The sequence below is a fragment of the Podarcis gaigeae genome (genome assembly GCF_964106915.1).
Source record: "Podarcis gaigeae genome assembly, chromosome: 17".
Taxonomy (NCBI): domain Eukaryota; kingdom Metazoa; phylum Chordata; class Lepidosauria; order Squamata; family Lacertidae; genus Podarcis; species Podarcis gaigeae.
The window spans coordinates 34,890,249-34,951,196 of record NC_139694.1 but is presented as its reverse complement, the minus strand read 5'-3'; the positions used below and the strand labels follow the sequence as shown (position 1 = coordinate 34,951,196).

Sequence of the window (60,948 nt, the reverse complement as noted above, 5' to 3'; positions counted from 1 at the left end):
GCATAGGATATCAAGATTTGCCAGGTTTGTGACAAGAAAAAAAAAAGCTCCGGATTTTCACTTTATGAAATAATAATAATAATAATAATAATAATAATAATAATAATAATAATAATAATAATCGTTTGTGGCTTGAGCCACGATCCTGCCAAAAAGCCGGCCTAGTTTCATGAAAAGAGCAGCCTGCGTAGCTGCCTTCCCCTCGCTGCCTGCGCACGAGGAGGCGTGCGCCCTGCCGGCCTTTTCCGGGTCGCGCGCCGCTCGTGCCCTTTCGCATCCCGGCAGCTGCGCCTGCAGTTCCGGGTTCGAGTCCTCCCTCCCTCCGTCCACTAGGGCGCGCGGAAGTGAGCCGACCACCCAAGGCAAGGCGGCCGAGAGCGATGGCTCAGGGGAAGCGCAAGTTCCAGGCGCGCAAGGCGGCCTCCGCGGGGAAGAAAGCGAAGGCGGCGGCGGCGGTGGCAGCGGCCCGCGGGCCTCGCAAAGGAGGTAGGGCCGAGGGACGGACACAGAGGCCGCCCGGGCGCCGGCTTTGCTCGCAACTTTGCCTCCGGTTCCGGAGACTTTTGTGCGCGCTCGGAAGCATTCCGGGTGCGCGAAAAAAGAACCCCCTCCTCTCCAAGCGCGCGATGAGGAATAATCATTATTAGTTATTTTTAAATTTTAGTCGCTTTCTCTTGCCCAAGGCAATCCAAGCGACTTAAGACCAAATTAGGAGGTTTCTTTTCCTCCCCTTAATTTCTTTATTCGTGATCCACGAAGCCGGTGCCAGAGCGCCCTCCATGTTCCCATTTTACGCGCGCGCCATGCGTAAAAAGCAGGTCGCTTCCCGCAAAGAATCCTGAGTACTGTGGTTTGCCTCTCAGGGCTACAATGGAAAGAAACTTTAGCGAACTACAGTTCCCTTGATTCTTTGCGATGGGGGGAGCCATATTGGCTTGACTGGATGGTGGGTTTGCAGTCATAGCGGTTAAGGGCGCTGGACTTTGAGGGGACCCAGGTTCGAATTCTCACAGCCATAAGAACTCAGCCGCTGACCTTGGGCTGCCTCTCCACGGCACAGGTTGTGATGGTAAAAGGATGTGTGCAAAGAAAGAGGGGATCATGTAGAGCAATGAAATAAATTGGATGGGCAAATAAGGCTGAGTGGGGATTTACAGTGGTACCTCCGGTTACATACGCTTCAGGTTACATACGCTTCAGGTTACAGACTCCGCTAACCCAGAAATATTACCTCGGGTTAAGAACTTTGCTTCAGGATGAGAACAGAAATCATGCTCCAGCTGTGTGGCAGCAGCAGGAGGCCCCATTAGCTAAAGTGGTGCTTCAGGTTAAGAACAGTTTCAGGTTAAGACCGGACCTCCAGAACGAATTAAGTACTTAACCCGAGGTACCACTGTAATTATTTCAATACATTTCTAAACTCCTTGCTATTTTTTTAAAAATTCCAACACAGTTTGCAACATAGCAAGATACATTAAAATCATATTATTTAAAAAAGCAACTTCTGCAGATGTAAGAAATACAGTTGACAGTCAGGGAAAGCCTCAATAAAGAGGTGTTGTTTTTAACAAATGTTGGAAGCACCCTACAAATGACAGCAAGGAGAGCATTCTCCACCACTGAGAAGACCCTGCCATCAGGTGACACTGGCATGCCATGGCTCTGTTGACAAGGCCTCCGCTGAATATTTAAACCAAGACTGATGAAGGGAAAAGGAATCGTTTAGGCACCTCGGTCCCAAATTGTTCAAGGCTCAATATGTTAATAATAAAACACTGAGCTCAGCTCAGTGGCTACTTGGTGGTAAGTGCAGTTCTCTCAATATAGGTGTACTGTAATGTGTGGATGGCCAGACTCTCCATACAGCACTCTGGCTGCAGCATTCTGCGCCTGTGGCAATTTCCAGGCGAGTCTCCAGAGTAGAGCAACAAACACACTGTCCAGTGCAGCTGTACATGATCTTTGTAACTCTCCTGAAACAGCTTCTGCATTATTATTATTATTATTATTATTATTATTATTATTTTACAAATTATGTACTTTAAATATTTTGAGTAGTGACAGTGGGTTACATACAAATCTAGCCCAAGAGAAGGTTGCCTATCTAGTAAGAAACAATGATATTTGGTAGGCAAATTCTTTTCTGCATATCTGTATATCCTGCACAGCTTCTGCCTAGGAGATGTAGCAGCATGGAAGCGAAAGAAAATTTATTTCCTTTGTGTTGGGTTCCTCTCCTAGGCCGCATAATTGCTCCCAAGAAGGCTCGGGTCATCCAGCAGCAGAAACTGAAAAAGGTGAGATGTTCCCACGCTCCTCCGTGCCAAACTGACACTCTGGAAGCAGCAACGGCAGAGACCACCTTCTGAGGCTTGTGCTATGTGGGCGCATGTTTTCAACCCACGGACCAATCATCAATTGTCTTCAGTGGCACGGAGCACTTTTCCACTGGCTTAGCCTAAGACATGATGTGTAGCTGCTTCTGGACAGGGGTAGCCTGGCCACCATGCTCTATGCTCAAGTACCTTCTCGGTTAGACTCCTGCAATGCATTGCATTTGGTGTTGCCCCTGGAGACAATTTATAACTAATACAGATTCAGCTGCTGTGCTTTTAGCTAAGATGGCTCATCTGAATTTTAAAAACTTCTCTGGTTCTCTGTCTGGTTCTCAGACAGAGGGCCTTCTCGGTAGTGGCACCCGCCCTGTGGAACGCCCTCCCATCACATGTAAAGGAAATAAGCAACTATCCTATTTTTAAAAGACATCTGAAGGCAGCCCTGTTTAGGGAAGTTTTAAATATTTCATAGAATCATAGAGTTGGAAGAGACCACAAGGGCCATCGAGTCCAACCCCCTGCCAAGCAGGAAACACCATCAGAGCACTCCTGACATATGGTTGTCAAGCCTCTGCTTAAAGACCTCCAAAGAAGGAGACTCCACCTTGGAGCAAATTCCACTGTCGAACAGCTCTTACTGTCAGAAAGTTCTTCCTAATGTTTAGATGGAATCCTCTTTCTTGTAGTTTGGAACCATTGCTCTGTGTCCGCTTCTCTGGAGCAGCAGAAAACAACCTTTCTCCCTCCTCTATGTGACATCCTTTTATATATTTGAACATGGCTATCATATCACCCCTTAACCTCCTCTTCTCCAGGCTAAACATGCCCAGCTCCCTTAGCCGTTCCTCATAAGGCATCGTTTCCAGGCCTTTGACCATTTTGGTTGCCCTCCTCTGGACACGTTCCAGTTTGTCAGTGTCCTTCTTGAACTGTGGTGCCCAGAACTGGACACAGTACTCCAGGTGAGATCTGACCAGAGCAGAATACAGTGGCACTATTACTTCCCTTGATCTAGATGCTATACTCCTATTGATGCAGCCCAGAATTGCATTGGCTTTTTTAGCTGCCGCGTCACACTGTTGGCTCATGTCAAGTTTGTGGTCAACCAAGACTCCTAGATCCTTTTCACATGTACTGCTCTCAAGCCAGGTGTCACCCATCTTGTATTTGTGCCTCTCATTTTTTTTGCCCAAGTGCAATACTTTACATTTCTCCCTGTTAAAATTTACCTTGTTTGTTTTGGCCCAGTTCTCTAATCTGTCAAGGTCGTTTTGAAGTGTGATCCTGTCCTCTGGGGTGTTAGCCACCCCTCCCAGTTTGGTGTCATCTGCAAATTTGATTAGGATGCCCTTGAGTCCATCATCCAAGTTGTTGATAAAGATGTTGAATAAGACCGGGCCCAAGACAGAACCCTGTGGCACCCCACTAGTCACTCTTCTCCAGGATGAAGAGGAACCATTGATGAGCACACTTTGGGTTCGGTCAGTCAGCCAGTTACAAATCCACTGAGTGGTAGCATAGTCAAGACCGCATTTTACCAGCTTCTTTACAAGAATATCATGGGGCAACTTGTCAAATGCCTTGCTGAAATCATGGTAGGCTACATCCACTGTGTTCCCTTCATCTACCAGGCTTGTAATTCTGTCAAAAAACAAAATCAGGTTAGTCTGACATGACTTATTTTTCAGAAATCCATGCTGACTATTGGTGATCATAGCATTCCTTTCTAGGTGCTCACAGACTGTTTGCTTAATGATCTGCTCCAGAATCTTCCCTGGTATTGATGTCAGACTGACTAGGCGGTAATTATTTGGGTCCTCTCTTTTCCCCTTTTTGAAAATAGGGACAACATTTGCTCTCCTCCAGTCTGCCGGGACTTCGCCTGTTCTCCAGGATATTTAATGCTGTATTGTTTTTAATACTCGATTGGGAGCCGCCCAGAGTGGTTGGGGAAACTCAGCCAGATGGGCGGGGTATAAATAGTAAATTATTATTATTATTATTATTATTATTATTATTATTGTTGTTGTTGTTGTTGTTGTTGTTGTTGTTTGTTTGTTTCTGAGCCTAAGTGAAGGCACAAGCACTGACTTTTAAGGCCCTTGGCTCTCATGGGTATCTAAAGGAATGCCCATTCCCACACTGACCCGCATCTACCAATACTTTCTGTCATGAGTGAGGTTGGTGGTGACCATGGGGAGAGCGTTATGTTTTAGACTCCAGCCAAAAACATTTTTTTATTCTCCTAGGCCTTCTACGTATGTTAGAACTCACCTTACTGTTCTTTTCATTAGGATGTTTTTGATCGATGTTTCATGTGGATTGTATTGTTTGCTTTTATTGTAAACCAGCCTGGGGTCATATCTGATCAAGGGTAGTATAAAAAGGTAAAGGACCCCTGACAGTTACCGTAAGTCCAGTCACGAACAACTTTGGGGTTGCGGTGCTCATCTCGCTTTACTGGCCGAGGGAGCCAACGTTTGTCCGCAGACAGTTTTTCTGGGTCATGTGGCCAGCATGACTAAGCCGCTTCTGGCGAAGCCAGAGCAGTGCACGGAAATGCTGTTTACCTTCCCTCCGGAGTGGTACCGATTTATCTACTTGCACTTTGACGTGCTTTCGAACTGCTAGGTTGGCAGGAGCTGGGACCGAGCAATGGGACCTCACCCCGTCATGGGGAATCGAACTGCTGACCTTCCGATCAGCAAGCCCAAGAGGCTCAGTGGTTTAGACCACAGCACCACCCGCTAAAAAAACAGAAATACCTTATACCCACCACCCCATAAGCAAACTTCAATGGCACACCATAACATTGGGACATTTCAGGTGCATAGCTGCTTAGTTGTCATATAAACTTCTTTCTCTGCAGAACCTGGAGGTGGGCATCCGTAAGAAGATTGAGCATGAAGTGGTGATGAAGGCCAGCGCTAAACTACCCAAGAAACTGAGTGTGCTGAAGGCCCCCAAAGCGGACACCACAAAAGAGCCAGGCCACTCCAGCAAGTCTTAGCTATAACCTGTGTACCTGAGTGGGTGGCGGAGAGCAGCCATATACGGCTGGACGACTGTACCCATGACACCCGCCTTGTAGTGTTGGAAGAGCCTACAGATTAATAACGTAGCAACATTTCAGTTGGTGGCGAAAGATTCCCTTCACATGAGAAACCGGGTGGGCTGTTCTGTGCCTAGGTGAAGAGATGGGCTTTGTTTTTCAGCTCTGTTGTATGTAATATTGGTTCAAGTCCCAGCATTTCCCCTGTTTTATATTTGGATTTGTCTTCTCGTTAACGACCTCCATGGAAGCCATTCTTTCAAAGTTAGCTTGGACTGGGTAGAGTTTGTAGGAGTGACTGGAGCTGTTGCCCATTGGTGTTTCAGCAGCATCAAGTTATCAGAATCAGACACGGACTTCATGTGTTCATGTGGGTCTGCAGACATGGCATGTGTGACACCTATATCACATTGGTATTTACACATGTGGGTGTCTTTGCAAACATGGGAGTCCAGTGTATGAATGTTGCGCAGGACCCAGCAGGCTAGGATGAATCTCAACCCACTGTTTTCTATAGGGCTTGAAAGTCTGCATGACGAAGCAGAAATTCCCAACTGAGCTTTGAGGTTTTTAGCTGTTCCTGGAAACAAGTGTGGTTTACTCACGTGTGTGTTGTGGTTTGAGTAAAAAGGATCCCTTCTGTCATCTGTCCCCTTTCTGCTGCCTTCTGAGGGTCCACATAGTGTTATTTTGCTGCCCATTTCGACCTTGTTCCTTTTGCAAGGATTCTGAAATAACCTTTGTTGATTGCTTTTGGAACCCAGAAGGTCCACTGTGGCTTGCTCATAGTGGCTAATTCTTCCACAGGGAGATAGCATAAAACCAAGGTATATGTTCTCAGATCAGGAATCCCAAATGTAATCTTAAAAGTTGAAATCCCTGTTCCTGTAACTGCTGCAGATGTTTGTTTATCACTAAAGTATCTCCACCACATTTAATAAATATATTATCTAAAAAGTGCATTCTTAACTCAGAGCATTTCATCTTGCAGTTTTGTCAGTTGAACAGGTCTAAAAGATTTACAGTGGTACCTCGGGTTACATACGCTTCAGGTTACAGACTCCGCTAACCCAGAAATAGTACCTCGGGTTAATAACTTTGCTTCAGGATGAGAAGAGAAATCGTGCTCTGGCGGCGCAGCGGCAGCAGGAGGCCCCATTAGCTAAAGTGTTGCTTCAGGTTAAGAACAGTTTCATGTTAAGAATGGACCTCCAGAACGAATTAAGTTCTTAACCTGAGGTACCACTGTACTTGGAAATGTCCTGGAGTGGAGGCGAGAAGTTAGTGAACACAGAGGGCACAATCTGGCTAAACACAACCACTTTATCCTTATTTATTGCATTTATATATCCCTCCTTTTCCTCCAATGAGCTCACGGAGGTGTACATGGTGCTTCCCCTCCTCATTTCATTGCCGCAGCAGCCCTGTGAGGTAGGTTAGGCTGCAAGGCAGTGACTGGCGCAAGGTTGCCGGGGAGCGTTTTGGAGATGCAGCCCACAATCTGGGAGCAGGCACTGTTCTTTGGGTGAGGGGCAGGATACTTGCAACCACAAATTTTAAGATTTGCCACCCAGACTAGGCAAAATGTGTGGACTCCTTATGGCAACTTGCTTTATTAAATGTGCTAAAATGTAAAATGCATATTTAAAAGATCTAATCAGAAAACAATTGGGAATTCTGAAGTGTATAACGAGAAGCTGGATTCTGCAACATGTATAAATTATGCATACTAAGCAAATTTGCATGTTTTCTCTTATTTTGAATACTTTATTTTGCAGTTTTTGCATAATTTATTCTGGTTGTGCAGGTCTTTTAGGATAGACAAGGAACTGTGCAGGGCACTTAAACTAGGGTTGCCATATTTCAAAAAGTAAAAAGCAGGACACCCTGAAAGTTGTTGAGCGTTTTTTAGAAGGACTCAGAATTGTTGAGCTTTTCTTAGGCAAACCCGAAAGTTGTTGAGCATTTACAAAAACACAAACAAACTTGACTTGCCTAAGATCCAGGAAAAGACGCCACATTTCAGAACACCCCCCTCCCCCCCAGATGTCAATTCCACCTTTCAAATCCCAGTAATATCCAGGAAAATCTGGACGTATGGCAGTCCTAACTTAAACCCCACTCCCAACTAGTAGAAATTTGATACAGCATCTCCTTTGGGCTTCTGAGATTTCTGCTTACTTTGAAAGATATTTTTTATTATGTGTTCTATTGTTAGCTGCCCAGAGAATCCTGTTGAGGGGCAGGATTATGCACTATAAATATATTGACAGTCATGTTGAGATTGTCAGGAAGTGCATCTAACACCCCATCCAGTGGATTATCGGTAAAGGTAAAGGTTCCCCTGACCTGCTAGGTGGGCAGGAGCTGGGACCGAACATCGAGAGCTCACCCCATTGCGAGGATTCGAACCGCCGACCTGATCGGCAAGCCCTAGGCTCAGTGGTTTAGACCACAGTCCCTTTTGGATTATCTGTACTCCTGTTTAATTAAGGCACACGCACAAACACCACATGTAATGACTAAAAGAGCATTAACAAGACACAGAGGAGGGGATTACGGAACGAGGGAGGAAATGCCACACAACAAAAAACAGCTTTTATAGAGACATAGTCCACATGCTGACTTTGGGGTTGCAGCACTCATCTCGCTTTATTGGCCAAGGGAGCCGACATTTGTCCGCAGACAGCTTCTGGGTCATGTGGCCAGCATGATTAAGCCACTTCTGGTGAACCAGAGCAGTGCACAGAAACTCTGTTTACCTTCCCACTGGAGCGGTACCTATTTATCTACTTGCACTTGAACATGCTTTTAATAATAATAATAATAATAATAATAATAATAATAATATCTTTATTGTCATTGCCCCCTCTCAGGGACAACGAAATTACTTGGCTGCTCCATTCACCCAGGTAGGGCACTCCACTCAAAATCAGAACAACTATAAAAACACTAATTAAAACAATATAATATAATACAGCAAGGAAGATTAGATGACTTTCAAAGTCCAGGTTTCCCATTCAGGGCCGAGATCGCTCTGGAGAAGAAGCTGTTCTTGAGACGGCTCGTTCTTGTCATCATCGTCCTGTATCTCTGTCCCGATGGCAGGAGCTCGAAGAGACAGTGACCAGGATGCGATGGATCTTTTACTATGTCCAGTGCCTTCCTATGGCACCTTGTGGCATAAATCTGCTCTAAGGTGGAGAGTGGGCAGCCAACAATGCTCTCTGCTGCCTTAACAACTCTGCACAACACCATCCTTCCAGTACAGCTTCCGTACCACACACATAAGCCATAAGTGAGCACGCTCTCAATGGCACAGTGATAGAAGGCAAGCAGCAGTTTCTGCGGAAGATGGTTTTTTCTTAGGATTCTTAAAAAGTACAGTCTCTGCTGCGCCTTCTTCACAAGCCCCCTTGTGTTGACACTCCAGGACAGATCCTCTTGTAATTCAATGCCCAAAAATCTGAACGTTGTTACCCTCTCCACACAGACCCCATCAATCAAAAGTGGCTGGACATTGCTCTTCTGTCTCCTTGAACTGCTAGGTTGGCAGAAGCTGGGACCGAGCAACGGGAGCTCACCCCATCACGGGGATTCAAACCACTGACCTTCTGATCGGCAAGCCCTAGGTTCTGTGGCTTAACCCACAGCGCCACCCGCGTCCCTACTGAATGGTTTAGTTTAAACTGAACATAAACATAAACGGAATGGTTTAGTTTGTGTAAAATATGCAGGGATTTATGTTATACAAAATGAAAGTGAAGAAGTGAAGTCATTGATATTTTAAGGTTGTTTAAATGAATATTCTAAAATGTAAAACAGAAAATTTAATGAGAGAGAGAGAGGGAGAGGAACTGAGCATGGAACCTGCAGGCATAGAATTTACACTCCCACTGAGCTATAATGCGTCACACAAGTGCAGGGGTTCAGGAGGAGTAAGAATTAATTGTTTCTCATAAACCTCACCTGATGTGCTTCTTCATGAGTCACTGTTTGGGATATTCCCTCCTATCCCTGATTGGACGGAGGCAGAGGCAGAACAGGGAACCTTCTCTGAATGCAGGTAATTAAGAAATTTCTCTGGTGGTGTGTATGCAGGGACCGGGCAGAATTGCCCATCTTGAGCATGGGCTCAATGGAAGAAGCCAAGGTCAGAGCACTGTGTCATCCAGTGTAACAGTGGGCTGCCTCGGCTGTGAATGGCTACTTTGGCTCACAGGGGCTTTGAGTCTGTTTTCTCTTTTCTTGCGTTCCTGTGTGATCATGTGGCACACAGTTTGGAAATTACTTCCCTTAGCTGTGGCTGACAATTGGGAGGCTTTCCTCTATGGTGACCAGGAGAGGTCACTGTTGGAGTCAGAATAGTAGTTTACAAAGATCTTAGAATTGCAGAACTGGAAGGGACCCCAGCGGTCATCTGGTCCAAGCTCTGGCAATGCAGGAATCACAGCCAAAGAATCCTTGACAGATGTCCATCCAACCTCTGTTTAAAAACCTACAGCAAAGGAGAGCCCACCATCTCCTGAAGGAATCCATTCCACTGTCAAACAACTCCTACTGTCAGAAAGTTCATCCTAATGTCAGAATGTTTTCCCCAAATCTCCTTTCTTATAATTTGAATCCATTGATTCAGATCGTACTCTCTGGAGCAGCCAAAAACTAGCTTGCTCCATCTTCATATATATATAAAATTCTTTATTGCTTAAAAATTTACGTATCTATACCGTGGTACCTCGGGTTAAGTACTTAATTCGTTCCGGAGGTCCGTACTTAACCTGAAACTGTTCTTAACCTGAAGCACCACTTTAGCTAATGGAGGCTGCCGCTGCGCTGCTGGAGCACGATTTCTGTTCCCATCCTGAAGCAAAGTTCTTAACCTGAAGCACTATTTCTGGGTTAGCGGAGTCTGTAACCTGAAGCGTATGTAACCTGAAGAATATGTAACCCGAGGTACCACAGTACACACATTGTGTGCCAGGCTTCCTCAACCTCCGCCCTCCAGATGTTTTGAGACTACAATTCCCATCATCCCTGACCACTGGTCCTGCTAGCTAGGGATCATGGGAGCTGTAGGCCAAAAACATCTGGAGGGCCGAGGTTGAGGAAGCCTGTTGTATGCTATCTCTTTACATATGAAGAAAAAGGAAATTATGTAGAGAATAGAAAATTTATAAAGGAACGAAAAAGAGGAAAATAAAAAATAAAGAAGTAACAAATATACGAAGTAAAAAAATCAAAAGAGGAAAAGAAAAGACAACATTATTTACACAATAAAAATGTTCATCGACACAATCCTTGCTCCATCTTCCATGTGACCAAAGCAGCATATTGGAACTAAAGCAGATTCGAAAAGATAAACAAGTGGACCTTTTACTCATAACCCAACTGATTGAGCTTTACCCTCACTGATAAAGATTTGGCCCCTCTGTTCAGTTAACATTTTAGTTGAACATTCTGCTCACTAAGTCATAACTAAAATATACTGAAAATATCAAGTCCTACAGAACCTTGTGTCTCTGACCTTAGGGTATGACCCAGCCCAATCTGAGGACTTCCAAATCCCATTTGTTTTTGTGGAAGATATTTAAGTGCTCACCTCTGTCACTGAAATCAAGTGTTATTTGCATCTGAAAATGTGTAACTTTGATCAGATTATGCCCCTGATATTATATTTGAAGCACACAATTCATTTATTATCCTCACTGTTGGTTTTTTTACATTTATTATTAAATAATGTATATTTGTGTGTACTTTTTCTTATATTGGTACCCCACATTTCCTTTTTTTAAAGTTTTATTAAATGTTACAAAAAATGAATAGAAGAAAAGAAATAGAAACAATACATAACCACACATAAATACATTTTGTCTACACAATTTTCCAGAATGCATACTAGAAAAGAAGAAAGACAAAAGATAAAAGAAACAAGAAAAAGAATGAAGAGTAAAAACATTTTTTATAATCAATTATTCCAAATTCATACTTTGAAGATTACAATATTTAAATCCTAGTTAAAATATTATAAAAGACTTCCACCGCATTCACCACACGTCTCTTGGTTATCTAATTCACCTTTACATCTGTTCTTCAGTCACTTCTTTCCTTAAATTCTTTCGTAGTCCATCTAATCTTTGTATTCTCAATATTCTTCACAAGGTTTGTCTAAGCACAGCCAAACTTTTGTGTTTGATCCCTGTTTGTGTAAATACTCATTCCAGCATTCCCATTGTTTCTGTAGATTTATGCCTTATTATATCCGTCAATTTTGCTAACTCCAGATACTCACATAGTTTACTTAACCGTTCCCTTTTTGTTGGGATGTTATTTCCTTTCCAATAACTGGAATGAGGTTAGCACAGACTTCCAGGCCCTCATATGCGGCTTGGTTCCTAGTGTGGCACATGTCAGATCTCTATGAAGTTGCTCACCCCAAACCATTTCGCTTCCGTGAGGAAAGAAACCTTCAGGGCATTCTTGCCAGAGTTGCAGTCTATTTCAAACGAAGCAGAATAGTATCAACCCGGCCCGATGACACAGAGCCCTGATTACTTCATTGGGTTGTCTTTGGAGGAATGAGTCCTATTGGGTTTCCATGCTGCAATCCATCTTATGACTAGTAGGAATGTTCCTGGAAGCCAGCTTTCCCGCTGCCCATGTGCTGAAATGCTTTGGCCTTCATCATGCTTGGTTTCTGTAGAACAGGCTTGATTACACCAGATGCAAGCCAAGGGTGCTGTGAAGGCTGGTAGAGGGCGGAAGGCGTACCTGTCTGACCCACGGGGCACAATCCATCAAGAAGTTTTCCTGGGCAAGCCCTGCAGAAAAGGACAGGAGCTCTTGCGCAGTTTCCTCTCATTTCACTAAGGAAAACGTTCTTATTATTAATGAGCAGGAGACTAGTTGCCTTAGGCTGCAATCCTAACATACCAGACAGGTCAAACTCCCAGTTGGACTTAACTTTTCAGTCTGCACTATAAATTATGAAGTTATCAAATTCAGGGTGCAGGATGTTGCTTCATCATTGCTGGTGTTTGTATACATTCGAGCTGTGTAAATAAATGCATATAAAGTTCAAGAGTTTAGGGGAAGAGGTTTTGGATGATAAACCTCTAGTGCAATAATCTGTTTTCTTTTCTTTTCTTATTTTTTTACTTGTCCCCCCAAATTTTATTGGTTTTCACAATATTATAAAAACCAAACAAACACACAAGAAAAACAAACAAAACAAACATAAATCATAGCCTTATTGAAAATTACAGTTATTAACTTTGTTAAGTGACTTCCTCGCTTCCCCTTAGTTGAATTTCATTGCATGTCCTTTTAACGGTTTTCCAAATCCCAATTTTTATGAAATTTAACTTAAACATTAACATCCTTAAATCTTCACCTTATAGAATTAAACATTACTTCATCACTTAACATAAATAAAATCCTAAACCCATTAAGTATCTGCAAGCTATTTCCAGTTAATTTAACTTAACAAATTTAACTAAATAATCATTAAATTTATTCCATTCTTCCTGATATCAATAATCTGTTTTCAATTTGCAGGACTGTGCTGTGAACAAGGTGGTCTCTGGTTCAAATTTCACCTTTGACATAAAGTGCTAAGTATTTATTGTATATTTTCCAGAGTTACAACCATGTTATCAGAAGTTGAATGGTCACTGAAAGCTGCATTTCCCTCACACCACCAGGCATGCATGTCATGTCCTGATCTTGAGATGGCTTCTGTTAGGAGGTTTGGCTTTAAAAAGTTTTAACACCTGCCTGCAGTTAATTTTATCGCGTGATCTATACTGCAATAATTTTTTGTATTGCAATTGCATTTTTATTGTTTATTTTGTATTTCAATGTACTCTTGCCTAGAGACCTTTGGTTATGTAGCAGCACAAAAGCATCAAGAGAAGCTTCTCCCTTCACTGACAGGACTATGGTAGCTGAATCATAGGTGATAATATCCTGTTCTCTGTGAGTCTGTTACAAGTAAATGAAGGTTATATAGTACACCAATATCAGGGACACATTGTGCCTCTGAATACTAGTGCTCTCATGTCCTGCTTATAGCCTTCCCAAAGACATCTAGTAGGTTACTAGGAGACAGGATGCTAGAACATACCATGCATTTAAAGCTCCAAAACATGAAGGAGTCTTGTGGCAATTTGAAGGTTAAACAAATTAATTATGGCATCAACTTTTATGGACCAAAGTCTATTTTATCATACGCATGAAGTGTTGGCAAGTATGTGGATGTAGAGAAATACACACAGAATGAATTCAGGGGGAAATGAAATGCAAAAACAAATTGGGAGGGGGGAAACACTGATAATCACAGCAACCATTCACAAAGCAGTGTTGAAGATAGTGAACATCCTGGCATTTGTAAGCTAATTGACACCTGTAGTGAGGTTAAAAACCCATTATGTTGATTCAGACTACAGGTGATAGAACCTAACTTCTTGTTAAGTTGCAACTCATCAGTTTCACACTGAGGATTCCCTTTGAAGTCCTTTTATCCAAGAAGGACAAAGGTCTGTAAAAGAGTATTGTAGGAGGTTGAAATGTTCTCCCGCTGGTTGTTGAATATTGCCCCTTTTGATGTCAGATTTGTGTCTATTATTCTTTTGCACAGACTGGCCTGTTTGTCTCTTGTAGATGGCGGAATGGATGGAATCCCAATGAGATGAGCAGGTGCCAGGACCATGAATGTTGCAGCTATCATCAGATCCTGTTATAGTGCTGCCCTTTATATTGCCTTATTCCCCACCCCCTCAATAATACTTAATGCTTATTCAGGGGGAGATTCAATATCTCAAGACTTTTCCTTTCAACTGTCGCTTTAAGAATGTCCAGGCTATATGGCAAGTCTGGAGACTGGCAGCTTTTTTGCAAAAGTGTTTTGACAGGAATGGTGACGTGTGCGCATTGGAGCAGGTACTGAAACGGGATGCTACCTGGAATTGTCCTGTTGCTCTATTTAGAGAGCAAAAACGATGCAGTTAAAGTGATTAACCCCCCCCCGGATTATATGGGGGGGTTGGGGTGGAGGAAACCCTTGATGTCCTGCTCCTTTAGCCCCAGAGGCTGGGCGGCTGAATTCTTCCACAACGGGCCTAGTTTAAAAGTTTGCTCCTTACGCTTTCACATCGGAAACGATTTTTCTTCCTGGTCCTTTTGTGAATGAAGGTGGTTCGCAGCAGAGCAGCTCGGCGGCTCCCCCGCCTCCCTCGAGTCCGGTGGGGAGGAAGGCGAGGGCGCGGCGGCGATGAGCCCCCGGGGAGTGACGGGCGGCGGAGGAGGCCCCTTCCCGGCTTGGAATGCGCAGCTCGCCACATTGTTGCCATTCCCAGCCGGCTCCAGAATGTTGTGAATGGAAGGCTCGCAGCGCAGGCCACGCCCACATAGAACCCCACCGGCAGGTCTGAGGCCGCCCCCGCCTTGCCTGATTGGCTGGGTGGGCCTCTCGACCTTTGATTGACACCTTTTCCCCCCAGACGGCCCTCCCCTCCCACTTTCCTTTCTTTCCTTTTTTTAATATTTATTTAAACCCCACGACATGGGGGCGTGCATTGTTTCCTCCTTGAGCGGCAGCCGAGCTCGCCCAATCCTCGCCGGTCTCTCCCTCGCCGGCCACCCAATGGGAGGCGAGCAGGTTGAAAAGGGAGGACCGGCCAGGCCGCGGCCGCCGAGCTCATTGTTGTGGGAGCTCCTTAAAGGGGCCACATCCGACGCCGCCAGCGGAGAGGGAGGAACGGCCGACTGAGCGGGCCAGGCCCGGGCCGCCGCCGCTGGGTTTCCGGGCAAGGCGAGCAGGAGAGGCCGGGGATCGGCCGGGCCTATGGAGCCCCCGCCCGCCAAGCGCAGGTGCGGCGGCTCCGGGGAGCAGCCCGAGCCGGGGCCGGGGCCGGGCGCCGCCGCCTCCGCCGCCACCTCGGCCCCCAGCGCCGTCGAGACGCTTCTGGACCTGAGCGCCCGGCGGGTGGCGGAGACGTGGGCCTTCGAGCAGGTGAGGGCAGCAGCTTCTCCGCTCCCCCCCCCGGGCCGCCCTGGAGGCGCCGGGGCCGCTGCGTGGGAAGCAGCCGGCGCGTCCGAGGCTCCCTTCGCCTCTCTCTCTCCCCAAGAGGTGCCGGGGCTCACAGCTGCCCAGCAAGCCTTCCTCCGCTCCCCCCTCGTCTCCCCCGAGGGTGCTGGACGGCGAAGGCACTCTGCACATCCTCAGGAGCGCGTCCCTATATCTCGGCCCCCCTCCCCGGCCGCGTACGAGCCCTTCCCCCTTCTGAAGCCCCCCGCTTTTCCTCCCCCCTCTCTTTTTCCTTTCTCCGACGGCTGCGGCCTGGCGATCCCGGTGCCTCAGGCCGTGGAAGTTGGGGCTGCCCGCTCCTTCGAAGCTGCCCTTGTGGGGCTCGGCCCCTTCGAACAATGGGTCGGGGTGCAGGTGGCAGCGTCGTCGAGGGGCTTCCTCGGCCGGATTTATGCCGGCAGGAGAAGGGAACGCAGGAATTCTGCGCGCCCCTTGAGTTGACAATCCTACTTACTAGCCAGGCTTGAACAAAGCCGAGCCTAATCTGTTTGTTTTTCTCTCCACCAATCTCTACCCTCTGCCATCTCCCTGTAGTCTTCGCTGGGGCCAACTCCTTTCTTCCTTTTAATTCTCCCCCCTCCTGCTGCTGCCACCCTACCATCTTGTCATTCATACTTAGTTTTGTATGCTCTATCTCCTACCATCTTTTCCTGGGAGGTCAAATTTGGGCTGGCTGGATTATTGGGGGCAGGGTGTCCCCTCTAAGTAGCTTTTGAACCGGGGACAAGACGGCTGGTCCCATGAGCTGGGTAGGGGGCTAATGGCCTAAATGTGGCCTTGCTTGGTATATTAACTTGTGATTTAGTGGACTTCCTCTAGGTCTCACCAGAGTGACTGACAATTACATTCCAGATCTCCTTCTTTCTTTAGTGCATATACCTTGACTTTTTTTAGTTGTTGATTTGAGGAGAAGCTCCAGCATTTTTCTGACATCCCTTTTTGTGTGATCCCACCAGGATTTACAGCCAGGCTTCCAAGGTCCGTTAAGATTGGAAGAAAAACATGATTTTATCTCCTGGCTTTCTTTGCGTACTACTTGCGCATGCTGTGTTTTATCTTCATCTGTTTGTGATCCTCTCTCACCCACAACTCCTGCCCTCTGTTCAAATGATGCCTTTACGCAGCTTGATCTGGAGGAAGTGGTTATCCTAGGGTGCCCTTTAAAGGCTTTCGCTGTGTGTGCCTGCTGAGAAATAGGTGGAGTGGGTGTTAATTGGGATAGCTGAAACTAGCTAACTTTGGCTAGCCGAGAGAGCCAGGACTAGTCTGGGCAAAGCCTAGGAGAAGGTAAGGTTGTGATACTGTGGTGTGGAGGGTGCAGGGAGGCTAGGCTCGCTACACACGTTCTTCTCCTCTTTCTGAAATTTGTCAAAGCCACACTTGCTCACAATTCTTGGAGATCAAAGCTCAGCTACTTCCTTCCCTCAAATCTAAGAATTCCTTGTAAGCAGCTGTAGTTCCATCCAGGGAGACGACAGGGTTTGATTTCTGTGTCAGGCTGGGAAACTCGTCAGACAAGAGTCACTTGTCACTGCCATCAATGAGTGAAACTTCCAAGTCCAAGCACTTGCACACCTGAAATAGGAGGGAATGCGGAGGAGCTCTGGGCTGAAAAAGCATATCCCCTCCAATCTCTTTAATTTTCAAGACTGGAAGGTTTCATCAGGGAACGGTAAAAAGCAGAGGGGTGTTGCTAGGGAAAAGGCTGCTGTGTGTGCGAAGAAACCACTGAAAAAATCTGAATTCTGCTCATTTAATGGGCTAGTCCACAAGGATGACTCTCTGGACTACTGTGCCAGTGCTTAGAGTAAGTGTAGACCGTTTATCAGTCAACCTCCACCTCCTCAATTTGCCTTGGCTTTGAGGCACATTTAGAACTCTGGAGCAATGAGAGGATAGAACTGGGTATCCCAAACACCCCCTCCCCATTTTGTCATTTGGAGCAGGCATAGTCCTCATCTTGCATGTGAATTTGAACTGAATAGCGGTTGTAAAACACAGCCAAAGAGTTGCCTTTTAACTTGGTACCTCGTCTCAAGTTCGATAAATGGAATTCTCACTGTGAAGGGAATGGCTTTGACTTGAAAGTGACAGGGTTGTAACCATGGCCTATAAATAAGCCTTTGTCTTGATCATTTCACATAGACCTGTGTCTGGCCTCTTCCACTTTAGGCTGCAGGTGGTGGTGGGTGTATTACTAAATTCTTCTCTAAACAAATCAGTTTATTTCACAAGGAAGAGGAGCACATTTGGGAGAAGGTTTCTAGCCTATCTTTCTCCCAGACATATTCCATGTTCAAGGAAATCTGTGTATGAAGGAGTATTCTATCATAAGAGCTCCCAACTTCAATCTAAATAATAGCAAACAGGACATAGGTTGACTACCTTAGTGAAAACTAAGCTTGGTGCTCACTTAGCTACATGAAGTGGCAGAGTCTATGTAGAAGTTGTAGTCAATTGTACAGTTGACTGCTTAAATTCCATTGAGGGTTTAAGCAGGGTCTGTGAAAAGGACTGCAGGTCCACTTGTCTGTAGCATATACCTGCTTGGAACTGGTCTTCTGTAGTTTCATACCTTGATTTTCAGCATTGGCTGGTGAACTTTCCTCCCCCCCCCCATCTCTCTGTCTCTCTGTCTCTCTCTCTCTCTCTCCCCCCCCCTATTTAAATTGAAGGACACTTTTGCCGTAGTACACCATTCCTGACTGACTTTCTCATATTGCTCTTGGGCTGTGTGTTGTTATGGTTCTCTCCATCAAGTCACTTTATTAAACTCTGTTCCTAGCTGACTGAAATACAAACGGGAACAGGTAGAGGAAACCTTCTGGTCAGATGAGGTGATATAGCTGTTATCAGGTGATGAATTCTCTGGTGCAGTTTTAAGAGCAGTGAAGTTTGATGTGGACGAGTCTGATTCTTTAGGTGAAATCCACTGGGAGGTTTGCTGTGAAAGCCCCATTTATTTATTGAATTAATTAATTATTAAATTGTTAATTTATTTATTGAATTTATAATAATTTCAAAGTTGCCCAGGGTGGCAGATGACCAGTGATAAAACATCTTTAAAACAATTCCAGTATAGATACAGACTGGGAAAGAAAAGGCTTGCTGGAAGGTGGAGCCCTTCCATAGGCACCATAGACGGTGACTGCGTAATATTTAAGGGGAGTGAATTCCTAGGGGGCAGGTGCCACAACACCAAAGGCCTGATTCCTATATTGTGCAGAACAGACCTTCTCATAAGATGGTATCTGCAGGAGGCCCACATCTGCAGAGCCGTATAAGGATAAGTAAGGGGCGAGGCGATCTGTATAGGGTTGTATACATCAAAACCTTAACCTTAGCCTGGAAATTAATGGCAGTTTCTTTTATGAAGCTTACATTTGTTTCTATGAGGTTTGTGCAGGAGATCTTCCAGTGGGTTAGTGGGACACAATCCCTCCCCCCATCTGGATTTCCCTCCCTCCCCCAGTGTTTGATTAAAGAATAGTCAGAAGGAGGGAAGGATACTAGAGGGAAGTTAGCACAGAAGAGATAGAAGCTTATTTATTTATTAAATTGATATACTGCCCTTCATCTGAAGATCACAAGATAAAAATACAAGATAAAAGCATAGACAAATAGTTAGAACAAAAGCAAAACAAGACAATAATTCTCCCCGCTCAAAAAACAACTACACCACATTTAAAAGGCCATAGAATATAAATCAGCTAAAGGCCTGGTTGAAGACAATCCTGTTTTCACCTCCTACCTAAAGATGTATAATGAAGGTGCCAGACAAACCTCCCTGGGGTGGGGAGAGCATTCCACAAATGGGGAGCCACTGCAGAAGAGGTCTACTCTCTGGACCTCTCATGGAGGAGGCATGTGAAGAAGGGTCTCAGACGATGATCTCGGGAGTCTGGGTTGGTTCATATGAGGAGAGGCGGTCCTTCAGGGATTGCAGCCCTAAGCCATTTAAAGCTTTATAGGTCACAACCAGCCCTTTGAATTGTGCCCAGAAACTAATTGGCAGCCAGTGCAGTTGGGCCAGGATCAGTGTAATATGCTAAAACCGTCTTGTTAAGCAGTTGGTCCCTTACCTTTCCCGCCCCGACCTGGCCACAGTGATCCATGCGACGGTCATCTCCAGGCTTGACTACTGTAATTCGCTCTATGCGGGGCTGCCCTTGAAGCTGTCCCAGAAACTCCAGCGGGAGCAGAAGGCTGCAGCGAGGCTCCTCACGGGGTCTCTGCCATGGGAGCATATTCACCCAGTGCTTTTCAAGCTGCACTGGCTCCCGGTGGAGTACAGGGTCAGATTTAAGGTGCTGCTTTTGACCTTTAAAGCCCTTCACGGCCTAGGACCCTCGTACCTACGGGACCGCCTCTCCTGGTATGCCCCACGGAGAGCCTCAAGGTCCATAAATAATAACACCCTAGTGGTCCCAGGCCCTAAAGAAGTTAGATTGGCTTCAACCAGAGCCAGGGCCTTTTCAACTCTGGCTCCGGCCTGGTGGAATGCTCTGCCTCATGAGACCAGGGCCCTGCAGGATCTGATTTCTTTCCGCAGGGCCTGTAAGACAGAGTTGTTCCGCCTGGCCTTTGGCTTGGAGCCAATTTGATTCCCTCCCTCTCTCTCTCTCTCTCTCTCTCTCTCTTTTTCTCCTCTTTCTTTTCCTTCTCCTGCGATGAGGCTACATTTTAATATTTTAATGTTCCATTATTTTAATGTATTTTATTTTTGTTTTTAAGTTGTAATCATTCATCTTGTTTTTATTATTGCTTGTAAGCCGCTCTGAGCCCGGCCTTGGCTGGGGAGGGCGGGGTATAAATAAAAAATTATTATTATTATTATTATTATTGTCCTGGCGAGCAACCTGGCCACTGAATTCTGCACCAGCTGGTTTCCAAACATTCTTCAGAGGCAGAACTACATATAATGCGTTGCAGTAATCCTGCCTAGAACTCTCTGGTCCTTAGGGAGACTGTGTGTGAGATGAGTTTTGCCAGGAGGACTGGATGAAAGCAGGGCTGAAACTAGGCTTTATTACACCCGGGTCAAAGACCCAGTTTGGCAACCCCTGCGTGCGCATTTGTGTACACACACACACACACACACAGGCTGGGAGCCTCAGTGGTGTGCCTCTGGAAGCTTCAACTGGGACAAAATGTCCAGCTAGCGCTCACCTCCTCCCCAGCTATGACCCTAGCATCTGCTTCCTGTGTTAAGAGCAGTGTGAAAGGGGATGGGGGTGGAATTAAGAAAATGGGGAGTTAAAAAGAGAACCTGCAGCTTTGCGCAGTGGCAGTATCGTAGCCAGTGAGGTTAATCCGAGGCGCGATTATTGCTAAAAAAAAAAGAGAGAGAACCTGCATGGAGACACAGGGAAAGCACTGGAAGAGAACTTTGAACTAGAAGCCCGATGCTGAAAGAGCTGAAAATTTTGGCAAAAAAGGTGGTGTGAGAATAGCAATACGGTGTGTGGGAGATGAATTTAATGAAGGCATCAGAACAGATTAAGTGGGAGAAATTCCAGTAGTTAAGACGACTGCATGGAGAAGGGGGCCGAAAGGGAATGACATATTAAGACCGTGTGTGTTTGTAAGGAATCCAGTTCTGCCCAAGTTTGGATTGAATCACAAGGTTACTTACAAATTTGGCACAAGAGGAGGATGGTTTAGTGAAATTTTGGAGTCTTACGACCATCTGCCTGTGCCAAAGATTCAGCTGCTGCTTGTGAGACGAGTTGAGAATGCTCTGTTACCTGAGGAAACTATTGGGTAGAATTTAGGCAAAGTTTTAGGCTGAAAGATTTGCTCATTCTTTTATCTTTAATTTGAGAAGATTGGGCGAGAGGGCAGGGGGGAAAAGAAGGCTGGGTGAGATCTGAGAATATTTCTAAGCAGACCATTGCTTAATATGGGAGAAAACTTCCACCAGCGAGGAAGCTGCTTGTATTAACATAAATTAGCAAGAAGGGAAATAGGTTAGTTAAGTGGCAACATGTGGACCAGTTTCTGTTTTCTGGACAGAGTTGGAATTGTGTACCTATAAGCTACATAAACTGGACTAGGAGGAAATATCTGCGAGTGGACATTTAGGAGCCTGCCTGATCCTGGCTGGCCATTCTCTGAATACCAAGACTTTGTGTGGCCACCATTTATGCTGAAGTGAAGGAAAAGTCTTTTCCTTGTGGCGTCAGTTGGTCGTGGCAACTGTGTGGGAGTCTGGAACCAGAAATAGAAGAGAAGGCCAATTTTGAGTATCCTTTGCATGGAAATTGGTGTATAGATTTAGAAGTTAGTGTGCCTGTTGTGATGCATTTAAGAGATCTGGTTGCAGCAGTGCCGAAACTTCTGGCACCTGTTGGCTGAGCTGTTCTGTGGTGTCTTGAGCGAGAATGAAATGGGCCATGCAGAATGTTTGCGCACAGTATGTCACAGATGTGGGGAAGTGGGAAGTAGGTTTGGCTGGGGCTGAAGTCACCTGCTGTCTCTAGGGCAGGAGGAGGTTTGTGAGGAAGGTAAGCCAGATGAATGAGAATGATCCCAAGAGATGGAGGCTGAAGGGCCAGGAGACTGTGCCCAGGCAGAAAATTCAGACAAAGTGGGAGAATAATCCATAGACTGGAATCTGAGTTGGAGCTGGCTCCAGGTTTCGGAGGGCTTTTGGGCAAGATGCCCTCAGTGCAACCCTTCCTTGGGAAAGGCCACCTTCTCCTTGCTATCACCTCTGCTTGGTTACACAACTTCTCCTTTTAAGCCCAGTCTGCGCAGCTATCCAGAGAGAGCTATCACTGTTCATTTGCTTGGGGACGGTAGGCAAGAATAGCAAGAAGGAGGAGCAGGAGGCTCCAGAGACTGGCATTTGCAGAGACTGTTGCAGTGTAGTCTATGGCAAGTGCCAACAACATCCCCATTCCCGATGCTGCCATTTGACCTAGAAATCTACTTTCTTGTAACTAAAAACCATTGGTTCAAGTCCTACCTAACCTTCTGAGCAGGAGAAAACAAGCTTTCTCCATCTTCCATGTAACAGCTCTAAAGATAATTGAAGATGGCTATCATGTCTCCTCTCTCTCCTCTTTTCCAGGCTAAACATATCCAGCTCCCTTAACTGTTCCTCACAAGGCTTGGTTTCCAGACCCCTGATCATTTCGATCACACTCCTCTGAACATGTTCCAATTTTATCAATATCCTTCTTTAATTTTTGAGCCCAAAATTGGACACACTATTCCAGGTGTCAGATTCCAGGTGATCTGACCAAGGCAGAATAGAGTGGTTCTGTTACTTCCCTTGACTTGAATTCTATACTTCTGTTGGTGCAGCCTAGAAAAACCTTAGCTTTTTTTGCTTCTGCATCGCACTGTTGACTCATGTTAAGTTTGTGGTTTACTAAGACCCCCTAGATCCTTTTAGCATGTACAACTAAGCTAGGTGTCCCCCATTTTATATTTGTGCAGCTGGTCATTCCTTCCTAAGTGTAGAACCTGGCATTTGGCCCTGTTGAAATTCATTTTGTTAGTTTGGGCCCAGTTCTCCAATCTGTTAAAACTAATATTGAATCCTAATTCCATCTTCAGTGGCATTAGCTATCCCTCCCAGTTTGGTGGTGGTGGTGTTGTTTGGTTTTGAGAATGAGTGCTGGACTGAAAGATTGAAAAACATGGACCTAAGGCATTTGCTTTTTGTCCCAGGGTGTTAGACGGTTTGTGCTCCAACCCTTTGGGGTTCCTTTCACCCAGAAAATCTTCCTGCATCTTCACAGCAGCAGCAATCCAGTTCTCTATTCGTGAATTCCCTTGAAGGAATAAACACCTCACCCGTTCAGTTCTTCTCCAAAGTATTTATTTATATTACAAGTATATCACTACTGGTCTACATAAAATAAAACACAACTGTATACAGAGATTTCAATCTTTTGCTCTGAGAGACAGGCTCACAGTCTCTCACAAAGGCCAGCACAGGGTATGCTGGGTGACAAGCCCAGCATATATATCTGAATTCAGGAAATGGAGGAGCAATAAGGAGGTTATGATATGGCCATTCTTCCATTCATATGCTGCTCTTGGTGTGCTTGGACTTTCCCATTAACACGCTGGGGCCTCCCTGCCTTTGGGGGGTTGTTATCAATGTGAATGTTGTTCAGGCTTGGTCTAAAGGGGAATGAGGCTCCGAGGCTCAGTGACCAAAATGGAGGGCGAGCGAGGGGAGAGAGGAAGGAATTCCAAACTTACTTGCATTAACTAGCCAGATATGCTATGACCAAAGGAAGTCAAGATGATCACGGGACCCAGCTCTCACTGGACAGGAGCTTAGCATGGTGTGTGGTAGTACCTGGCTTCACTCCCCCCCCCTCCATTTTATCTGTGGCAGCAGGAACTCTCTGCTCTCTGGGAGGGATGGGTGCTATTGGCCCAGAGCAGGCTCCACCATAGCTGCTCTCCTTTTTCCTGAGCTACGGGCTACTAACAAGCCACAACAATGGCTTTATGCCTCTGGTTTACGGTAGATGATGCTTGGCTATCGCATCTTTGCGTAAGCATTTGCATTCCTTTCCCAGGCCTGTCACAATTCTGTGGCTTCCAGTATCATGTGGCTTCATGTCGTCTCCACCCTCAACCCCACCAAAGACTTAGGAATTCGAATTCACTAGGCACCTCCTTATAGTACAGAGAGCTCAGCGGGGTGGGTAGCAGCCCAGATAGCTGGCCATCCATCTGCTTGACCACATTGGTGTCTAGGAATTTGGAAATATTTTTAGTCATACCCTGGTGTCATGAAAATATGGTGTTTGTGCCCAGACAGCCAATGCAGTTTCTCTCCAGATGTTGCTGAACTCCAGCTGCAACCATCCCTGATCACTGGCCCTGCTGGCTAGGGCTGATGAGAGGGCGTCAAGCGGCAGCTTTCCCATCCTTGCTGCATCAAGGCCGGGTTGGGGAATGCAGCTTTGCCTTGTGATCAAAGTGTATACAGTCATACCTCCATTTACGTAACCCTCTGGTTATGCAAACTTCAGGATGCGTGCGTGGCAAACCCGGAGGTGCTTTACTGGGTTTCGCCATGCACGCATGTGCAGAAGTGGTCCTCAGGTTGGGGAAACCTTGGGATCCAACCGGACCTCCGGAACTGATCCCGTCCGCAACCGGAGGTACCACTGTATCAGTTTATGACATCCCTGTTCCGGTATGACAGGCAGAGGGCCTAGCAGGTTTGTTTGGGGGTGGCCAGGGCTGAAAGATGCACTTATGTATTGTTTTAAACATTAAGATTCTCATTTTCTGTGTTAGACTTGTCAGTTGAATAGCAATAAAAGTAAAGCTCTGAATATAAAACATCAAAGTTTTAACAGGAAAAGGAACCAGGTCAGTCATAAAAAACCCAGTGATTGGCCCAGGGTTATCCAGTGAGCTCCACAGCTGAGTGGGGTCTTGAGCCTTGCCCCCCAGGTCCTAGCCCAACACTGCTATACCACAGGGCAGTGTAAAAGCTAAGAGTTGGTGCCAGGCAGATATCTCGGCGAGCAAGTTCCATCACTCAGGTGCCACCACAGAAAAGACTTGATCCTTGGGTCTAAAGGTTGGGGCTGAAGGATGGCACCTGGAGAGATGGCATCTTAAGAGATGAATGGGTTTATACAGGAGACAGTTGTCATTCAGATCCCTGATCCCAGGAAGTTATAGTCCTAATGGTGATCTTCTTCCTCTCGTCCAGGTAGAAGAGCGTTTCTCCCGCGTCCCGGAACCTGTGCAGAAGCGCATTGTTTTTTGGTCCTTCCCACGGAGTGAGCGAGAAATATGCATGTACTCATCCCTTGGCTATCACCCTCCGGAGGGTGAGCGAGACTCACGTGTGCCCTTTAACCGTGGCCTAAATTTGTTACAGTCGGGTGCTGTTGACCGTGTCCTGCAAGTAGGTAAGTGGCTTTTGTGTTGGATGAATCTTGCACACTGCTCCAGAGGGTTGGGGGAACCCCTGGAATAGATTTAGGGGGCATGCAGGGGGAGACCTTTCTGTTGTACAAGCAGAAATATTTGTGCTGATGGAGCAATGGGGGGGAGGAGAGGGAGGGGATGTCCCATTGAGCAAAGGAAAATCCTTGTGGCAAAGTTAAAGCAGTGATAAAACTATGCTTGCATGCAGTTGAAAGGTCTGGAATGGCACTTCAGCATATGCATGTATGTGGGAGGAAATACTCTCGAATTCTGAGTAAATATGCATTGGACTACGGGACGTGGGTGGCGCTGTGGGTTAAACCACAAAGCCTAGGACTTGCCGATCAGAAGGTCAGCAGTTTGAATCCCCGCAGTGGGGTGAGCTCCCATTTCTCGATCCCTGCTCCTGCCAACCTAGCAGTTCGAATGCACATCAAAGTGCAAGTAGATAAATAGGTACCACTCCGGCGGGAAGGTAAACGGCGTTTCTGTGCGCTGCTCTGCTGGCCACATGACCTGGAAGCTGTACGCCGGTTCCCTCAGCCAATAAAGCGAGATGAGCGCCACAACCCCAGAGTCAGTCACGACTGGACCTAATGCTCAGGGGTCTCTTTACCTTTACCTTTATGCATTGGACCAAGTGGCCAGTCTTATTTCTCACGTAGACAGGCTGGGGAAACAAGGGTATGCGATCTTGCCATTTGTCGCAACCGTGAGTGAGCAAGATAGCAGCTCACTGCTACCATAGAGGTTTCCAAGGTAATGGGGCAAACTAAGTTAACAGCTGCTCATGTAAGATCATGTGGCAGGTTGCTACACTCTTGCCATTCTTGGATTAACATACAAAGGGGATAATGATCAAGGCTATAGTTACTTGATGTCCCAAGTCATGTGCCTTTTTGTTTCTGTTGCTTTAAATATATCTGTGTTGTCTGTCTGGGTTCAGAAACTCTGGGTTCAGAAAGTTTTAGGTGGCATAGGTTCAATGATGCAGAGGGAAAGGGGGATGGATTTCAGGACAGCCTGGGAAGGGAATACATCCTTTGTTGTTTGTTCCAAGACCTAGGTTGTGGAGGAAATGTTTTTGAGGCAATCAATACCGGGGCAGGGGATGTTTAAATAAAACAGAGTGTATCTGCCACAAAAACACAACTTTCCCCCCTATTCCAGTGACCTGATTTATGTCCAAATGATCTGTTGGAGCTTTCTGAGAATGCTTTAAGTAACCAAAGGTGGTGAATACCAAAATTGAAGGGCTGCTGTGGAAAGCTCCCTCCTCTAGGTCCTTTATATGTCCTTTTTGTATGAATTAACGAAGGGTGTGTTTTGGGTAATCATGATGAGGCAGTGAGCAGCAGGCCTTGGCCCTGTCTACTTGTATAGCATCTTATGGGAAGAATTGGACTCTGGAGCTCTGCATAGCATTTGCTCCTGACAGTTGCAATCTCTGCCTCTTGCTTTGTTGTTGATCATTTCTGCGCAAACATGAGGCTTAGACTTGCTTGAATAAAGAAAAGGCTTCATTAGGTTGCCAAACTGTGGCCTCAGATTCTGTAGTTGGGCAGTAAAGTTGCCGAACGGCACACATACCTGATGAGACCAGGCACTTGTTGATGATCTTGAGCAGAAAAACTTCTCTAATAACAGGATTAGTTGTGGGTGGATCCTTGATGACTGTTGCTGAAATATTAATAGGCTATCTGTGAACTGGGCTGGAAGGGAAGTGACTAGCTCAGCCGACTAATTGGCTTTCTTTTGGCTCAAGAAGATCTCTTCACTTTTTAACTTTACAAAGTCATCAGTTTGATAATGTATTTCTGTTAATACCAGCACTTGCTTCTTGTATACACCAATCATAGAATCCTATAATTATTGAGTTGGAAGGGACCCAAGGGTCATCTAGTCCAACCCCCTGCAATGCAGAATTCTGACGCTTGCAGACTTCTATCAGCATCCTGCAGGAGATTGGCCCCATATACGTATGGCCAAAATGGAGCCCTCGGCATTGATAAACATGAAATCCTTGCTATGTTTCTGTTGCCTGAGCCTTGGCTGCTTCCTGCCACTTCCTTGTGTCAGCCCACGTTAGAACATATGCGCTGCTGAGTCTTCCTGCTGCTTCGTTAACAGAAGTGCATTGGGCAATTTCTTAACAGCTGTTTTATTTGAGCTCTGCTTTAGTATCCCAGCACTTATTACTTTACATCTAAAAACAACAACAAACAATAACATTACCTTCTCAAATGTCACATAATTGAATTTATGACTTGTAGTTCAATCCTATATATGTCCGTTCAGAAGTACCAGTAAGTCTTATTGAATTCAGCTGGTCTTACTCCCTGGGATAAGCGGGGAGGGGTACTACCTCTGGGGGGGGGGAAACCACACATCATGCTCTTTCTGGGTAGTTTGTCCACCCTTGGTCCCTGCACTCAGCTCTCACCTGTGGTTCCTAGAAGCTGTTAGCGTGCGACAGCGGCCACATCCCGCGAATGACTTTGAATGGCTGGCTAAACCAGGTGAGGGTAGCCGATGGGTCTCAAACCTTCAGTGAGTTGGGGACTTCCCCTGCGTGTGAAGACAGGCTCAGTGGATTGAGTGGACGAGACTAATAGTTGGGTCCAGTAGTCAAGAAGGCGGTTGCTGTAGAGGGAAGTGAGGGGCAGATGGGGTTTGTCAACCTGGGAAGCCCATCTAGGAGAAGGAAAACTGATCCTAAACCTCTGCTGCCTTGTGGGACATGTTTGGGAGAAGAAAAGGCTAAGGACTAAGCCCTACACAAATCCGGAGTGGAGTCCCTTAGATGGTTGGATGGCGCCTTGTATACCTCCTTCCAGCAACTCCTGCAGCCAAGCTGGTGCCAAACGTATTGTTCTGCTTTCCTTTGGACCACATCAGCGAAGCCGAGAGAGGGGTTTTGTCATCTGGGCAGCCCAGGATCTCCATACACACTGCCTAGGCTTGTGCCCCGGAGAGGTTGCTTCAGTGCTGCTAATGCAGCAGTTTGACTTCACCCCTGGAGGCACACTCCATTGTCTTTTGCGACAGACGGGTGTCAACCAATTCCCTGGTTAGGTGGACCTAGGATTGCAGCCTCATGAGGTGCAATGAATTGGAAATACCACGTTGAAAGTCCTGTTCTAGGTTTTCTCATTGATTTAATTGCATGGAATGCTTTTTGTGTGTGTGTAAGCCATGAAGTATTTTGATAATCTGTGGCTGTGTCTTTAAGGCAGAGACTGTGGCATGTGTTTGGTGCTGAATATCCTTCAGTCCATGTAATATTCTTGACAACCTCTTGCTCCAACTGCGTTTCAGTAGCCCTTACTTTATTAGAAGGGTATTTAGAGGACCACAACACTTTCCTTTCCATATGTTGTGAGTGGCATGCTAGCATTTGAGAATTCATATTCTGTGTTCATCTGAATGCTTAGAGAAATAGCATGTTTTACAGTGAATGAACCTCGTGAATGTTACACCCAAAACATGCTGAGAATATAGAACTAACATTAGGACTTGGTCTGTTTTTGTCGCAAGACTTGTTGGCAGCAGCTGTGTTCTGTGTTGGTTCTAGCTCTTCTGGTCCTTTCTTGCCCATCTTCAGTCTGCAGTTGCTGTACTCCTACCACCTGCCCGATAATAATCTGCTGACTGCTGGTCATATAAAAGCAAACAGAACATTAAATATTCTGTAGTGACTAGAACTCGAGATTTTGGCATAATTTAGTATCCCAGTGATGCGACCTTGAAATGCAAGACTGGAGGTCAAGGGGTCAGGTGTAACAGGTTCTCTTCCTCCCTCCCCCTTTCTAGTACAGTGGTACCTCGGGTTAAGTACTTAATTCGTTCCAGAGGTCTATTCTTAACCTGAAACTGTTCTTAACCTGAAGCACCACTTTAGCTAATGGGGCCTACTGCTGCCGCCGCGCCGCTGGAGCATGATTTCCGTTCTCATCCTGAAGCAAAGTTCTTAACCCGAGGTACTATTTCTGGGTTAGCCGAGTCTGTAACCTGAAGCGTATGTAACCTGGGGTACCACTGTACATGTGTGATTTAAAAAAACAAACAAACCACCATGCCCAATAAAGACTGAAAATTATTTTAACATTTCTGTACAAGAGATGTGAAGCTCATCACCACTCACAGGGTCATTCTGCTATGTAACAGTGCTCAGGAGACAGGCTTCCACTTTCAGATTTCTGGCCACCAATACTAGATTTACCGTATTTTTTGCCCCATAGGACTCACCGGCCCATAGGACGCACCTAGTTTTTTTGGGGGGAAATAAAGGGGGGGAAATATCCCCCCCCAGGTGCTCTGCACTAATCCTGAAGTTTGGGGTGTGCGGAGCTCAGCTCGCCCCAAGCTTCTGGGTGCAGGCAAGCTCTCCGCTAGCCCTGGGAGAGTTGGGTCTCCCACGGCTAGTGGATAGCTTCCTGAAGCCTGGAGAGCGAGAGGGGTTGGTGCGCACCGACCCCCCTCGCTCTCCAGGCTTCAGCGAAAGCCTGCATTCGCCCCATAGGACGCACACACATTTCCCCTTCATTTTTGGAGGGGGAAAAGTGTGTCCTATAGGGCGAAAAATACGGTACATTCCTTTCTCCTCTTCCTGCCCTTAGCCTAGCACTGAGTCTTTTGGTAACAAAAAGACCAACATGGTATTGGGTTTCTTGCCTGCAACTCCCCCTAACCTGTTCAAGGGATCTTGGAAGCTGCCTGAGCTGAGCAGGCTGCCATGTCATCAAGTCCTCAGAGCTGCCCCATATGACTGCTGCAAATGTTACAGACTTGCTAACAATGCTAAGCCAAAAGTAGAACTGATGAGCGGGAGCTGCGTGCCAGGAAATCCCAGTTCAGCTTCCACCTCAGCCATAGACTTGGTAGCCTTAAACAAGCCACCGTTCCCTGGGGCTCGGCACCCACAACATAGGCATGATCCTGGTCTGCCTTGCAGGAAAGGCTGTAAATACATTGAGACAATATGTGCACTTGGAATACTTGAAATCTGCTCTGTGAATACCGTGGGCGGACTTAGTTTGGCTGATTTGCAAAACTCAGTTTACGAACTTGGGACCCAAGTTCAGCTAACTTAGTTTGGATCTAAGCCATTACTTTATATAAAAGTAAAAGTGTGAACTGCTTGTTGCAACATTTATTGGACAGAGTTAAAACAGAAGCAAGACTGTCTGGAACTCATGCCCTTCTAGTATGAAAGCCATTCTTAATATTGGATCTGCGTAGTGTATAGTGCTGGCTCAATAAAGGAATGGCATTCTGCATCTACTGTTTTTTAAAGTAAAGCCATGCCACTGCAAACAAGTTCTGGAATCTTAGCTCTGGGTCACATATTAAGTCCTAAAGTTACATCTAAAGCAGAAGTGGGTGGGAAACCAGTGGTTCTCTATATGTTGAATGATCTGCCCTGCTCGTTGGCGCTGAAGGGAGTTTAGAACCGTCTGGAGGCCACAGAATCCCCAACCCTGATTTTCCCCTCCTACTCGGTGTTGTTTTGACCAAGCAGTAGGTAAAGTGCTCTCAGTTCTCTGAAAAGAAAGATGAAGTAACTTAAACAGCTGGATCTTGTTTAATAAAAATGACTTAGTGCCGTCTTTCCCATAAAAATCACATTTCCCCCCGAAAGACAACAAATCTGGAACTTATGTACTGGATACAGACCAAACATAACATTTTGTTAAAGTCTTTCTTTTATCTCAAGATTCTTCACACATTTACAGTTCCAAAATAATGTGTTGAGCTCATGTCCGATTTGCAGGCTTCCCACATGCCTTTGGTTGGCCACTGTGAGAACAGAATGCTAGATTAGATGGGCCATTGGCCTGGTCAGGCGGACTCATTTTATGTTCTTAATCATGCAGGCTGTAAATATGCTTAGTTTTTCAAGCCGGATTTAGTCCAATGGAGCACAATCTGCTCAGAGTAATCAGTATCTCTCTTGGGAGGGTGCTTGCACATGGGATGGGAGTGGGGAGATAACATGAGGGTGGTGGTCAAAATTTAATATTTTAAAACCAGCGTTCAAAACTCCCATTGTTCTAGGCGCATTTTGCGACAAGGAATTTCATAGGCGCAAGCCGTTTCTGAGGTCCGGGTGCAGTGGTGGGCCTAAGATTTCAGATTAAAACTGCAGAGTGGAAGGTAAGGGGGACCTTTTTCTGCCTCCCAACTTCCAGCCACTCTCTGAAGACTCAAGAAGAGACCCTCTTAAGAATATTAGGGAGGTGGGCAGGGGAAGCATGGCTTTATTTTTTGCATGTGAAAAATGAACATAATATTTTAGCTGCAGTTCATTCATTTTCAGCTTTGTATTCTTGTTATTAAAAAGTGTGCATTCCGTTGTTGTGCCCATAACCTATGGTTAAGGTGTCATTCAGCTCCTAGCTTTCATATCTCAGTTTCTAACACTGTTTAAAATGACGTGTTAATCTGGGGTAAATAACTAATTGCCCTCCAAATCCCATTGGCCCCAGACAGCATGGCTAATACTGAATGGTTCTAGGATTTGTGTTTCATCAAGATCTGGAGGGCAGCACCTAGCCAAAATGTTCTGGTTGCCTTTTTTCAAATTCTTTTCTAGAACTAAAAGGGTAGTGGGAAAAGAGCAATTAGATAGGGGTAGAGCCTATTACTGGAACAGGTTGAAGTGTTTGGGGCTTTTCATTTAGAAGAAAAGACTAATGGGAAAGGTATTTCTGTCAAAATCCTGCATAGTGTAGAGTAAAATGTGTCTCATTGTCCTAATGGAACTCAGGGCTTGTCCAGTGAAACTGGCTGATAGACATGGTAGACAAGTTTTTCTTTGCATAACGAGAGTTCAGTGAGTAAGCTATGGAATTGTGCCAGTGATCACTTTAAGGAAAGACATTTTTACTTGAGGATTATTCTTGCAATAGCTGTGAGCTGGATAACTTAATAAAATCGTCGTGTTCAGAAGTGTTTATGTCTGAGGTGCAAGTGTTGCTACCTTCTGGTAACTGATCCTGACCCCTTGGTACAGTTTCTAACTGCCTGCCATCTTTAACTGCCCATTTTTATAAAATCGGGGTGAGGGGACTTGAAGCCATCTCCCTGTTCTTTGAGCAGCTCAGCTATGTGTGCTCACTATTCATTGCAAATGAGCACACATGCTTGCTTCATTTGATAGCATGAGCAGTGCCTATCTTTGCTCAAATGCTGCCTCAAAGACAGTGCTTATAAATGGAGGCAGTCTGCATGCTCAGTGTGCGGTGTGTACGCATGTTTGAATCATTCTGCCTCAAATATGAGTTTGCCTCTTGAGTAGTTGTAGCACATGGATGCCCACTGAGGTGCCCTCTAGATGTTGCTGGAGTAAAACTCGCACCATCCCTGAGCTAGTGTTAGAAATTAGCCAGGCGCCAGGCGCATTTTGCCAGTTGCAACCGCATGGAGATCTCTGGATGCTAGGTTGACAACTGACAACTCCATTTGACTGGCTCCTCCAGCTTTCCTAAGCAAGTAAGCAGATGCGCTTATTTATTGCATTTATCTTTTTCTGCAAGGAGTGCATGGTTCACCCCCCTTCTCACCCCCTATCTTGTGAGGTAGTTTAGGAGGCTGTGACTGGCCCAAGGTCACCCGGTGAGCTTCAGGACTGAGTGGGGATTTGAATCCTGATCTCTCAGTTAATAGTCTGACACTCTAACCACTAGACCACACTGGCTTCCTAGAGTTCTTCTGCTATGGGGCAGCTATATAAATTAAGTAGGTAAATAAATAAATATGGGGTGAGCAAAATGTCACTTAGAGAAGGATCTGAAATATTTTCCTTGAAGCTTGAATTTGCTTTAGTCTGGATTGTTTTTTTTTTATGTTTTAACTATTTCATTTTTTTTGTAACATGGGTCCAAGCAGTCGGCTGGGAGTATGACGAATATCTCCCTAAATAAACTTAGATATAAAAGAGAGTAAATGTGCTGAGAGCATGCTGATTAATTTGGATACTACCCCCACACGTTATTTGAATACAAAAGTCCTTTCTGTCCTTTGGAGTTACAGCTGTTTTGTTATGCATGCAGCAGGTACTGCTATTCAGGCAAGTTGTTGAGCTGTATGAGAGCAGAGCTTGGCCTTTTAATGAAAATGAGGCTTTGGAGTTGGAGCTGTGCTTGCAGCATAGCGAAAAGGGATCACGGGCTGTACTGCTCTGGTGCAGGTGACTGGAATCCTGCTTCCAAATGCTCCTGTGCGTTATAAACTCTCTGCTAGTTAAAAAAAAGAAAGAAAGCAAAAAAACTAACACAATAAAGAGAATTCTCTGCAAACATACACCAAATCAGAGAGTTAAGAATAATAAGAATTGGGGGGTCCTTCAAGATGACATCCCCATCCGTGTCTGAAGTGGTACAGTCCACCTTGTCACCTTTTTCTTCTGCCCTGGTAGACCTAAGATGAGATTTGCCTTGCCACTAGCATGTTTTAAAGCCTCCAATCAACCAGAAAAGTTACCACTTCAGATTAGACTTTGGAGTTGAGTCATACAGAAGCAGAAAGGATAACCTACCCTGCAAGGCTTGAGTTACCGCTTATAGTATAACGGATGTGAAATCTGTGCAAGTCAAAAGGTTGCTAGCTTCAGGTGGGCTGGAGTTTAATGGTTCACTTTAGTAGTTCTCCTGATACAGCAAAAATAGAAAAATGCTGAAACAAAATATGATAAGCAGTGGCACGTTTTTACCACGGTCAACTTGCAATCGCCATACTCCCGGTAGCTAAATAAGCCATAGTAATAATAAAAATAACAATAACAATATTTTTAAAAAATAATTATTTATACCCCACCCATCTGGCTGGGTTTTTCCCAGCTACTCTGGGCGGCTTACAGCATATCTAAAAACATGATAAAAACATCAAGCATTAAAAGCCTCCTGATACAGGGCTGCCTTCGCATGTCTTCTAAAAGTTGTGTAATTCTTTTATCTCCTTGACACCTGAAGGAAGTGCGCTCTTCAGGGAGGGTGCCACTCCCAAGAAGGCCCTCTGCCTCTCACAAATAAGAGAGGAAGAGGAGGAGGAGAGACCAGTATGCCAGAGGTCTTTCCAGGCAGGTTCCCTCACTGGAACAAAAGAAACTGTGGGTGGCAATATTAGTCCTGGGCTCCCCCAGCTGCCTGCTGCCTGCATTCCTTGCAGTCGTGGCTTTGCCTTTTGAGACGCACAGCTGTGGTGAGCAACGCAAATAGCAACTTGGGTCTTCCTTCCTTTCTTCTGAAATATACAGGACTTGACCTAAAGTTGCAGAGTTTCACTCGGGGTTTGCAGAGGAAGGAATAAATTTTCAAAGCAAGTGGACAAGCTTTTTTGGCTGTTGGCTAATTTCCCATCAACGTCAGTCTTCACTTTGGAGGGAATCTGCTGCGGCCAAGTTATTGCTCTTAGCTGCCCGGTGCCACTCTCTACCCCCATGAGTTGACATCACTCCCTGAGCTGTCAGATGCCACCTTTTTCTCTCCCGAGCCTCAGGAGACCTAGTAACCCTAAAAGTATAGCCCATAGATCGGGGTGCCCAAACTAAGGCCCGCAGGCCGGATAAGGCCTGAGGGACTCGTTTATCCGGCCCATGGCAACCTCCGCTGCCACTGCCTGCTCTTACCAGTGTTGCGCTGTACGGCTGCCCGCTTCCGGGTCGGAGGAGCACCGGAAATAGCTTGTGCGCATGTGCAAGCGTTATTTGTGCATGCGCAAGCGTTATTTCCGGTGCACATCCGGGTCGTAGGAGGCCCGTGCACATGCGCACAAGCTATTTCAGGTGCTCCTCTGACCCGGACACGCGCCAGAAATAGTGTGTGTGCATGCATATGGGTATACACTCCCCCGCCTTCCAGCCCACCATGTGATCGGTGCTGGAGACACTGGCCCGAGGCACGGTAAGTTTGCTGACCCCTGGCATAGATGGGCTGCAGTGGTGGCCTTAAATTTATTGTTTGTGTCCGGGTAAACCTTAGGTAGGAATGGGGTGTTTTCCTAGGATTCTATCCAGTGTAGCACCGAGACACTTGTTCTGCCAGCACAAGGATCTAAACTTGTGTAACAGAGCTCTCTCCTCCCCCTCTCCCCACTTCTTCTATCCCATGTGTTCTGGATTTTCATCCAACCCTCTAGAGCAGAAGTGAAGGGTGAACAAGTGTAAATGCTTGCACTGATGGAGCATGTTAGTTGAATACTGCTCGTAGAGTCCTACAGACGCGGGTGGCGCTGTGGTCTGAACCACTGAGCCTCTTTGGCTTGCCAATCGGAAGGTTGGCGGTTGGGATCCCCGCAACGGGGTGAGCTCCCATTGCTCTGTCCCAGCTCCTGCCAGCCTAGCAGTTCGAAAGCATGCCAATGCAAGTAGATAAATAGGCTGCGGCAGGAAGGTAAACCGTGTTTCCGTGTGCTGCTCTGGTTTCCGTCATGGTGTTCCATTGTGCCAGAAGCAGTTTAGTCCTGCTGGCCACATGACCCGGAAAGCTGTCTGTGGACAAACGCCAGCAACCTTGGCCTGAAAGTGAGATGAGCGCCGCAACCCCATAGTCGCCTTTGACTGGACTTAACCGTCCAGGGGTCCTTTACCTTTACGATAGAGTCCTAGGGCTGGGATGAAGCAAGAAGTCCTTAAGCTCACCCCATAGCCCCAAGCCAGGGTCTTCCATTAATGGCACCATCAGTTAAATGCATGCAGCATTCATGGCACAGCAGCCCACTTTGTTTGTCGCATTAAACAGTAGCTTAAAGTTGTGATTTATTGTGAGCAGGCTATTCCTGTGGCATTTCACCCCTGCTCCTGCTTAGCCACAGATTAAAAACAGCTCTGAGGCTGGCTTCTTATCTCGTCTGAACATGGACCCCTTGTCAGTTCCCCCCCAAATAAACATCGAGCAATAACCATATCCTTGATGTACTGCTTTGGATCACGTGCTGCTCTTTCACGGTCAGTCTTACGCAGGCATCTCCAAACTCGGCTCTCCAGCTGTTTTGGGACTACAACTCCCATCATCCCTAGCTAACAGGAACCAGTCGTCAGGGATGATGGGAATTGTAGTCCAACAACAGCTGGAGGGCCGACTTTGGGGATGCCTGGTCTTGTGCAAACCAGGCCAGTGTATCTTCAGGTGACTCTGGAGCAGATAATTCTAGGCAACTCACAAAAGTGAAGTTAAATATGGGATGCTGGAGGAGCCTATACCTCTTCCCAACTTTCAGCACCATCTCCAAATTGCCAGTCTAGATTTATCAATTATATTTTAACATATTGTTTTATAGTTGCTGTTGCCTTAAAATAAGATAAATAATTATTGATTGACTTCTCCTTCTGTTCCTGTTGGACTTTTTTCCTCCTCGAAAAGAGTGGCCAGGTTCGCCTTCTAGATGACGTCTTGCCAAAGGCTTGTGCAAACTCATTAATGCTTCCTGCCTGAAAGTGCTCCATCTCGTACAGCGAAGAATTACATTTGTCTCCTTTACAGCTTCATCTCATGGGTGGCTCATAGCCTTTTGTGACTGAGCAGGATCTGCCCAGTTCTTTCCTCATTTGTTATTTGCAGCCGATGAGTCCTTTGCTAATAATACAGAAAACTGTGGTAGTTTCAGCGTATGACTCCAACTCTTTCCGCTGTAGGATTTCATTCCATTGCTCTGCTCAGTGAATTAATCCAGTTTGGCCTCCTGGTTCTTTAGAAGCAATGGCTTTTCACCTCCTTTCATTCATAGACTTTATCAATGAACTCCTCCTACCTAATAAAAAAAATACTGATTAAAATATGTCCCAAGACCGATCCCTGATGCTTCAAAAGGTTTCTGTTTTATCACAACTTTTAATCAAAGCTGCTCCTTTTCCATCTTACTGTAGATGTTTATGTGGATGATGGGGCAACACTCTGATGTACAGAATAGCTAAAGACTTTTTGTGGCTATATTTAATACAAGATTCTCAATGCATATCGTTTTTCAGGAGCGACCTATGGAGACTTCTTTAGAAGTAAATACCGCTAAGTTCAATGGGGCTTAATTCCCATTATTTAGGATTGCAACTTTAAGGCTTGTCCACACTGCCACTTGTCCTGTGGCTATAAGGCATGGCTCTCAGAGGTTTTCCATTTGCCCCGCTGCTTTCCGCTCAAAAACCCGCTCTTTGCTGCTGAATTGGAGCATACGTCAATCCGCGGAAAATCCAATTGATGTTTGCTCCAATTCAGTAGTAAAGAGCAGGTTTTCCCTGGGGGAAAGCAGCTGAACAAGGGGAAGTATAGATGAACCCTGTGTGTGAGAAAGTTGTTTGAAAATACCACTTAAATGTACTGCTTCTCTTATTTAGCTATCCTAATGTTTTAGAAGGGACGTGGGTGGCACTGTGGTCTAAACCACTGAGCCTCTTGGGCTTGCCAATTGGAAGCTCGGCGGTTCGAATCCCTGTGATGGGGTGAGCTCCCATTGCTTGGTCCCTGCTCCTGCCAACCTAGCAGTTCGAAAGCACGTCAAAGTGCAAGTAGATAAATAGGTACCACTCCGGTTGGGAGGTAAACAGTGTTTCCGTGCGCTGCTCTGGTTTCGCCAGAAGCGGCTTAGTCATGCTGGCCACATGACCCAGAAGCTGTCTGCAGACAAATTCCGGCTCCCTCGGCCTATAGAGCGAGATGAGCACACAACCCCAGAGTCGTCCGCGACTGGACCTAACGGTCAGGGGTACCTTTACCTTTAATGTTTTAGAACCAATGTTCAAAGAGCTTTGACACACGTTCTGTTGTTTTGAAGTTCTGTATTGTCCAGTTTATTAATTTCCTGGGGGCTAGCTATTTTAATTTTGTTCCCTTTTTTTATTTGCCCTTCTGTCCTCTGCCACTGAACTTGAGCTTTTAGCTCTGAAGTTTCTTGAATATAGGACTGAAGACGGGCCTACAGGTTACATAGCATTTGGAGTTTCAAGGAAACGATTCCACCAAATTATTATGATTATTTATTTACTTTACAAATTATTTACTTTGTTCCCTGTTTTCCTAGAATAGGGGTAGCCAAAGGGGTGTCTTCCAGCTGTTGCCAGAGACCCCAGCCCCTATCAGCCCCAGTCAGAATGACTGATGGCCAGGGGCAGTGTTAGAAATTTATATACAGTGGTACCTCAGGTTACATATGCCTCAGGTTACAGACTCTGCTAACCCAGAAATAGTGCTTCAGGTTAAGAACTTTGCTTCAGGATGAGAACAGAAATCGGGCTCCGGCGGCGTGGCAGCAGCAGGATGCCCCATTAGCTAAAGTGGTGCTTCAGGTTAAGAACAGTTTCAGGTAAAGTACGGCCCTCCAGAACGAATTAAGTACTTATCCTGAGGTACCACTGTATATAGGTTTATCACCAAATGGCACCATAAACCTAGGTTGTGGTGGCCACAATGGAATGTCCAGGTGCCTTTGGGGGGATTTTTTATATTTATATTTATATTATTTGTAGTAGTATTAATTTCATTTCTATACCACTTTATATTTTTTGGGGGGGAATCCCAGAGTGAATTACAACACACGAAAACAAAGATATTTACAAAACTGAGCATTATCCATTCTGCTGCACCACAGACGTACATATTGGTGTTGTGATACAAACATGCTGTTAACAGGACTGGGAGTACCAAAGTGCCAAGTACCAAAACAGTGCTTGTGATCTCTGAAATGTGAGCTTTCTAGTTGTGTCCTTATGAAGCCCCATACCTAAGGCTGTTAGTAACATTTCCCCCTCAGGCGCAGTTTGTTTTTCTACTTTGCCTATTATATTGTGCCTGGGCTGTGCCAGGGTGGAAGTCCAGGTGAAATTGCAGAGCTCTAGGTCTGCTTTCTCTCTCTCTCTGTGGTTGAGGACAGGGTTGTGCCTGGCCTGCTGTCTGTGTAGCCAGTAGCTTCCCCGTGCCAGAGGGCTGAGGACAAGCTGCAGGGTGTGGGGCCAGTTAGAGTGAGTCACCCTACTGGTCCGTATGGCCTAGCTGGCACTACCTGCAAGGTGTCCTCCTTTGCTGTGTTTGGGCTGTGATGCACCAGGGTCTGTCTACAGGTGTGGCCTTGGGCCTCGCCTGCTTTGTCAGTGTGCCTGCTTTCGTCATCTGTGTGTGACTCACCCACTTGGTCAATGCAGCCGAGCTGCACCTCCCAGGACTTCCTCCACCTTGCTCAGGTGTGTGTTACCTGCCTGGTACCACTTCCAGGTTAAGCTGCAGGTGCAGTCAAGATCAGGACCCTGCAGAGTGGGTGGGATTTCCTCTGGCTTTTCAACAGCTCCGCATGATCCTTGGATGAAGGACGGCCTATCCGTTTAATGATTAATAATTTTCAAAAACCACCTGCTTTAAAGTATGCACTAGGGTCACCCTTGAAGGGGGCTGACTGTGAACTTTTTGAATAAGGATTGTACTGTGGGTTGGGCTCTTTAGATTTCTGCATTGCAAAGGGTTGAGCTAGATGCCCCTCAGGGTCCCTTCCAGCTCTGCATTTCTGTGATTCATATTTGTCCTGTTCCTTTTTTCCAGGCATGGCCAAACTTGGCCCTCCTGGTGTTTTGGGACTACAACTCCCATCATCCCTAGCTAACTGGACCAGTGGTCAGGGATGATGGGAATTGTGGTCCCAAAACATCTGGTGGGCCAGGTTTGGCCATGCCTGTTCTAAGCTAAGAGGGTTTTCCTACTGGCTCCCCCAAGTAAAAGCAGTCAAAATCTGTGCCAACTACTTGGTCGAGATCACTGACCCCACCCTTCGGAGAGCTTTTACTATGGCACGGTTTCAAACATTGCCAACTGCCTACCTGACCGGTAGATACACAAAAACCCCAGTAGAACATCGTCTATGTCCTTGCCTTATGAGAATTAAAGAGGACCTTACACATTATTTCCTCTATTGCCCCATTTATTCGGGCTTTAGAGATGCATTGCTGCAAATTATACCCAACTCTATAACCAGTCCTGAAGATAGAGTAAAATTTTTGTTAGTTGATGCAAACCCACGCATTACCCATGTGGTAGCGGTCTTTGTGATGAAGGCCATGAAAGCCAGGGAAAGATTTATGAACGACAATGTAAAGACCCCTCCATCGTCTGTTTGACTCGCTGCTCGTTTTCCCTCCTTTTCTATTTTGTGGGAAGAAGGTTTTGTCGGCATAGTATGTAATGAATTTTAACAATTTTTAACTACTGTAGTGTTGATTTTTGTGCACAGGCATGGTCCTCACAATAAACGAATTTGTTGTTGTTGCTAAGAGGACTGTTGCGCCTTGTTCAAACTGAGCAGGATGAAAGTTATGTGGCTGGACTCCTGGCCTGTCAGTTTCCCTTAATATCTGTTTGCTACACAGCTGGTTTGTGTTCATGGCCAAAAAGTTAGTCCCCTAAAAATGTCCCCATCAGGCTGGTTTTCCCTAACCCCCTTGTGTAGCTTAATTTGGTCATGCTTGCTGTCTGCAAGGCCTTCACCTTCCCTGCTGGGGGAAGGCAGGGGGAATGGTCCTCATTTTTTGGTCCTTTAGTCCTCTTGGTCAGGGGCAGACACTTTGTATGTTCATTGACTGTTTGTTTCTTTTCTTCCTCCTCTTTAAACACACAGGTTTCCACCTGAGTGGGATTGTGACGGAGCCTCCAGGCCCCAGCGAGCCTGAGCACAGTTACCATGTCTCCATCAGTTTTGACCGCTGTAAGATCACGTCAGTGAGCTGTGCCTGCGACAACCGGGACATCTTCTACTGTGCCCACGTGGTGGCCTTGTCCCTGCACCGCATCCGGCAGGCCCGCCAGGTGGAGCTGCGCCTGCCCATCTCGGAAACGCTGTCCCAAATGAACCGGGACCAGCTGCAGAAATTTGTGCAGTACCTGATCAGTGCACACCACACGGAGGTGCTGCCGACCGCGCAGAGGCTTGCTGATGAGATTCTGCTGCTTGGCTCCGAGATCAACCGAGTGCATGGTATGAAACTCTGTTTGGGTCCCCAGGGGAGACAGAGCAAGCAGCGGGGAGGTTACAGGACAGCTGCAGGTGCGGCAAGGTCTGGATAAGGGATGCATGGCAACATCCCTTGCTTGCCCGTTTCCTCCTCTTGGGCATGGAGTGGGTGGTTGGGTGCTGGGGCTCTTCCATGTCAGCTGCCGAAAAGGAACAGCCTAAATTCTCCTTGACTGCCGAGTGAAGGCCAAAAATCTGATTCACCATGACCGCCACGGTTACAAGGGGACAATGCTTCTTACACAGAAAAGAGGGTTAGGTAAAGGGACCCCTGACCTTTAAGTCCAGTCACAGACAACTCTGGGGTTGTGGCGCTCATCTCTATTTACTGGCCGAGGGAGCCGGCGTTTGTCCGCAGACAGCTTCCAGGTCATGTGGCCAACATGACTAAGCTGCTCCTGGAGAACCAGAACAGTGCACAGAAACGCCATTTGCCTTCCTGCCAGAGCAGTACCTATTTATCTACTTGCACTTTGACGTGCTTTCGAACTGCTAGGTTGGCAGGAGCAGGGACTGAGCAACGGGAGCTCACCCCCATCACGGGGATTTGAACCGCCGACCTTCTGATCGGCAAGCCCTAGGCTCTGTGGTTTAGACCACAGCGCCACAGTGCTACATTGCTGCAAATGGTGCAACAATTATATAATGAGACACGAATAAGGCTAGTTCCGCATGGGTGATACTCACATTTCGTGAGCATCAGATAAGCTTTGTATTTCTATTCCTTGCGAAGATGCACAAGTAGCTCCTCTGATGGGCCTGTCGTCTTATCTCTTATCATTCCAGCTCTGCTTCCAAGCTCAGCTCCAATTCCAGGACCCTGCAGCTCTCACAATTCAGCTGCGCGGGCGTGTTGACCCATTTCCGTTTCACTCTTGTGCATGAACTTCTATACATGTATATTCACAAACCTTTTATGTTGAGGGGATCACAGTCTATATATGCAAACATCCTCGCTTACTTTTGAAGTTCAAAAGAACGATGGTCATACTCTCCCCTCCCCCAGCTCCCCAAAGGCACCTCGTTCAGCCGCCGTTTGCCCCTTTACTGGACAGGAGGTTGAACTTAACTCACTTTCATTAATCTGGATTCATTTATTGTTACACACAGTCGTGGGTAACGCTGCTGGGTCAGGTCTTGGGTGTGTGTAACAACGGATGCTTTGGCCGTCTCTTGCCAGGTGCCCCTGACCCCACAGCTGGTGCTGGCATTGAAGATGCAAACTGCTGGCACCTGGATGAGGAGCAGATCCAAGAGCAGGTGAAGCAGCTACTCTCAAATGGCGGCTACTACGGGGCAAGCAAGCAGCTCCAGTCCATGTTCAACAAGGTAAAAGCCTCTTATTTGTGGACCCAGCCCTGCTTCCTCCTCTTACTCATCATTGTGGGCATTATTAGAGCCACATTATCTCTCTGGTCAGCCCCTGCCTGGTCGGTGGAGTAGTAGCTCTGCCCATTCACTTTGTTCTTTAAGGCTGTCTTTTTGCCTGGGGGGTGCATATAGTGTGTGGCATGGAAAGGTGCCATTGCTTGTGCATAAGAGTTATAATGTTCCTTCATCCTGTTCCTAAAGAGATCAGGTTTCTCGGGAAGTGCCCCCCACCAAGCACTGGTTCCTGCTAAGACAAAGCTTTGTAAAAGTGTTGGGTTGCTGACATTTGGGGATATAGAAAGATGTCGGCAGCATGGAGAAAATGCTGATACCATCTTTCCCCGAAAATAAGACCTCCTTCCAGTTTTGCCTCTCACTGTAATATAAGGCACCCCCCGAAAATAAGGCCTCCCCGATAATAAGGCCTCTCCTGAACATAAGGCCTCCCCAGAATATAAGGCCTGACTCCTCTGGACCGTAGGAGCAGGCGCCGCCGCGCAGCTCACTGATTGGCCGCAGTGCAGCCGGAGCTGTTCAGGCGGTGCGAGGTCTCTTTAAATCAGAGAGCCCGTGACACCGCCAGGCCAAGCTGCCGCCTGCTGCCTGCTCTGGCTGACTCACAATTAGACAATAAATGTGTACCGTATTCTACTTCATGGAAAAATAAGACACTCCCTAAAAATAGGACCTAGCACATCTTTGGGAGCAAAAATTAAGATAAGACACTGTCTTATTTTCGGGGAAACAGGGTAACCGAAAACTGGGCAAAGTCAACTGGCCGTTTTGACATGCAGGACTCTGGAGTGCTGAGGTGTCAACGCAGCCCAGAGGAGGAGGGCATGGGGCTCAGTGTACCTGAGCTCAGTCAGTAGGTGGAGAGGTTTGTGACAGTTGTCTGCACATGGCTTTACATCTTTGGGAGCGGAGATGCAGTTGCTTTCTGGATCCCTTGGCCTTCTCCTTTCCAGTTGTGACCTCTCTCCTTTCCCAGGTGCGGGAAATGCTGCGAATGCGAGACTCCAATGGGGCACGAATGCTCATCCTGATGACAGAGCAGTTCCTGCAGGATCCACGCCTGGCCCTTTGGCGGCAGCAAGGTGCTGGCATGACTGACAAGTGCCGGCAACTCTGGGATGAACTAGGTGAGTTAATCTTACGCAAGGGGTGGGCCTGCCCAGGAGAGTCTATGGCCAGGAGCTGTGTGCTTCATGTCAGCGGAACTATTCAGCTTTCTCTCCTTGCCTTTTTCTTTTTAAAAATGAAGTTTCTAGTCCTTAGGATTGCAAAGAGAAGTTTGGAAATATGGGCAGAGCCCACTGAAATCCCAGATGTTGGAGGTGGGACTTGCTTGGCCTCATTTGGTGTTTTTTTTAAGCTTATCCCATGCCAAAATGATGTGAGCAGTTTGCAGTGTTGAAATACGATAAAGAAGCAATATTTTTTAAAAAGATAACATCCACTGATTCCACGATTGGATGAACTCTCAGTTGAAATTGCTCCCCTCACTCTCTCCTTTCAGTCAGTTCCATGTTTTGGGCAGAAAAGAAAATCTGAAACAGTTTTTTTAGCCTGCAGGCAGTACTTAAGCAAAGATGGTGCAGAAGTCCTTCACAAGATGATTAACAGCTGACTTCTCAGCTGTTTAAAGATTGACCCATGGCAGAGTGCAACATTATATGGAGAGATTTAAAAGGAACTACGCAGTCTGTAGCCGTGTCATTAATACCCCAAGCCTGCCTTCTGATGACATTGTGTTGGATTTGGGAGGAAGAGAAGGCAGTTTCTTGGGGTGTGCTAGCCAATACTCCTTGAGCAAAATTCTGCCCTTAGAGGTCCCCCTATATTTTGCCTTTAAACTCCCTGGTCTTCTGTATCCCTGCTTTGGTGAATCCTCCCAGTTCTGCTGCAACCTGTTTGCTAGATACGCTGATATTTTGTTGTTTGTTGCTGTCTGTCTTTCATACTGGAGCTCAAAGCCACAATATGTGTGGACCCCAGCACAATTGCTGCACCCTGTGGCCCTAAGGCAGTGAGCCTGATCCCTGGCTTATCACACAACTTTATTGCAGTCCATAGACCCAAAATACACAGTTCACCAATAGTATATTGTTATTGAGGTATAAAATCAGCCTTCCTAGCCAACAGAGGAGCTTTAGCCTGTACATACCGATTTCTCATTTTTACCGCCTCCGAGAGGAATTTTGTTACAGTGTAATAGTATCAAACTTATCCTCAAGGAGAACCTGGACATTCCAGGTTGTTCTATTAGTATTGGATTGATTAGGTAAAGGTAAAGGTACCCCTGCCCGTACAGGCCAGTCTTGACGGACTCTAGGGTTGTGCGCTCATCTCACTCTACAGGCCGAGAGCAAGCGCTGTCCGCAGACACTTCCGGGTCACGTGGCCAGCGTGACGAAGCTGCTCTGGCGAGCCAGGGCCGCACACGGAAACGCCATTTACCTTCCCGCTAGTAAGCGGTCCCTATTTATCTACTTGCACCCGAGGGTGCTTTCGAACTGCTAGGTTGGCAGGCGCTGGGACCGAGCAACGGGAGCGCACCCCGCCGCGGGGATTCGAACCGCCAACCATACAATCGGCAAGTCCTAGGCGCTGAGGTTTTACCCACAGCGCCACCCACGTCCCTAATTGGATTGATTAGATGTTGTCTAATCCTGTTTATACAGACTAAAATGCAATAAAATGTGTTCCATACATTCAACACCCTGGGAACATGGACACAGCCTATCTTGGTATGGGACACCAGCCAATCTTCCCCATAGCACTTCAGAAGGGAAAACATTTAATCTGTCTTTAGATAACAGACGGAAGTTAACCTGGCTATTCTCCCCCCCCCCCCTCTTTTCTCCTTGTGCCCCAGGCGCCTTGTGGGTTTGTGTGGTCCTGAGCCCTCACTGCAAGCTGGAGGAGCGGACTCTGTGGCTGCAGCTTCTGAAGAAGTGGAACAAGCTGGACATCTGTCCCCTGGAGGAGGGAAACTACTCCTGCGACAGCAGCGGAGCCAACAGCACTTTGCCGCCGAACCCAAACCGCAGTGCAGGTGGGGAAGCCCAGGCCAGAACGTCAGCGACTGGGGAGGGGGGGAAGGTCACAGTTCCTGGTCCTGGGCTTGATTGCCTCCCCCTACAATCTCTTGGCGATCATGGCTAGTGGTCAATAAAGTCATTGTCACAGGCAGTATGCTAGGGGGAGTGTTTGGGGAGAACGTTATTGCAGCCAGGACTCTGCATCTAACACTCATGCAGTCTATCTCCTGTGACCAACAATATAGGATTTATTGCAGTGATCTATGGTACAGTTGCCATAGTCCCAAAAGTGAAAATCTGGACAAAAACCCCAGCTTTTTTCTTAAAAAATCACCCTAGTTGCCATACGTCTGGGTTTCCCCGGACATTTTGTCGATTCGTCAAAAATCTGTCAGGACACCATTTTGACAGTCCAATTCCCGGATGTGTCCAGGAAGACCTGGACATATGGCAGCTCTAATTTATAGAGGTAACATACGTGAAGTGCCGTATCACCTTTAAGATCTTACTGAGATATGCAATGACAAGCAAGTTTATGAGAATTTGGTATGCAGCTCTTGCTGACAAAAGAGAGAAAAATAAGGAGGATTGTATCCTTTTTATTTAGTGAACTTTTTAATGTGTGACATTTTAATGTATTTTTAATCTTTGTTGGAAGCCACCCAGAGTGGCTGGGGAAACCCAGCCAGATAGGTGGGCTACAAACATAATAATAATAATAATAATTATAATAATAATAATAATAATAATAATAATAATAAAAATATTATTAATCTGTGCACATCCATAGAGCTTCTGACCCCATTGTCCCGGTGCTCCTTTTGGAGAGATGCCCTGTCCTCAAATATATCCCCACTCCAGATTTGTGCAGCCCACATTTCTATGATAACGAAAGCAAACAAAATTTAGCATTGAGAATCCGTTTCTATTTAATATGAAATGTAAATTGTTATTGATTGAAGTTACGTTTTAGGAAAGCGTTCTAGTTAGATTTAAACCAGTGTTCCTGTCGGAGGAGGAGCCTGGTGCTTTTCTGGGCCCAAACTCTTCCATAATTTTCACCTGCCCTGCTCTGGCTTGTTTCCTCCTTGGCAGCTGGTGTTCGGCAGACCGTCTTTGGCCGCGCTATCAAGGCTGCAGAGCTTCGCTGGGGCGATTGTCACCTGCAGAAGATCCTGAGCAGTGACTGCTACGGTGTCTCCTTGAAGAGTGGAAGCGACAAGCTGGGCTTTGACCCCCAGGGACACCCGCTCTGGCTGGGCGATGCCTTCCCCATGGCCTGCGCACGAGTGGACGCCTTGCGCTCCCACGGTTACCCCCGAGAGGCCCTGCGCCTGGCTGTGGCTGTGGTCAACGCCATGCGCTTGCAGCGACGCCATCAGCTGGAGAGCTACAAGCAGCAGAAGAAAGGCAAGCGGGGCTTAGTACACTGGGATGGGAGGCAGGGAGGGAAGGGAGGAGGCAAAGTTTGGCAGCAGAGCCCAGGCCTCACCATCGCGGCAGGACTGCAAAAGAGACACTAGAGTTTGGAGAAGGACAGGGGTTCTCTGCTACTTTCAGGGTCCTGCTGAGATCAGGTCCCAGAGTGGGCAAAGGAGCAATCCTGGTCCAAAAATGCACTTGCTGGTGAGGAACTGGCACGTTTCGCAGTGGATTTCTGTTCATTGAAAGCAGCAGAGAACAGTTGAGACACACGGTCTTGTGAGTTTGAGCAGTGATGGACCTGGAGGAGGCAGCTGCCGGCCTTTTCCACGACTGCTTAAGCACACAGCATTGTTTTCAGAGACTGACGTTTGGGGTGGGGCTGCTTGGGCTTGGGGCTTGGTGTCTGAAGTATCCCTTCCTCTTCTCTTCCGCCACCCAGAGCTCTTGCACAAAGGCACAACCAGCATCACCAACCTGGAGGGATGGGTAGGGCACCCCCTCGACCCCATCGGTTGTCTCTGCCGCACCTTCCTGGAGGCCTGCCGGATGGATGATGAGGTGCTGGCTCTCTACCCAGGTACTGTGGGCACATGGGGGAAATGAGGGTGGGGGGAGCTGCAAGGCCCTTCTTCATAGCTGAGCAACGCTGGCGCCTGGTCTATAGAGCCACCTGAGATTAACTGACCGTAGCTGAGGTTCTGATAGCCAAAAGACCACTTTGGGCAAATGATTTGCGCCATGGTGGTGTGAAAGGGGACGGATTTAATTAGAAGTCAGACTATCCACCACCAGGGCCAGGGCCTTTTCAGTGATTGCTCCGACCTGGTGGAATTCTCTGTCCCAGGGCCCTTCAGGATTTAACCTCCTTCCGTCGGGCCTGTAAGACAGAGCTATTCCGCCTGGCCTTTAATTTGAATTCAGCCTGATCTTTTATTTCCCTTCTCTTCCCTCCCCCTCCCCTTTTATGAAGATCACCCGCTCTGAGACCCCACAGCTAATTCTCCCCTGGCCTCCTCGCTGGCCCACATAGGACCAATTCAGCCAGCCAGCCCTGGGGATTATCTAATTGATTTTTGATTTTTATTGTTACTCATGTTTTTATACTGTATTTTATGCTGCTTTTATAATTGTTTTAAATTTGTTGTTAGCTGCCCTGAACCCGGTTTTTGAACCGGGAAGGGCGGGGGTATCAATAAAATTTATTATTATTTTATTATTATTCTGTGGCCATATGAGGAAAGGGCTCTGCACATGTTGGGTTGTGCCTGTGCAGGAGCTTACCCGTGTCTAGCCTGGTTGCGGCATGGCCACACACAGGCTTGCTGCAGCGGTGGGGCAGCTGCCTTATGTGAGCGCAGCTGTGGGAGCTGGAGGCTCTGTTCCTGCTCTGTGGTCCTACATGTGCCACCTCTCCCCAGATTCTGCATCGGAGCCCAAGAAGGCACTCTACCAGCACATTCCAGTGCCCTCAAGTCCTGGTGAGTCGTACTTCATGCTGGCCCTGGAGGTGGCGCTCCTGGGGCTCGGGCAACAGAGGTCCATGCCGGAGGGGCTCTACGCCCAGGACAAAGTGGTGCGGAGTGAGGAGCAGCTGATTGGACTCCTGGACGAGATGGAGCTGGATGAGCGGCTGGTTCCTGTGCTCCGCAAGCAGGTGGCCCTGCTCCTGGATGGTAAGGGGACGATGGGCTGGGCTGGGGGTTCCATGGGTCCCGTAGAGCTGACACTCCCCCCCCATGCCTCTGAAGGGAGCGGAGGAGGTAGCGAGGGACTCCCAGGGTGGCAGCAAGGGAGAAGTGGATGGGGTGCAGGGATCGTGAGCGTCTCTTGAGTGCCTTCAGCACCGGGTGCTTAAGAGAGAGCCCGTGTGGTGCAGTGGGCAATGTGACGTGTTGAATTAGGAACTGAAAGATCGGATATGAAAGCCCTACTCAGGTGTGGAGGACACCCTGGTCCTGAATGGGGTAACTGTGCCCCTGAAGGACCAGGTGCACAGCCTGGGAGTCATTTTGGACTCACAGCTGTCCATGGAGGCGCAGGCCAATTCTGTGTCCAGGGCAGCTGTCTACCAGCTCCATCTGGTATGCAGGCTGAGACCCCACCTGCCCATGGACTGTCTTGCCAGAGTGGTGCATTCTCTAGTTATCTCCCGCTTGGATTACTGCAATGCACTCTACGGGGGGCTACCTTTGAAGGTGACCCGGAAACCACAACTAAGCCAGAATGCATCAGCTACACTTGTGACTGGGAGTGGCCACCGAGACTATATAACACCAGTCCTGAAAGACCTACGTTGGCTCCCAATACATTTCCAAGCACAAAATGGTCTTCTGGCGGTTCCCTCACTGCGAGAAGTGAGGTTACCAGGAACCAGGCAGAGGACCTTCTTGATAGTGGCGCCTGCCCTGTGGAACGCCCTCCCATCAGATGTCAAGGAAATAAACAACTATCTGACTTTTAGAAACAGATAGGTAGCCGTGTTGGTCTGCCATAGTCAAAACAAAAAAAAATTCCTTCCAGTAGCACCTTAAAGACCAACTAAGTCAGTTCTTGGTATGAGCTTTCGTGTGCATGCACACTTCTTCAGATACACACTGTGTATCTGAAGAAGTGTGCATGCACACGAAAGCTCATACCAAGAACTGACTTAGTTGGTCTTTAAGGTGCTACTGGAAGGAAATTTTTTTGTTTTGACTTTTAGAAGACACCTGAAGGCAGCCCTGCTTAAGGAAGTTTTTAATGTTTGATTTTATTGTGTTTTTAATATTCTGCCGGGAGCCACCCAGAGTGGCTGGGGAAACCCAGCAAGATGGGCAGGGTAATAATAATAATAATAATAATAATAATAATAATAATAATAATACACTCCCTGGGTGACCTTGGGCCAGCCACTATCTGTCCCCATCACTTGAACATGAACCTGACTTGCAACATGCTGACAGTTGGATGCAGGCTCAGATGTTGAGTCGCTGGCAGAGAGAAGGTTTGGTTGTGTTGGGGGTGCTGAGTCCCCTGGGGATTGGGGCCCTGCGTGATGTTACTGCTCTGCGGTGGCGGCCTGGTGGGATACAGAGAAGGGCCAGTGATACCAGCTGGTGCAAACCAGCCCCAGGTGGCTAGCTGTCTGCTGGGGAATTGTTACCTGCCCTCGTTCTCCTCTCTTCTTGGGCAAAGTGCTTTGAGCTGGCTAATCAATCTGTTAATCGCCCGCTTGCCTGTTCCTCTCAGGGGGACCCTTCAGTGGATTTGGGGAGGTCGTCTTCCGTGAAACTGTTCCCATGCACACCTTTGCTCGCTACCTCTTCACGGCCATGCTGCCATATGACCCCGAGCTGGCCTACCGCTTGGCCCTGCGAGCCATGAGGTATGTAGACCTGCTTCCCCTTCGCTGGGCTTGCTTTATTTGTAGAGCCACACTTCACAACAAAAGTTTTCCGGGTGGCTCACAACCCATTTCTTTTTGAAACATTGAAACGTTGATTAAAACACAGTTTATTGTTGTATTTTTTAATTATAGTTTTTATTGGTTTTCAATTACAATCCAATAATAGCCTCATTATAACAATGCCAGATTACAATACACTTTCCAATACCAATCATTCAGATACCAGATTATATAATTTAGGTGCCCCCCCTCCCCCCGGTGTGCTAGAATTGATGATTTACTTTATTTCTGCATTCCAAAATCTTATTTATTTCAATTACACTCTGGTCAAAACAACAATCCCTTATCCAACAACTTCATATTGTCACAGTAAATAATTTATAATACAACAAGTGAGGCAATCAAACTATATCCTTGCTCTTCATGTGTGTGGCAGGTATTCTGTCTGTGATGTTTCTTCCTGTTTAAAGCTGAGAAGATGTTTTTAAAAGGTCTGGCTGAGAAGGGTGCTGAAAAGGCCAATAAAGATGGCACCAGTCAAACCTCTCTGGGAAGGCTATTCTATAGCTGGGGAGGGACCAGGGACAATAAGGCCTTCTCCCTAGCGCCTACCTGCCTCGCCTTTGTTTGGAGGGGGCATTCAGAGTCAGGCCTCTGAAGAGGATATTGAGGTTCCAGATGGTACATAGGGGAAAGTGCTGTTTTCTAGTGGTGGAGGAAGGGGGTGCGGTGGGGGCTGTCCTACCCAGGTGTCATCCCTGATGGGGGGTGACATTGCCGCGGGCGGCCCCCTGGGATGCTTGCCGCAGGCGGCTAGCCCCCCCCCCCCCCAGGTGCACAGCATGTGCGCCACTCCAGGTACTAGAGCATCTAGCTCTGTCTCTGCTGTTCTCCTACCTTTTGCTGTTCCTCCTCCTCGTTCTTTGTGGCCAGAATCCAGTCCAACAGGCCTTGTGCTGTGTCCTGCTTTGCTGTGTTTCTCCACTTCCAACCCTCTTCCTCTCCCAGGCCATCCCAGGCTCTTTTCCAGCTGCTGCCAAATACCATCAACTGGAATCATTGAAAGTACTGTAGATTCCAGCGTATAAGATGACTTTTTAACCCCGGAAAATCCTCTAAAAAGTCGGGGGTCGTCTTATACGCTGGGTAGGGGGGTCATCTTATACGCCTGGCTTCGCTGGCTTCGCTGGGCAGCTTCCTCCCGGCACGGAGCGGAGCCCGCCGCTCACTGCCACTGCCCAGCGAAGCTGCTGTGTATAAGACTGGGCGTATAAGTTGACCCCCCAAATTGGCAGCTGCCAATCTGGGGGGTCGTCTTATACGCCCAGTTGCCTAATATGCCAGAATCTGCGGTAGTGCTACCCAAAGGAAAGGGTCCTGGGGCCTTGCCGCTTCCCATTTCTGGCTTCTCCATCCTCTTTCCAAATTCTGTTTCCCCCAAATATCTGCTTGAGCCTGGCCTTCCTTTCCTGGGGTCCTCTGCTTCTGGCAGGCAAGGCTACCGGTAGTCCCTCTTTTTCTGCCACAGCGACAACCTCACCCAGTTTCCCTCTCAATTCCCGCAGGCTGCCCGTGTTGGAGACAGTGCTGCCAGCCAGCGACATCTTGCACCAGAACCCCCTGGACTCCATGATGGCCAATCGCTTTCCCCGCTGGTTCACCCTCGGCCACCTAGAGACGCGGCAGTGTGAGCTGGCATCAGCCATGCTTACAGCAGCTAAAGGTAGCCCCAGCTGTGGGTGGAAGTCAGAGATCTGGGAGCCACAGGTTTTTCTCCTGCTCCAGGAGGGAGAAGAGCGTCCGTGCTCAGAGCAGTGGGCCAGAGGCGTGGGGTCTATTCTTGGCTCTGAGAAGAGTACAAACACTTTCCTTTCCTTGGCTCGTTCTAGGGGACCCCAACTGGCTGCGCATGGTTCTGGGCTCCATCCAGCAAAATATCCACTCTCCAGCCTTGCTCTTCAAGCTGGCCCAAGATGCCTGCAAGACTGCCACGCCAGCTAACACGCCCCCAGACACCACCTTGCTCAACATCTCCCTGGAGCTTGGCCTGCAGGTGAGGGCGCCTTTGAGCGGATCCTGCCCCCTACTCTCGGTGCAGGGCCACCGCCATCGCCCACTCCTCTCGGCTCTTCCATTTTGTTTGTTTTTCTAAATAAATGAATGGAAATGTTTTATGGCAGATTTACAAATAAAGTGTAAACAGATAAGAACATTGGCAGGATTATTGGAATAACCTGCCGTTTTATAAGAGTATATATTTAAAGTAGATGAATAAATGAGTAAATTAATTTGGAATAGGCAGACAATATTTAAAAAAACAACGCTTTATCAGTACAGAACATAACATTTTACATCAAAATTAAGGATAACCCTGTATCATACAGGACAGGTGGCAACCCTAGCTGAGGCAGACTTATTGAGGAACTGCCCATCAGCCAAGTGCCTAAATGGATAATTTTTCTTTTTATAAATTAATGGTTGGTTTATGAGCTTCAGTTTTATACATTTCAATAATTTATAATATCTTCAACATTTTGAAACTCGACTTCTCATTCTTTGTGTGGTTCCTTAAATTTGTTTTTTTATATTTTCTGCCTATTCCAAATTAAATTAATTTTTAGGCTCTTCAGCTTATACTCAGCAGGTGGAGGATCCCGAGCTCATGATTTTTGTGCAGGAAAATAATAGATTCCTTTAGGATGTGGATTCTCACTAACCAGGGACACTGAGCTTTTTTAAAAAAGGAATTTTAAAACAGTATCTTTGTACCATTTGCTCATTTCCCACCCACTATCCTTGCTAAAATCAAGTTCCTGGATGAGCAAGAGGTTTCTGCATTCTTGAAAAACTGTATAATTTTTACGGTAAATGCATGTTGAACTTTGATTGGTAGAGTTGAAAGGGACCCTGGAGTAGAAAGTTAAGCGGAAGTCTCCTGCATTGTCTTTGTGCTGTTCTTTTCTCCCCTGGGAGCCAGTTGTATCACAAGGCCCTTTCTTGGAGTTCTTCCTGTCCTTTGAAGGTCTCCTTTTGCAGGTGGGGAACTTGAGAGGGAATGAATGGTTTCACCCTAGGGGCACACAGGGTGGAAACTGCCTCTTTCCATGCCTACCACTGGATTGTAGTGCTGGATGCTTGTCTGAGACTTCACTTAATAGTAGGAGCAGCAGCAGCAGCAGCAGCAGCAGCAAGAACAGCCATCCTAGGAAGGGAGGGCATCGCAAGTGGGCTTCCTCAGATTCCTCGTGGCTCCTTCCGCGCAGTCTTGCAAATGCCTGTCTCCCGCTGCTCTTCCCGTAGGTGATGCGAATGACGCTCAACACCATGACCTGGCGACGGAGGGAAATGGTCCGCTGGCTGGTCAGCTGCGCCACTGAGATTGGTGAGTGCAAGTCGTGTGGCTGCTGGGGCAGGCGGTCACTCTGCCGCAAAAATGTCCTTGGTGGCCACAATAAGGAAATTTTGTCCGTGGCATGATTACTTTCCACCTAGTCTTTCGCAAGATTGAATATACTGCCTTCGGCTGCACTTGTACTTGGTTTCAAAAAATTCCACTGGAAAAACAGTTATGTCTCTATGGAGATGGCAGTATGGAGTCAGTGGCTCATGTGCTTCTGGCTTGCACTCTTTATGAAGATTTGAGGAGTGAGGTTATTACCCCTCTGTTATTGTCCATGCCGGGTCCCTCAACCATTGCCACTGTGTCCTTTCTTTTAGCAGATCAATAATAATAATAATAATAATAATAATAATAATAATAATAATAATAATAAAATTTATTTATACTTGCCTTCCCCAGCCAAGGCCGGGCTCAGAGCAGCTAACAAGCAATAATAAAAACAAGTTGATTGAAATACAACTTAAAAAACAAGATTAAAATACAGCATTAAAACATTAAAATGCAGCCTCATCACAGGAGGAGAAAGTAAAAAAGAAAGAGGGGGAGGGAATCAAATTGATTCCAAGCCAAAGGCCAGGTGGAACAACTTTGTCTTACAGGCCCTGCGGAAAGAAATCAGATCCTGCAGGGCCCTGGTCTCAGGAGACAGAGCGTTCCACCAGGCCGGAGCCAGTGTTGAAAAGGCCCTGGCTCTGGTTGAGGCTAATCTAACTTCCTTAGGGCCCGGGACCTCTAGGGTGTTGCTATTTATGGACCTTAAGGTCCTCCTTGGGGCATAACGGGAGAGGCGGTCCCGTAGGTACGAGGGTCCTAGGCCGTGAAGATGATCAGGTGACAGCAAAAACTGCAAGGTGTTTAACGGGGGCAGTTAGAATAAGATCTATTATTTGATTATTAATGTAAACCCCGAAAATGTGTTTTCTGTAGTTAAGCTTTTACCTCTATCTTCAGTACATTTTTTTTTATTGCCATGGGCAGTGGCTGATGCAAATAAAGATTTTTCTGATTCCGATCCTTGATGGGTCCTGCTTCTTTCCCACCAAAGGGACGGCGACCTCTTGGGAGCTGCACCTTCCCTGTTTCTGCTTTGCCTGCAGTGCTCAGGGTCCATACCTTGGGGGTGGGTGCCCTTTGCTTCGTGACTTTTGCGCTTAAACCCCCCCCGCCCTTTCCCTTTCAGGTGTGCAGGCCTTGATGAACATCATGCAGAACTGGTACACGCTCTTCACGCCTATTGAGGCGACAACCATCGTGGCGGTGACGGGCACCACGCATGCGACGCTGCTGAGGCTGAGCCTGAGCACAGTGCAGCGGGAGGATCTGTGCAGCTGCGCACGGACGCTGGCGCTGCAATGCGCCATGAAGGACCCACAGAACTGTGCGCTGCCGGCTCTGACGCTTTGCGAGAAGAACCACGCAGCCTTTGAGGCGGCCTACCAGATCGTCCTGGATTCAGCGGCCTCTGCCGGCATGGGCCACTCCCACCTCTTTACCGTGGCCCGGTACATGGAGCACCGTGGGCTGCCCTTGCGTGCCTACAAGCTGGCCACCCTGGCCTTCTCGCACCTCAGCATCGCCTTCAACCAGGACACCCACCCCGCCCTCAACGACGTCCTCTGGGCCTGCTCCCTCAGCCAGTCGCTGGGCAAGAACGAGCTGGCTGCCATTGTCCCGCTGGTCATCAAGAGCGTCCAGTGCGCCCCCATGCTCTCTGACATCTTGCACCGCTGGAGCCTTCCGCCCCCGGGCCTTGCCTCACTGGGTGGGGGGCGCCGCGGGGCGGGGGGCGCCGGTGCCGGAGGGAAGCTCTTTGCGATGGACAAAGCCCCTCTTTGCCAGCTCCTGGAGGCCGCCATGGCTGCCTACATCAGCACCACTCACTCGCGCCTCACCCACATCAGCCCCCGGCACTACGGCGAGTTCATCGAGTTCCTGGGGAAAGCCCGCGAGACGTTCCTGATGGCGCACGAAGGGCACATGCGCTTTAGCCAGTTCCTTGACAACCTCAAACAGACCTACAAGGGCAAAAAGAAACTGATGTTGCTTGTGCGGGAGCGCTTTGGCTAGGGGCTGCTCTGGGGCGCGCATGCTTTGGCTGGGGGGGGAGGGTGTTCAGAGGGGCACCTCTCTCCCCTTGATCAGAAGGACTTTAGCTTGGAGGGTGGGGTGGTAAGATCTGTTTCCCTTGGGGCACTAGTGCTTTGGGGGCGGGGTGATGAAGGGGAGCCTGGACTTCTGCCTGGGTTCAGAAATCCCTTTACTTGGAGGTGGGAGAGCAGCGATGTCTCTCTTCCCTTCGGCGGAGGTGCTCCGGGGCTGTAGCAGATGAGCCTGCACTTCAGCTGGGGGTCCCATGTGGAGGCCCTTGGGGTGGGGAGGGGTTTTTTTCCCCTGCAACACCTGGGCTGAGCATAGCCTCTGTTTGAAGCCTGAAGCCCCTGCTGCTCCCTCGGCTGCCTCAGTGGGGCAGGAAGGAGTTGGGCTTGTTCTTTGGCTCCAGGAGTTGCCGGTTTTTCAGTATTAACTTGCAGGAATGCAAACAGGAACCCCCCCACTTTGGTTGAAGGGTCCAAGCCCTGGCGGGGTCTTGCAAGTGGTGGGGGGTCCAGTCCCATGGAATTTCACAGCTGCTGTTCTGATGTCATATTTCAAGCCTAGCGAGTCGGTTTGGGCTTTGTTTATGCAAGCTCAGGTGGGATGCATGAATGCTGATCATCTTCCTTGCTGAGACCCGCATGGGCTCTCTCGGTCCCCCCCCCCCCCCCGATCCCTTTAGGTCTGAAGCCCCAAACCTGTGTGTTGAAGTCTGGAGACTCAAAAGAGGGGCTTGAGTGTCCTTAACAGGGCTGGGGTAGGCGACCCGTCAACGTCTGATACCTCCTTGCACTGATAACATTTAAGTTGCTCTCCCTTCGTGTCTAAAGCATCTGGAGCAGAGCCCCTAGTGCCAGAAGAGGGGGGGAAGGGGGGCTCGCTGCCGGAGCTGCCTAAGTTTTTCCAGTGCAAATGTTCTCCAAGAAGTCGAGCGACGAGGAGAACAACTTCCTGCTGGATGAGCCAGTAGAAGAGTTGCTTGGTTTTGGTCTGCTGGTGGTAGGTGGGACACGTTCTGGGGTTCACCTGGCCCGATCTAATGAAGCAGGTGGTTGCTCACATCCACTGAGGCCAGGAACCCTGCTGCGTCCCTTTTGTGGAATTTCACCTTTGCAAGAGACCAGGAAGGCATCTGTCTCGGTCCCCAAAATGGGGTGTCTCGCACACATTACATTCCCCCCCCCTCCCGCTGCCACAGAACGCAACCTGTCACTCCAAGCCAACGGGTTTCTCCAGTCCCTCACCCATTCTTCTAATTCCATTTGTGCATGGGGGGGCATCCTCCTCCCCCCTGCTCTTTCCTTCCCAAACATGACTCCCTGTCTTCCGCCCACCCCTACCAAATTTGTCAGTATTTTAGCTTTCCCTTCGGCTTTTAGCTTGTCGGTGGCAGGTTGGCACCAGGCCCTACTTGCGGAGGTTGGGGCACTTTAGCCATTTTTGGGGGGCCCCAGTGTCCTCTTCTGTCCCTCTAGAACTACCTTTGTTTCCAGTTAATGCCCCTCAGACTCCTACAACTGAAGGATTCCTGTTCTCTGGCTCCTCCAGTCTAGAATTCTGGAGCTGCTGGTGGGTAGACAGTTCATACCTCAAACCTCCTTCCCTGTTTCAGGATGATGCTGTGAAGTGCCAGGCATGCCAGAAATGTTTTGCCCTTCCAGGTGGCTGTGCCACAGTGATCCAATAAACACCCCCCCCCAAAAAAAAGCCTTTGGATGCTATTCGGGAAGATCTTGGGGCTCACCCCTAGCGCCACACCTAACTTGGTTGGTTGGCGCCTGTTAGATCTTGCCACCTGGGTGTCTTGCGCAGCCGGTCCGGTGTTTCCCGTGGAGGAAGGCGGGGGGAGGTCTCTAAGTGGCCCTAGTGGGGTGCTAAATGGTATTTCCAGAGACACCCCGCTCCAAAATCCCACTTCTTTTTTCTGCTGGATAAAATCTACTCAGGAACAAACCACAACAAGCTCATGCTACTAATTAGATTATTGTGATGACAAGATAATGTTTTAAAAAGTTAATATATATGAAGAGGCCAGGGGTCCCGAAGGGGGTCCTTTTCGTGCGCATGGGGCCAAGGGGGCTGCGTCCTGCGCCCAGCCCCTCTTGGCCCTTAGTGTTGGTGGAGATGTTGGTGTGTTGCACAGCTCCACTTTGGAGCCAGCTAGTCAGTTAGTTTTAAAGTTTCTGGGTTTATTTCTTTGTTTCCCTGTATTAAAAAAAATCCTGTAATTTTGTAATTTTTTTTCTATTTATTGAATCATTTATTGTATTATTTTGTAAAAGGTTTAACATAAACCGCAACATTTGTTTTTTTGGCTTCTCTTTTGGAGATGGTGTGTGTGTGTGTTGTTTCTCACTGTTTTCTTGCAAATGATCCTCAAATGAATTGACTCACCTTGGCTAAAAAGGTAAAGGGACCCCTGACCATTAGGTCCAGTAGTGGCCAACTCTGGGGTTGCAGCGCTTTATTGGCCGAGGGAGCCGGCATACAGCTTCCAGGTCATGTGGCCAGCATGACTAAGCCACTTCCGGAGCAGCGCATGGAAACGCCATTTACCTTCCCGCCAGAGTGGTACCTATTTATCTTCTTGCACTTTGACATGCTTTCAAACTGATAGGTTGGCAGGAACAGGGACCGAGGAACAGGAGCTCACCCCATCGCGGGCATTCGAACCGCTGACCTTCTGATCAGCAAGTCCTGGGCTCTGTGGTTTAACCCACAGCGCCACTTGCGCCCTACTTTGAACCAAAACCCCCACAAACACTGACTTATATGTGGATGCCCAGGGTGCTGGGGCAACGCTGCTGAAGTTGGTGCTTCACTGCTTCCTTCCACTCTTGCTGCTGCTGCTGCCAGGAAAGACACTGTGTTCTCACTGAGCATTACATCCAGCCTCGGCAAACAAGGTTTGCTTTGGGCTTTCCACCCATGGTTTGTTTAGAGGAAAGAAACCACGAGCCAGGGTTGAGACACGATGCTAAGCAAGACCATGAATTCTTTCCCAGAAGTACAGGGGAGGATCAAAGCACCTGCAATCTCAACAGCACATGCACTCCTTTAAAGCACAATCTATAACTATGGCTTAAAGCAATGTGCCAATTAGATCTTATTTGTACCTCCAGGACTAAAATGCACATTAAACCTCCCAGCTTTCATATTTCCCAAATGCTCCAAGGCATATCAGAAGATACTTAAAATATTCAGAAATATGTGTGCTCAGAGAAATTACATTCAGTACAAATGCATACTTTGTGTGGGATGCATGCTGGAAGAGGACAGACCAGGCTTTTGAGTAAACATATATGCACATGGGTGACATGGGAATAGGCTGATTTGCCCATCCCTGCCCTTAATCTAGGTTTGTCCCTGTTCCATGCCTTCTTGAGCATTGGTGGTTCAAATGAGCTTCTTCTCATGTAACATCCATGTCTTCATTTGGTACAGGATTCCATAATCAGGTTGGGTATAGTGGCTTGTATCACAGCGTGATCATGAAGTGTTCCTTCATGCCCTGAAAGAAGTATAAGGAAAGCATACTGAAATTTTATTCCACAACCTGTTCCAAAATATTGCTGTGCCTGTGGCAGAAAGTCTAAATAATAGGACTTTGACAAGTATACAGTGGTGCCTCGCAAGACGAAAATAATTCGTTCCGCGAGTCTCTTCGTCTTGCGGTTTTTTCATCTTGCGAAGCATCCCTATTAGCGGATTAGTGCTATTAGCGGCTAAGCGGCTATTAGCGGCTTAGCGGCTTAGAAAAAGGGGGAAAAACTCACAAGACTCGCAAGACGTTTTCGTCTTGCAAAGCAAGCCCATAGGGAAATTCGTCTTGCGAAGCGCCTTGAAAAACGGAAAACCCTTTCGTCTAGCGGGTTTTTCATCTTGCGGGGCACCACTGTATTCAAAGGTAAATTTGAACACTGCTATCAACCTCAAGTCACTGAAATGGTTGCCTAGCTCAAGCTACCTATTTCTCAACAAGTTTTGGGGTGAGGTCCCTGGCAAACCTGCAGGGCAGTTGTAGCACTGAGAACTCTATAGTCATAATACAAGCCTTGAGTGAAACCCAACAGTGCTAGTTGGGACATTTACTTCCAGATTACATAGTCCTGAGTCACAGGGAGCAAGTAACGACTGGCACACAGCATTTAATTATTAGCAGGATGGTGGCAGTGCCCCTGAGCCCCAGCCTTGATACTGGGTGCCGCATGGTCAGATAAAGAAAGCAGCCTTGTGCTAGATGAGTAGCGGCTGTTTTGTGGGTCTTTGAAAGCTTTCTCTGAAAGCTGATCACCCAAATTTGAAATGCTTCTTGGGGTGTTTTTGCGTGTAAAAGACTGAGAGAGACAGACAGACCCACCTGTTCCCACCTGTTTCTTGATTGGTTAAATGCACAGGTGACACTAGTACAAAAAGCATTTGTTGCATGGCAGCTGTTGGGTTGTGGCTGTTGTTGCACTCTGTGTGTCCGCATATCACCCAATCAAAGCGATGGTACCAACTGACAACATGAAGTGCCAATCAGTCAATGAAACCAAACATGAAAATTAAAACATTCTGCCAAATGTTTGCATAGAAAACAGCAGTGTAATATTTGGCACCTATTTACGCAGGAGAAGAGGGGTGGCAAACTGAGGTCAGCTCTAATTCCTGTAACACAGATTTCACATGGGAGCATAGAAGAGGATGTCCTTGTGTCCAGTGGCGTAGCGTGGGTTATCAGCACCCGGGGCAAGGTAAGTAACCCATGGATTTGCGCTCCCTAACCCGTGGATTTGCGCCCCCTAACCCGTGGATTTCCCTAACCCCCAGATGTTGCGCCCGGTGCGGCCGGCCCCCCCTGCACCCCCCACGC

At 47.3% G+C, this 60,948-nt stretch overlaps 2 protein-coding genes across 2 annotated transcripts; both read left to right on the top strand.

Annotated features, from left to right (window-relative positions):
- Positions 1 to 249: 249 nt before the first annotated feature.
- LOC310835219 (leydig cell tumor 10 kDa protein homolog) lies at positions 250 to 6,348 on the top strand. Its single transcript, XM_083720033.1, has 3 exons — positions 250 to 486; positions 2,242 to 2,297; positions 5,206 to 6,348. The coding sequence occupies exons 1-3, from the start codon at positions 381 to 383 to the stop codon at positions 5,344 to 5,346; spliced, it is 303 nt and encodes a 100-aa protein (XP_083576159.1). The 5' UTR covers positions 250 to 380; the 3' UTR covers positions 5,347 to 6,348.
- Positions 6,349 to 15,039: 8,691 nt separating this feature from the next.
- ZSWIM4 (zinc finger SWIM-type containing 4) lies at positions 15,040 to 58,403 on the top strand. The gene is made up of 14 exons (XM_083718525.1): positions 15,040 to 15,397; positions 25,173 to 25,374; positions 40,982 to 41,338; positions 42,555 to 42,703; positions 43,737 to 43,887; positions 45,624 to 45,803; positions 46,885 to 47,199; positions 47,654 to 47,791; positions 48,633 to 48,887; positions 50,443 to 50,578; positions 52,165 to 52,322; positions 52,489 to 52,652; positions 53,900 to 53,981; positions 55,180 to 58,403. Exons 1-14 carry the CDS (start codon positions 15,230 to 15,232, stop codon positions 56,064 to 56,066), a joined length of 3,342 nt encoding a protein of 1,113 aa, XP_083574651.1. The 5' UTR covers positions 15,040 to 15,229; the 3' UTR covers positions 56,067 to 58,403.
- The last annotated feature ends 2,545 nt before the right edge of the window (positions 58,404 to 60,948 follow it).

Bases quoted from the DNA above. Each gene is read 5' to 3' on its own strand.
- ZSWIM4 (XM_083718525.1), top strand. From the start codon at position 15,230: ATGGAGCCCCCGCCCGCCAAGCGCAGGTGCGGCGGCTCCGGGGAGCAG. The intron at 52,323-52,488 runs GTAGCCCCAGCT...GGCTCGTTCTAG, and splicing joins CATGCTTACAGCAGCTAAAG to GGGACCCCAACTGGCTGCGC. The intron at 53,982-55,179 runs GTGAGTGCAAGT...TTTCCCTTTCAG, and splicing joins CAGCTGCGCCACTGAGATTG to GTGTGCAGGCCTTGATGAAC.
- LOC310835219 (XM_083720033.1), top strand. From the start codon at position 381: ATGGCTCAGGGGAAGCGCAAGTTCCAGGCGCGCAAGGCGGCCTCCGCG. The intron at 487-2,241 runs GTAGGGCCGAGG...TTCCTCTCCTAG, and splicing joins CCGCGGGCCTCGCAAAGGAG to GCCGCATAATTGCTCCCAAG. The intron at 2,298-5,205 runs GTGAGATGTTCC...CTTTCTCTGCAG, and splicing joins AGCAGCAGAAACTGAAAAAG to AACCTGGAGGTGGGCATCCG.